This window comes from Malania oleifera, chromosome 10 (assembly GCF_029873635.1).
Source record: "Malania oleifera isolate guangnan ecotype guangnan chromosome 10, ASM2987363v1, whole genome shotgun sequence".
NCBI lineage: Eukaryota > Viridiplantae > Streptophyta > Magnoliopsida > Santalales > Ximeniaceae > Malania > Malania oleifera.
Genome location: NC_080426.1, coordinates 66,955,436 through 67,027,524, shown reverse-complemented (window position 1 = coordinate 67,027,524; position 72,089 = coordinate 66,955,436). Strand labels below are relative to the sequence as shown.

The window sequence follows — 72,089 nt, the reverse complement described above, 5'->3', positions numbered from 1 at the left end:
AGGCTGGAGGTAGATGATGGGACACCATGGTTTTCAAGGTGAGTAGATTTATCCCACCTACCGTAGGTGTGGCCGGAGACATACGGGAGAATGTTGTTTGGGAGAGAACGTCTATTATCGATGTGGAAGACCCAACCATATGTCTCAAGCTTGTCAGGGACTGCCGACTCATATACCAGATCCTAGACCGTTTTGGGGAGGTTATCAAGCACCCTGAGGAGGCCAACAGAAAAACACAGCTCCGGCGAGGGTTTATACACTGACGCCGGGAGACGTTGAGGCCGTCGGAGACGTTGTGACAGGTATTCTTATTACTTTACCATATAAAGTTGTTGTTTTGCTTGACTCAAGTTCCACCTATTCTTTTGTGTCATTGAGATATGTTAAATTATCTGGGGTTGAGGCATAGCTGTTAGATGTTGAGTTGTTAGTAGTCACGTCGGCTGGATCAATAGTAAGGTGTAAGAGGGTACTTAAAAACTATCCAGTGGGCATTCAGGTAAAAGTATTACTAACCGATCTCGTGGTATTAGACATGCAGGGGTTTGATGTGATATTGGGTATGGACTAGCTGGTAGCTAACTATGCCAGCATTGATTGTCATAAAAAAGAAGTGATCTTTAGACCCCCAGGTGAGCAGGAATTCATATTTGCGGGATCACATGTGCGTGCCTCGCCATAGTTAATGTCGGCTATTCAAGTGAGGAGATTGCTTCAGGGTGGTTGCCGGGGGTATGTTGCATATATAAAGGAGATACCAAAGGAAGAATTGAGACAAGTTGATATTCCAGTAGTCAAAGAATTTCCAGATGTTTTTTTAGAGGAATTCCTGGTTTGCCACCTGGTCGAGAGATTGAATTTGCCATGGATTTACTACCAGGGACAACACCAATATCTAAAGCACCCTATCGGATGGCTCTAGTTGTTGGATAAAGAATTTATTAGACCTAGCGTGTCGCCTTGGGGAGCATCAGTCCTATTTGTGAAGAAGAAAGACGAGACTATGAGAATGTGCATCGATTATAGGGAGATAAATAAAGTGACAGTCAAGAATAAATATCCTCTTCTCAGAATTGATGATTTATTTGATCAGCTCTATGGACCCAGGTCTACTCCAAGATTGACCTTCAGTCGGGATATCACCAGGTGAAAGTTAAAGCAGAGGACATTTTGAAGATTGCTTTCCAAACCAGGTATGGGCACTACGAGTGCTTGGTAATGTCTTTTGAATTTACTAATGCACCGAAATCGTTTATGGACCTAATGAATCGGGTATTCTAACTCACTCGAAAAATGAGTAGCTCGAAAGTTATCCCAAGTATAGGAGTTACATCGTGTAATACTCAGCCCAAGGGCTAGATCGACTCCTCAGGGAATGCGTTTTAATCTCAATTTTCACGTTCTCCTAATCGAAATTAAAAAGGTACTGAACTCAGTTCAGATTCAGGATTTTCAAGATTGTTCAATTTCACTTTTGAAAAATTAAATGACACGCAATTTAAATCCTAAAATTAACATTCACTAAATTAAAAAGCAAGAATGGAAACCCTAACCTACTTAAGGAAATATCGGAACTAGCTAATTAAAAATGGTAACTTTGAACATGGAATTAAAACACAATAATGGAAACTCAATCGAACATAAATGCATACAATAAAAATTGAACCTTTAACACGAACACAAAACTCGAATTAAAATTAGACTATCAATCAACCTAAACAATAATGGGACACAATAAAAACATAAGCTTTAATCAAACCGAGAATTTAAATTAAGAGAAAGATAAAAACAAACAATTAAAAATTTTTAAATCTACTAACAGCAAGATAAGAAAAATTAAACTTCAATAAAAAAATTAAAATAAAAAAAACATGTTCTAAACATAACAATAAACTTAAATAAATAAATAAAAACAAGTACTATTTTGCAACTAAAAGAAAAGGAAAAAGAAAGAAAGAAAAGACAGAGCAAAAGAGAAACAAAGGTTCAGTTGCAGAGAGTGGTGATGCTGCCAAGTCTACTGGTTTGCTGTGGAGCTGGACTGCCATGGCTGTCACTGGAGTTGCTGCTCTTGAGAACTCGGGTTGCAGCAAAGTTGCTACTCTGGCTCGGGTCCTGCTGCTGTTATGGTGGAAAGCACACGGCTGGTCTGTCTCTGCTGAAGCTTCTACTCGAGTAGAGGTCTAGGACGTTGGCCGCTGGTGCTGGTGTTGCAACAGAAACAGCTGCTGTGCTTGCTACAATAGAGCCGAGGATGCAGCTGGAGTAGGGGAAGATGGAGGATTGCAGAGAAGGAAAAGGATTAAGGGAGAAGGAGCAAAAGAGTGAGAGAGACAGAAGGAAACAAGAAAGAGCAAGAATAAGGGAAGAAAACTAAGGGAAATGGAGGGGAAGCAAGGCAGGGAAATTAAAATAGAGTAAGAAAAGAGAACAGAAGAGTGAAAGAGAAAGGGAGCAGAGAGTGTGGCCGGGCACTGCCCAAGTGGGGAGAAGGAGAAGAGGGAAAAAAATATTTAAAGGGAGAGGGGGAAGGTAGCCCTAGCGAGACCCGCAGCTGGAGTTAACCCGACCCGGCCTGCATGGCCGGGTCACATCAAGACTCCATTTTGTTTTTGTTTTTTCTTTTCTTTTCTTTTTTCATGTTTGCTCTCCGTGATCACAGCTATGTTTGACCTTCCCAGAGCCTATTTATCACAAGACTCAAAACATAAACATTGTAGATAATCCTTTGCTCTTTCTCCAAAAATTTGAATCATCTCGATCGGAGTTTGGACGAAAAAGTTATGCATGAAATACAAACAGGTGTCGATTTTGGTTCCCGAGAATTTTCCAGCGATAAAAATTACCAAAAATTCATAAATTATGAAATAAAACACAAAAATGATAAATTTGGTGCTTTATTAAAATATTGGACAAATTTGGACATTTAATTAAAAATATAAGCCGTAAAGCCCGGATTAAGATGCCCAATTACGCAATTTTGACGCGTAATCATATTCCATTAGTACTTGGACCAATTTGTTATGGCCTTTATTGATGATATACCGGTCTACTCGAAGAGTTTTGAGGGTCACGAGGATTATTTGAGGCTAGTATTGCAAGTATTGGGGGAAAAAAAGTTTTACGCTAAATTCAAGAATGTAAATTATAGTTGAAGTAGGTCACTTTTCTTGGGCATATGATCTCTAGGGATGGCATATCAGTAAATCTGAGCAAGATAGAAGCAGTGGTGAATTGGGTAAGACCAGTGAATGTTCAGGAGATCAGAAGCTTCCTAGGTCTGGCAAGGTACTACTGGAGTTTTGTGGATGACTTTTCTAAATTATCGAGTCCACTAACATGACTCACAAGGAAAAATGTGAGATTTGAATGGACCAACGAGTGTGAGTAGAGCTTCCAGGAGTTGAAGTAGCGATTGGTCACTACACCAATATTATCTATTCCATCAAGAGAGGATGGATTTGTTATATACAGTGACACGTCCCAGAAGGGACTTGGGTGTGTGTTGATGCAGCATGGGAGGGTTATTGCTTACACTTCTTGGCAGCTTAAAGAGTATGAAAAGAACTACCCGGTTCATAATCTGGAGTTAGCTATAGTGGTGTATGCTCTAAAAATCTGAAGGCATTATCTTTATGGTGGGAGGTGTGAGATCTTCACTGACCATAAAAGTTTGAAGTATTTCTTCACCTAGAAAGAATTGAATATGAGGTAGAGAAGATGGTTGGAACTCATTAACGATTATGATTGCACTATTAGCTATCACCCAGGGAAAGCAAACATGGTGGCAGATGCTCTGAGCCAGAAATCAGTAGAAGCAACATTGTCAGCAGTGACGATCCAGCGTCCGATCCAGATGGATTTGGAGAGACTCAGTGTGGAGCTGGTAGAGAGTGATCTCTAAGAATTTATTACCAACCTAGTGTTACAACCTACCATGCAGGAGAGAATTAAAGCTACTCATAGAAATAACGCAGAGTTAGTAGAGTTGATAGATAAAGTGCACAATGGATAGGGAAAGGAGTTTTGCTTTTAAGATGATGAAACTCTGAGGTTCTGTACCAAGTTGTGCGTACCTACAGATGCTGAAATTAGGAGGGCTATCTTAGAGGAGGCACATAGATCCATTTATACAGTGCATCTTGGTAGCACTAAAATGTAACGGGACCTTTGGGAGTTATTCTTGTGGGGCAGCATGAAAAGGGAGATAGCTGAGTTTGTGGAGTAGTGTTTGACATGCCAGCAGGTAAAGGCTGAGCACTAGAGATCGGCGAGACAGTTATAGTCACTCCACATCCCTGATTGGAAGTGGGATCATATATCCATGGATTTTGTTACAAGATTACCACCGACATTGTATGGACAAAATGCTAGTTAGGTGATCATTGATCGATTGATGAAGACTGCTCATTTTCTTCCTACTAAAGTCAACTATTCTTTGAGCAGGCTGGTAAAGTAATACATTTAGGAGATAGTTCGACCATATGATGTGCTAGTATCCATAGTTTCAGACCAAGACCCACGATTTACATCGCGATTTTGGAGGAGTTTCCAGGAAGCTTTGGGGTCTCAGTTATCATTAAGCATGACCTTTCATCCTCAGACTGATGGGAAGATAGAGAGGATGATCCATATACTTAAGGATATGCTACGAGCATGCGTGTTGGATTTTGGGAGTAGTTGGACACGGTATATGTTGTTGGTTGAATTTGCGTATAATAATAGCTACCAGGCTAGCATCAGGATGGCACCTTACAAGGCATTATATGGTAGGAGGTGTTGTTATCCATTATACTGGGGTGAAATAGGTGAGACGTGAGTTTTGGGACCAGAATTGGTGCAGCAGGTGTATGATAAAGTCTAATTTATTAAAGATAGAATTAGTGTAGCTCAAAGTTGGCAGAAAAGCTACGCAGATACTCTCCATCGGAAGTTGGAGTTTGATGTGGGAGATCAGGTATTTTTTAGAGTAGCATCGTTGAGAGGAATTATAAGGTTTAGGAAGAAGGGTAAGCTTAGCCCTAGATTTATTGGCTCATTCGAAATACTTAAGAAAGTGGGTTCAGTCGCCTATAGGCTAACTTTACCACCAGCTCTATCCAAGATTTATGATGTATTTTATGTTTCTATGTTGAGGAAATACGTCTCAGATCCTTCCCACGTAATTATCTATAAGGAGATAGAGCTTAGAGATACTTTAGCATATGAGGAAACACTAGTGCAGATTCTAAATAAAAAAGAACAGGAGTTGCGCACCAAGAAAATTTCATTAGTAAAAATCCCATGGAGGAATTATGCAATAGAGGAAACTTCGTGGGAGCTTGAGGAGGAAATACAACAGAAGTATTGTTCGGTGGGGATCAGTATTAGTCAGGAAAAGGAAGGTAACAGTTTAGATAAAATCAGTATCGTTTATATAGTGCAGGGTAATTAATGTATAAGTTGTATTCTAGATTATAGGATAAGTAGTGTTTTTGGTTTTGAGAGAATTTTCTTTTAAGTGTATGCTTGTAATCTCTCAGAACCATAATTGTAACCACAGTATTCCTCCGTCATAAGTGAGAGTAATTAATAAAATAAGTAGCAATTTTTTCCTCAAAGGATGTTGTATATCACAGATAGCAAATTTCGAGTACGAAATTTTATAAGGAGGGGAGAGTGTAGAGACCCGAAAAATGATAGCAATTGCATAATAAAGAGAAAGGGAGATAAATGGGAGGAAAAGAAAAACCAAAAAAGGGGAAAAAGCAAGGTTCGTTGACGAACCCCCTGGTTTTGTTAACGAACACCCTTATATGGTTCGTGGACGAGCTTCAGTGTCTTGTTGACGAAAAGATACCGAGAGGGAAAATTCAGATCCTTTGGGTCATTGACGAATTTATCATCTTCGTCAACAAACTCCCTTCATAAGTTCATCAACAAGTCCACGTGTCTCGTTGACGAAGTCACGTGGTCAACCACCTATAAATATGCAAAAAATCAAATTTTTGACTAGAAAAATCTTCCTTCCTCTGTTTTCTCTCTCTAGAATTCGGATCCTGTACCTTCTCTTTTCATTTTTTGCTCTATTTCTCTCCATCTTGACGATTAGAAGTTACCATGTTGATCTTAGGGAGATTCTCTACAACTTAACCGGAGCAGAATTTTGGTTTGAGAAGTTCAAGCACCATCCCAAAATCAGGGTAAGTGGGTTATTTTAGGGTTATATAGTTAGTAGGCTTTTCTAAACCCAGATCTTGTGTTAGATGAAAATATACTGAAGTTGAGTTGATTAAACTAGGGTGTTGTGATTTTAGGGTTTGGGTTTCCAAACACCACAAGCATGGGTTGAGGATCCCAGTGGGTGTTTTCTCAGGAACTTAGGTAGCACTGATAAATAATTAGTAGTTTAGAATTTTAAGGGTAAAAGAAATATGTGAGCTTGGGGAAAAGGCGAGTATAGTTATTATTCTAAGCTTGGATTTACTAAATTAGGAAATGTACATTATTTCAGGATTTTGAGTTTGGTACGTCGTGGGTATGAGGATAGAATTGGAGTCAGCCCTCCCAGTCAATTAGGTAAGGGAAATATGCTATGCTCGTTAGATCAGAAATTCTTACCAGTAAAGTGTAGTATATGTTTATAGGTTTTAAGATTAAAAATTTATACAGTTTTACAGATTATAGTTAATGAGTTTTATTTATTTGTGTGGCATGAGAAATATTGGTATAGTACAGAATTCTACATGACTTTTACAGAATTATGATTATATGACTTTATAGAAATATGATACATAAATTATACAATTTTATTTACAGAGCTATAGCTATGATTTACACAGTTTATTCAGATATACAGTTTTCATAGTACCATGATATACAGATTACAGAATGATGATATACAGATTTTACATAACCATAACATACATATATTTCAGTTTATACAAATCGGTTTATTACAACGTTATGGTTAACACAGTTTCACAGAATCATGGTTATTACAGTTGAATAGAATCATGGTAAACCAGTAAAATATATAATAGTATTATATAGTATTAGACCCTGATGGACCATATCAAATTATGGAGCATGGTACCATAGCTATTATAGTATAGAGTGCAACCACATATCTCAGATAGTGTGTGGATTTTATGAGTAGCCGATCGTACCTTGGGAAAGATTGTAGGCATCCCAGTAGTCCGGGTTGAGGTAGTCGATCTGACGACAGAGGTTTCAGTTGACTTATCTCAGTAGGCCAACTAGTGTTAAGCCCCGCCTACGGGCCGCACAACCCTGTCATGAGGGGTCAAATCATGACACACAGTTATCCATTTAGGGAAGTTTTCACAATTTTATATATATATATATATATATATATATATATATATAGATTTACAGAAACAACAGATATACTTATAGATACTAAAAGTATGATTAAATAGAAACTTCAAAAACAGTTATATTTTAAGCCACATAGGTGTGAGTTATATGATATTTTATTTTACAGGTTATCTCAGTTTTGCTTAATTGGAAGTATATTGTTTATGTAAACTCATTTGCCAAACCTTGGTAATAACATATTTCGTCTTACTGAGAGTTGTCTCATCCCAGTAATTTAAATATTTCAGCTGATCCAGTTAGACAGGTAGATTAGGCTCGAAGATAAAGGGGATTTTGTACTGCCCTGTCTGTAGGATAAGTGAATGCTGGGAGATGTATTTTGTGTAAATCCTAGATGATCTAGTGGACAATAGTGGGGAGAATACTGAATTCTGGTATTGTAATTATGGTTATATGATTTTATATTTTCCGCTGCATAGATGTGTTATCTTATGAACAAGTATTCCTCGGTGCCCACTTTGGGATCGAGATATTATAGTAGATTTTCAGAGTAGTATGATTGTACAATATTTATTTAAAAAAATGGTATGAAATTTTTGGGTCGTTACATCACCACTAAATGAAATGACTTTTTTAGGTCATTCTATTCTAATTTCAAGAAAATGAAATAATGGAAGTGACCATACCTACTCATTAATTTCCCATTCAATTTTTATACCAATTCCCACTCCGTTTCCATCAAATTTTATAGAATTAAGCATGGGATCGAATACTTATCACGATAGATGTTTTATTACCTTATTTCTCTCACATATTCAGGGATCTACACAAAGTTGGTTTTTCTTCCTATTGTGTCTCTCCATGCTGCACCCTATGCAAAAACGCGTGCTACCAGCCTCCTTTGCCTACCAAAGATATAATAGTGTTGAGTCATGCATAAAAAAAAAAAAAAGACAACATATCACATGCAACACAAAAAGCATCAATCAGGATTTTATAGATATGTCAAGCAAATCCTACCATCTTGAAAGGGAAATTGTATTAGTTACATAATTACATATGCAAGAACGATAAAAGTACTATTTAATCATAGTTGCAAGTAGTAAGGGAAGATCTAACTAGAGAAAAACTAAATTATCCAAGTGAATTGTTTAAAATCTTAAGCTATTAGGTAAGGCCCAAGAAATGTTTCTTAATATCTCTTAACAAAAATAATGCCAAGTAATTGTGACTCAATCTTCTTTCTATGCTAATAAAGAATAGTGCCACACAAATGTGTGTGTGTGTGCATATATATAGTTATATGCATATATAAAATTACCTATAATGTGGAACATTTTAGTTCATGGAACAGGAGCAGCATCATGGTCCGACACATGCTCTAAAATGTGGAACATTAGGCGTAAACTTACATAGAAATATTGGTGAAAAATATGTAATGGCACTTTTATATATTGTGGAGCATGTTGAAGTGGTTCAAAACCAAGAAGATATTTTATTTTGTGAAATAGATAAATAATGAATTAGAATGGTATTATAATGTGATAATTCTCCACCTCAACCAATAAAAAAATCTGTTATGTGAAAAATATTGAACTGAAACTAAGGATTGTTAGATTTAGTGTTTTGGAATGAAAATGTACGACGTTTCGGTACGTGTTTGTACCAGTACATTAAGGTGTTAGCATTTTCTGGTAACTATGATATGTAAATTTGTATAAAATTATGTGTATCCTACTATAAAATCTTCAAGTTTATGAAAAATTCATGCCAAATATGTCAACAAAGTTATTTGAATAAAAGCAGTAAATCCATGGAAACAAAAGCAACACTTTCAAGAAATATAACACAACTTATTCCACTTCAACTCAAGGATGTGATAACGTATCTCCAAGGACCAAAAATAGCTAGGGCCCAAGGATGCATGCCTACTTGTAGTTACTTCTATTGTGTGAACGACATTATATGCTTGTCAAACTATAAGTAATGAGAATTAATTGATTATAATGCACAAGTTGGCCAAAGCAAAAAAATGAAAATTTTCCATAATGGATTTTTCTTCTGTTTTTTTTTTCTTTTTTTCCACTTGGATAGAATGAATGTGAATCAGACAACTTAGTCAACAAGAAGCATGAATCATACATGCTTAGGTTTGCACCATAAGGTTTGTGCATCTAGAGGAGTCAGACACAAACTTTGTAACTGAAATAACATGTTAAATATAAAACAAGCTAGATGTGATAATTTTATATAGAACCATTTCATTCATGTCCCAAGCAACAAGCATGCTCTTTTCCAACCGAGATACTACAAATACTCACTTTTTGTCACCAAACTAGACAACTATGAATCAATTAAAAATATTTATAAGATTGTATTTTGCTAGTATATAAAATAATTTTTGCCTAAAAACTAGCTCTCAAATAATCAAGTCATCAAAAGATAAAGAAAATGTACCTTTTTTGCTGCCAGCAGAATAGCCTCCTTGTTCATAAGCTTTTGGGCTTTCAATCCAATGTCATAACTGGAGGATTGAGGGTAATATGAACAATCCTCACTACATCCACCTATTTTAACTGAAAGGAGAGTACACGCTGCACTGCCCTGAAGTTATGAGCATGCCTATGAACTTGAGCCTAAAATGCATAAATCACAGATCAATTAACAAACCCTAAACTAGAAAAAAGTAACAAAGAAATTAACAACAACAACAATTATTATTATTATTATTATTATTATTATTATTATTATTATTATTATTATTATTATTTCCATTTTAGTGCATAAAAATAAGATAAGTCAATGTTTGAAAAGAGCAAACACTTAACATTATTAAGATGAGGTTTTAATAAGCTTTTCAATATATTAAAACATTCTTATTATATGAACATCAGCATCAGTGTGGAAATTGCACAAATCATGTACAGTTCATCTCCGCAATGTTAAATTGATTTGACAAAATTTCAACTTTTAGTCAATTGATTCAAGATAAAGAAAAACTGTATAGAATAATTAAATTACAGTTTGCACAAGCACGGTCAATAAAAATGGGTATAAATCTCCAATAATAACATGATGTACCTGACACTGCAAACCTAGAAAACAAAAACATGCACACATACAACACTAGTTAAAAGAAATTCAACCCAATAAAGCTCTATGCCTTCCATCTGTAGTCAACTAGACAAGACTCTCAAAGTGACACCCTATCTTGTGTAAAGATTTATCAAGTATTTGACAACGAGTGGTTCTATTATGATATTAATAGAGGATTAAGGATAATACTAAGTTAGCTCATTTGTTGATAATTTTTCTTTGATTTACTGATGACCTTGAATCCCTTATTAGACACTTCTAGATTGATGATGAAGGGATTCTTTTAATAAGCACTAGTAGATGAAAAATCAATCATGATAATTAGTGCTTATAACTAGGTTTGAGAAGGATTCACTAGTAGAATTTGATATTCTGAATTACCAGTGATGGCTTAATTATTTGATCATAGAGGCGAGTTAATGAATCTCCTCGAAAGCTCCAAGATGAGTTTTAGGGGTGGATGATACATAGTATAATGATGAATTCCCTAAAGATCAAACTTGTGCAATGGAAAAAATATGCTTAACTTAACATATTCATATTTAAGCATTAAGAATCTTTTACCAAGTAAATAATCGTTGTCCATTTGGAAGTTGATTTACTCGAGCATGCCTTTGAAATTTTATTTAAGAGTTTATGATTTATGTTTTTCATCTCAGATATATAAGGTTCCAAATATTTTAGCTAGTTGCACCCTTAACCTTTACTTTGAAAATTTCAGAGGAATGATATGAAATATGTGGAGACTAATCTCTCATTCAAGCAAAGATTATCTCATTTCTTTTCAATTCAAAGTTAGCACTCTATAGCCAATATTTTCATACTTCAACCAATCATAATGATATATACGTTAAGCGATTAGATTGGACATATCACTTGAATTTTTCATATTGGCTTGATTCTCTAATGTTCTTGGTATAGTGAATGTATATACTAAGATTTGACAATTTAAGTACAAACTACTTCCCAAGCATTGTGTAGGTTCAATTTTTCCATCACTATCCGCTTTTCATTTATGTGGTTATTGACTCTACTAAGTTCTCAAACCTAAGGTCTATGGAGGAGTCTTTGGGGTTCGTTTTGGTACACATTTTTATTTGAGCCTTGATGGGTTAGAACCCGGTGGTTCTTTGACTCTCTAGACTTGTTTGGGTTTCACACCTTTTCTTTTAAATGGGCAATCAAATTTGATGTGCCCCTTCTTTTTACACAAGAAGCACATGGTGTGAGCATAGGCACCGGGGGAAGTACTATCATTGTATTTTGAGGCTTTTATAAAGTACCCCATGTATAGATCCTTTCTCTTCTTGTTTTCAATGCCATTAAATCCTATGCCCTCCTTATCTAAGGTCATCTTATGTGAACCTAATAACTTATCAAAGTTTTCTTTACCTTTGGTAAAAGTAAAGATGATCTTAGCTTGGTCTTCTATTTTACTTTCTAGGCTAAGTATATCCTTCTCATTTTCAATAGAAGTTTAGGATTTTAAATCTTCCAGATCCTTTATCACCTTTTTATTTTTGCTTTTGATCTAATCTCTTAATTTCTAAGTCCTTTTCAATCTTTTACCTTTCTAAGGTAGTGTGAGATTCTCTTATGTCTTCTAAATGTTTTGTCAAATTCTTATTCTCATTTTTCAAAATTATTTTCTTTTCAGACATCTTAACTAGAATCTTATGAGCATTGATAAATTCCTTTTGAAGTTCCTCATAAGATGACATGCTATCACTATCAAATTCATCACATGATTCACCACTAGATTTACTACAAGATTCATCACAACAATTATCATAGGATATTTGCATGAATCATTAAACGAGGTAGAAGGAGAAGCATATACCTCTTCAACCTCTTCATCGATTAAAGCTATTAGGCAATGATTTTCTCCCTCTTGATCATTTGAACTTGAAGCATTTAGAGTGGTGTTTTCCTTCTCGTTGATATCTCACGTGTGCATTTAGTACTTGAATAGGTTTACATTTTAGCACACACATATTATGCATATTGTAAGGGGAGCTTTTTCAGGCTGAACCAATTTTTGCTTTTGTATTTATCATAAAAAAGGGAGAGATTGTTGACTTTATGAGTCCCATCCCGTTTTGATAATGATAAATCCTAAGTATCTCATGTGTGCATTTAGTACTTGAACAAGTTTACATTTCAATACACACATATGGAAGCCATGGGGAACTTAAACTTCATTTCACCTAGCAACTTGAAGAGCAAGGAGTGAAGACTTTATCTTTTCAATTATAATTGCATTTAGTTTGTATTGTAAATGCATGTCTTGCATGATTTGGTTTAATGCTCAATACTGATCATAGATTGACCATAGGGTATCAACTTGTTAGCTTTGGTGTATTCCCAAGAAGGGGGTGAATTGGGCAATTAAAATTTCCTAGGTTGATTTCAATTCCTCAATCAGTAATTCCCAACATAGGGTTTGTCTAAGCACATACCAATACCCCAACAGAATAATACTGAGGAGATATATAAAACAGATGTAACAGACTTAGTATTTCCAAATCATTCACAGTACTTAAAGCATGCACAACATTCATATAACTATTCAAATATAAACATACATGTGCATAAATTAAATTGCAGAAGTATAAAGAGTATAGGGAAAGAGAGAGCCGACACAGGATATGTTATCGGGGTTTGGCCAACTGTGCCTATGTCCCCGCCTCTTGCTCACAAGCTCGAGGATTCCACTAATGCTCACTTAACAGGTGGAGCGACACCGTTTACAACCAGGTCAATTAGCGGGGCTGACCTCAACCTATACCTTACTAGGATGGTATACCTAACTCTCCTAATCGGGTCTAAGCCAATCCGGGACTATTCAATAGGGCTAGTCTCACTCTTTAGGCCCACGCCTGGAATACAATGAATATGAAAATTTTCATACAAACAAATCCTTCTTACACAAGCAAATATGTACTACAATACGCACATTATAATCAATGCACACCAATCATATAAGAACGATAAGCTTAGTGGTGTATATGTGCAATCTACACTCAATGCAATGATAATCTCAAGTATGCGCAAAAGTGCTCAAACAAGCTAATCTTTGAAAGCAAAGTATATCAAACCTCAATGATAGATTAGGGTTTCAAAGATGCTGATCAAATATTCAAACTAACTCAAAATATTTTCCTTAATGAAATAAGCACAAGAGTTAATTGAAAAATATAGTTTCTAAAATATTTTGCACACCAAAAATATAAGCCTAATGAATCTTGCAATCCAAATGCAAAGACCCACTAAGCTGTAGAATTTTTCCCAACCTAAGATTTATAGATAAAATCAAAGGGAAAAATTCTTTGCTCAACCCTCCAATAAAAATTACAAACATAAAGCAAATGAAGGTTTCTAGAAACTTAGAATGACGAATAAAACACTCACAATGTAAGATTTCTCAATGGAATGAAGGTATTTGAGTGTTATGAACTTAGTAGGAGAGAATAGAATTAGGAAATTTTTAGACGATTTCTCACTAATCAATTTGCTAATTTCCTACTAATCCTTGCAAATGAAGCCTTATATATAGAAGTAGGCTAAATTATGACCGTTAGGGACATAGATGGCTTTATAAAAAAAATTTTAAAACCGTTTAATGAAATTAACCTCGATTATCCATCTTTAACCTCGGTAAAAATAAAACAACCCGAGAGTTTTCAGGTGGCTGAACCACGGTTCGATCGCCTGAATAGACTAAGTGAAAAAAGTTATTTTTGAAGGTTCGGGTGTCCGAGTCAAGGTTCGATTGGTTCAACCGAGGCAATTTTCAAAAGGTCTGCGATTCAGTCGCTTGGTCTAGAGTTTGGTTAACTGAACTCATGTGTTTGGTCGCCCGAGGCCATTTTGAACGTGAAGTTCGGGCTGCCGAGTTGGTGGGGAAAAGTCAGAGTTATGATTAGGTCGCCCATGGATGATGCAGTCATTTAAGTTCGGCCGCCCGAAACCAGGTCAGCATTCTGACCAGTCAATGGTTCGATCGCCCAAAGTTTTTTGAACACTAAGGGTTCAGTCACCCAACCTCTCATAGTTTTTCCTATTAAGTCCTATTCACTTTAATTGATTCCCCTAATAATGTAAGTGATTATGGGGACTATCATATGTGTATGTGCAAGAACCTAGGGTCTTTTCTAAGGTTTTAGGAATTTTAACTTAGCCTAAAAAATCTGACGTTGCTCGACCGAAGGTTGACCGATGTCTTATCTAATGTCTTTCGATTTCCAAATTATGTGTAGGGACCTAGGGTCATTCTAAGGCCTTTGAGCTTATAGTTCCTACATGCATGATATGCATATTATTGCAGACCATTTCCTATATTGCTATTACAAACCCGAATTAAGCATAATATAAATTACAATGAATAACTAGTCTAGGTCTTTGTTTTCTTCAAGTCTTCATGCGCCATCAACTGATTTCGCCAATATGAATCTGCACACAAACTTGGAAAACATTAAATACCAAGAGTATTTCTTATTATCAAAATCGGGTATGACCTATAAGGTCAACACAACTCTTTCTTGGAAAACTTTTTCCTTAAAAAGCCAAACTCATACAAAAAGGTTTGAAATTCTTTTGAAGTCAAAAGAGGGCCAAAATGCATATTTTGTGAAGGGCCAGTTGACCAAACTTAATACTTGGCTAGAATTTCATTTTGCAAAGGGCTCAATCGACCACACCTCAAAACCCAGTCAACCAGCAAGACCATGTGACCAGAATTCAAAATTTGTAAAGGCCCAGTCGACCGGATCTTGAAAGCCCAATGAAGCCTAGTCGATCGGCCTCATACGGACTTCTATTCGGCAGATCAGATCTTGTCCCCAGTCGACCGAACCTCGGGGATTTGGAAAATCACCTAAGGCCAGTCGACTAAAGCCTGCCCCAATTGATCGGAACTCTGGGGTGGGGCTATTTTTTAAGCGAAAATGGTCATTAAATTCAAATTTAATATTTTAATATTGCCCAAACGGTCACTTTATGGCTAGTTTTTGAAAATCTCTTTCTATATATATACCTTGCCCTAAACTCATTAAACAACTTTTTATCTTAAGATATTATACTCTGACATTGTTGGGCTCATTTTCACTCATTTTTCAAAAACAATGAAGCTTTTACTCTCATTCAAACTTTCATTTTGAAAATATTTTCTTAAAAGCAAATCTAGAGTTTCTCTCACTTCTTTTCTTGGAAAATATTATTTGGAGAAACCATTTGTAGCTTGTGAATCTTTGAGAATTTCTATTGCAAGATTCAAGAGCTCCCTTAATCTTTTCATTGCAAAAATTATTTTAAGCAAAACCCTAACTTTTCCTACACTTATTTTTGAAAAGTATTTTTGGAGAAATCACTTCAGGGTTTTAGATCTTCAAAAAGTATTTGTTTACTTTTTGAGTTTGATCTCTATTTTGATGCTGACAATGCACTTGTTACTTATGTGTGTATTCAGTATGTGAGCAGGTTCAGAATTCAACACACACATAAGGGGACTGGAAATGGAAGCCTGATGACCTTAAACATCATTCTTATTCAACGTATTCCATGGAATTCAAAAGAGTAAAGAAGAAGGAAGACATGTATTTCATTTGTAATTGCATTTTGTTTAGAATTGTCTGTAATAATGCATTGCATGCATGATGTGATTTACTGCTCAAGATGACCATAGATAGACCTTAGGGCACCTTAACTTTAATAAAAAATCCTTTTCATTAAAAGGTAAAATCAAATAAAGATTTTTGGAAAAAACAAATTAGGGCTAAAATTATTTTTTCAAAGGTTGACCAATGTTGCTTTTTTAGGCTTAATTAAAAATCCTAGGTAGACCGAACCTTCATGTTTAAACTATCTTGGTCGAACAAACTTGCCCTGAGGGAAAAATTGTAATTTCGATCAAGCTCGGGCAATCGGCCCCTAAACGAACCAAACCCTCGGCCGACCGACTTTGTATTTTGGCCTACTTATTGTACCTCGGCCGACCGACCCTGTAGTTCAAATAAGCCTTAGCCAACCGGTTACCTTGGTTTGGCAAACCGGCCTTGAGCCCAATCAACCGTACCTACAAAGGGTTCAGAATCGCCTTTGGGCCACCGATCGTCACCCTCCTTAGTCGACCGAACTCAATTGAAAATTCAAATGTTTGGCTTAGGATGGTCGACCGGTGAAACCATGGGTTGACTGAATCTCTCGGGTTGCCAAATTTTTTAAACGCTAATCATCATTAATTTTTTACTTAATCTTTTTCCAAAATGACGAGTGTGTCCCCGATGGTCATATTTTTCCCAAACTTTATAAATAGCCCCTTCATAAACATAATTAGTAAGATGATTAGTTAAAAAATTCTCTCAAATATTTTTTCATCTTCAAACTTTATTTTTCACACTCTCTTACTATTATTCATTTCAAAATCATTTTTTAACAAAGTTTTTTATTGTCTCCCTTACTCTCTACATTAGCAAGTTCTTTGCTCTTAAGGATTGTTTGAGGAGTTATTTATTTGTGCATTTAGTTTACATTCAAAACATAAATACTCTCATTTTCTTTTCACTTTGAAAATCTTTTTGAGAGTAAGCTTTGAGATTTCTCCACATATTTCCTTGGTAAATATTTTGTTGGAGAAATACATTCTTACTTAGAAACCTTTTTGCACATAAAATTTTATATGCTTGTATTTTGTTTTGTGCAAAATTATTTGAAAGCAAAACCCTAGGTTTTTCTTGCACTTTACTTGAAAAACATTTTGGAGAAAAATATTATTTGGGTTTAAATCTTTGAGCACTCTTCATATACTTATTCAAAGATTAGATTGAGAAAAAATACACACTCTCACTTGAGCTTATCTCATATCATACGTGAGGGCGATTTGGGCTTTATTGTGTACACATCTACTTTTTGAGAAGCATTTCTTTGTACAAAATATTTTTATATCGTTGTTTTTTCGATGTGTGGTCAAAAGAGGATTGCACTGGCCTATAACGTGCACCCGATTTGCTCAGACCCAATTAGGAGAGCACCAAATAGACTTAGACTCAATTAAGAAAGTCTCGAACTGGTTCAGACCCGGTTAGGATAACTAGAAGTACCATCCTATAAGGTGTAGTTGTGGAGGTTTGAGTCAGGCCTGTAATGTGACTTGGGGTATTCCCTTGCCTACTAAGGAGAGGGTGTTGTATTCGGTGTTGCTCCACCCATTAAGCGAGCCTTAGTGAAATCCTCTTGCTTGTTAGCTTGAGGCAAAGACATAGGCAGGATTGGACGAACCCCGATAACAAATTTTGTGTTAGCTTTTTATTTTTCTCACCTTACATTTCTGCACATGTATGTTCGGTTTTTATTGTCTTGATTGCTTTGTTCGGTTTTTATTGTCTTGATTGCTTTACATACATGTTTTAAATATCTGTGATATTGGTATCTATTTAGAAAGACTCTAGGTTGTGTAATATTGATTATGATATGATTCTAACCTAGGAAGAAATTTTTAAATACCCAATTCACCCCCCTCTTGGGATTACACCAATTACATTAGTATTTATTGCATATTTCACTTTTGAATCAAAGATCACTTACTCACATCTCTCATTTATTTAAAAACATTTTTGGAAGAGAAAACACTAACTCTATTGAGCACAAATCTTATCATTTGAGAGTGCATATAATTTTACATTGTACCTCTTGGCTTTTTGAGAAGCATCTACTTGTATGCACAAAATATTTTTCATATCTTTTGTATTCTTGCGATTCGGGTAGAGAACCGTATCAGGTGTGGGGTATCACTTGAAGAGGAGGGCTCCATCCTACTGAAGGAGTGGTGTGAAGGGGGGCTCCACCCTATAAGGAGTATTGTAAGGGGTTTGCTCCACTTGGTTAACGGAGCGGTATAGTGAAATCCTCAAGCAGTTTGGATCGAGGCGAGGACGTAGACGGGTACAATCGAACCTCGTAAAAATACCGTGTCTTGCGCGCTCTCTCTCTCTCTCTCGACACTCTCTCGACACTCTTTATTTTTCAGCACTTGTATATTTATATTTGACTTATTGTGATTGTTGTGCATGATATAAATATTTGCATATCTTAATATTTGTGGCACTTGTGATTGCTTAGAAAAACCCTAGGTTTGCGTAATACTGGCTATGGTTTTCTAAATTATGGCAAAAGCGACCTAGAGTTTTAAAACTTCCAATTCACACCCCCCCCTCTTGGGAATACACCATAAATCACACTTTTTTATATAAGTAAATATGGCCTACAGTATTAAATGTTATTTATTATGAAACCATAAAACTCATCTTAGTCATATACTGATATAATTTCTTATTTACTGAGCGTCATCTTACCCCAATTATTATCATAAATTACAGATATCTTGATGAGCATATCGGAAATCAGGCATAGCAAGCGCATGGGCGGGATTAGAAAGAGCAATTTAGAAGAAAATTTTAATATAGTACTAATTGGATATGTTTTATATTTTGGAATTTTTTTAAGGATGAAATTTAGATATTGGAAATATTATTGTAACAAGGTTATTTAGTACTTTGGTAATAAAAGTATTTGAGGTTTTATTTGCTTCCGCTATGAATAATTTATAGAAAATAGCACCCTAGACCCCTACCAGGTTCGGGTCATCACAAGAAATGATTGAGCTGTGGTAAAGGGGAAGGCCAAACCACCCAAGGGAAAAGATGAGAGAACTAGCAAAAATAAACCCAAGGTAGATTTATAACCTTAAAGGAATCAAGATATTAAATGTTTTAAATGTTTGGATTTGGTACACATCCTGTCTCAATGTCCAAACAAGCGAGTGATGGTTATGCGTGACAATGGGGAGGTGATGATTGAGAGTGAGGACGATAGTGATGAGATGCCTGACTTAGTCAATGCTAATGATGATGATGGAGAGGAATATCTCATAGAAGGTGAACCTCTTGTTGCTAGGCATGTTCTCAATATGCAAATTAAGGTAGATGAAATGGAGCAGTAGAGAGAGAATATATTTCATACTAGATTTTATGTAAACAATAAGGTGTGTAGTATGATTATAGACGGGGGAAGTTTCATCAATGTAGCTAGTACCACCCTAGTTGAGAAGTTAACCTTACCTTTACTGAAGCAACATTGACCTTATAAGTTGCAGTGGTTGAATGAATGTGGGGAGGTCAAGGTCAATAAGTAGGTTTTGGTAACTTTAACCATTGGGAGGTATAGTGATGAGGTGCTTTGTGATGTAGTTCCTATGCATGCTAGCCATATTTTGTTGGGGAGGCTATGGCAGTATGATAAGAGGGTGATTCATAATGGGTTTAGGAACAAGTACAACTTTGAAAAGGATGGAAAAACAACCAACTGAAGTTGAAAAGTGAGATTGAGCAAAAAAAGGGGGGGGGCGAGGCTGAAACAAATGAAAGAAAAATGAGGGTGAGGCCGAAACCTCAAGAAAAAAGGAGAGTGAAAAAGAAAATAGAGAGGTGGCTGAGAATAAAGAAAAGAGAGTGGAGCCACAAGAGAAAAAAAAAGGAAAAAGAAAATAGAGAGGTTGTTGAGAATAAAGAAAAGAAAGTGGAGCCACGAGATAAAAAAGAAAGAGAACCTACAGAGAGAAAAGAAAAGACAAAGATGAGTTTTTTATGCGAAAGAGAGTAAGGTTAAAAGGGCCTTCTTAGCAGACTAGCCTATACTTCTTCTTATTTACAAAGAATCTTATCTTAATCTTAATGAAACTAACCAATCTCTTCCTAGTTTGGCTATTTCTTTGTTACGGGGGTTTGAAAGTTTATTTCTGGAGGAGATGCCAAGATGGTTGTTGCCCATTAGAGGCATTAAGCATCAAATTGATTTCGTACCTAGAGCCGTTATTCCAAACCAACCAGCCTATAGGAGTAATCCGGAGGAGACACAGGAGCTTCAAAGGCAAGTTGAAGATTTGATAAGCAGGGTATATGAGAGAGAGCATGAGCCTATGTGCAATACTAGTGTTACTAGTTCCAAAGAAGGATGAGACTTGGAGGCTGTGCGTTGATTGCAGAGCAGTCCACAATATTGCGATAAAGTATCATCATCCCATTCCTAGATTAGATGAAGTGCTTGATGAATTGCATGACTCATGTATTTTCAGTAAAATAGATCTTAAAATTGGATACCACCAAATTAGAATAAAAGAGGAAGATGAATGGAAAACTGCTTTTAAGACTAAATATGGACTTTATGAATGGTTGATTATGGCATTTGGACTTACAAATGCGCCTAATACTTTCATGAGATTAATGAGCCATGTATTATGTGCATTCATAGGAAAATTTGTAGTCGTGTACTTTGATGATATCCTAGTGTACAGCAAGAACTAAGATGAACATATTGAGCATTTTAGATGTGTGTTCGATGTGTTGAGATGTGAAAAGTTGTATGCTAATTTTAAGAAATGTACGTTTTGTATGGAAAAAGTTGTTTTTCTTGGTTATGTTGTTAGTACAAAAGGTATTAAGGTGGATGAAGAGAAAGACAAGGCCATCAAGGAGTGGCCAACGCCTAAAGGCATCACTGAGGTAAGAAGCTTTCATGGTTTAGCTAGCTTTTATAGGCGTTTTGTTAAGGATTTTAGAACCATTGTTGCACCACTCATTGAAATAATTAAAAAGAATGTTGGATTTCAATGGGGGATTGATCAAGCGAATGCATTTGCTACTATTAAAGAAAGGATATGTTTTGCACATGTGTTAGCATTACCTGACTTTAACAAAACTTTTGAGATTGAATGTGATCCCTAAAAAATAAAAATTGGAGCCATTTTGATGCAGGATAGGCGACCCATAGCTTTCTTTAGTGAGAAGCAAAGTGGGGTGGCCATGAATTACCCCACTTATGACAAAGAACTTTATGCTCTTGTTTGTGTTCTGGAGACGTGGCAACACTACCTTTGGCCTAAGGAGTTTGTGATCCACACTGATCATGAATCATTAAAGCGTCTCAAGGGTCAAGGTAAATTAAATAAGAAACATGCTATATGGATGGAATACATAGAGACCTTTCCTTATGTCATCTATTACAAGCAAGGTAAGGAGAACATTGTTGCCGATGCTATATCATGGAGGTATGTACTACTTCTATGAGTGCTAAAATCTTTAGGTTTGAATATGTGAAAGACGTGTATGCCAATGACGTTGATTTTTATGATGTGTATATGGCATGGGGTAAAGCGGCCTTTGGTAAGTTTTACAAGCATGATGGTTATTTGTTTAAAGAAAGCAAATTGTGTGTGCCAAATTGTTCAATGGGTGAATTATTGGTGCGTGAGACACATGGTGGGGGATTAATGGGACACTTTGGTCTCAGGAAAACCTTAGAAAATTTACATGAACATTTTTTTTGGCCTAGGATGAGAAGATACGTCACTCGAATATGTGGTAGGTGCAATACATGTAGAAATGCCAAATCTAAGGTTTTACCACATGGGTTGTATACACCCTTACCCGTTCCTAGTGAGCCATGGGTAGACACATCTCTGGACTTTGTTTTGGGGCTGCCTAGGACAAAAAAGGGTACAGATTCTATTTTTGTGGTAGTGGAAAGATTTAGTAAAATGACACATTTCCTTCCATGCCATAAAACATATGATACCACAAACATAGCTGATTTGTTTTTCAAGGAAATAGTGTGACTCCATGGTGTACCTAGGAGTGTTGTTTCTAATAGGGATGTTAAATTCCTCAGCTACTTTTGTAAGGTTTTGTGGGAAAAATTAGGTACCAGTATTTTATTTTCCACTACTTGTCATCCATAGACTGATGGACAGACTTAAGTAGTCAATAGGACTCTAACTCAACTTTTACATAATGTCATTCAAAAGAATTTATAAACTTGGGAGGATTGTTTGCCATTTATAGAGTTTGCATATAATGTTACTATGCATACTACTACTTTTTCTCCCTTTGAAATTGTTTATGGTTTTAATCCACTTACTTCTTTAGATTTGATGCCTTTACCTATTGATGAAAGGAGTAGTTTGGATGGGCACTGGAAGGCCAAATTAATGAAGTCAATTCATGAGAGGGTACGACTTCAAATTGCACAGAAGAATGAAAAGTTTGCCTCTCAAGCCCATAAAGGGCAAAGGCGTGTCATCTTTGAACTAGGAGATTGGGTTTGGGTTCACATGCGCAAAGAAAGATTTTCAACCCGTAGAAGGACTAAATTGCATCCTCGAGGAGACAGACCTTTCTAAATTCTTAAGAAAATTAAAGATAATGCTTATAAAGTGGATCTTCCAAGTGAGTATAATGTCTTTGTTACTTTCAATGTTTCTGATCTTTCTCCCTTTGATGTAGGTGATGATTCAAGGTCAAATCCTTTTGAGGAGAGAGGGAATGATGGGCACCATGGTGGACCAAGTATTAAAGATTCCTTGCAAGTTCCAGAAGGACCAATCACAAGATCAAGAGCTAAGAATATCAAGGAAGCAATGCAAGGATTGGTGCAATCCACTTGGGCCGAGTTTGCAAATTTATTAAGCAAGACCCCAACATTCAAGATGAGCTTGAAGAAGAATAACCAACTTTAATCCATTTGATATAAGCTACAAAGGGGGGCGACATAACCTAGTGGTTTAGTGTAAACTCTTTATTTCATTAAGTATAGGCGTGTGGGCCTATTTTATTTATTAGGTGGCTTCTTTTATTAGTTATGGTTGTGTAGTTTTGGGTGTTTTGGGTTTGAGATGTTCAACCCATGTCTTCATATTGTTGTAGGCCTTAGTTGGCCCTAGGGTTGATTAAGGGGGTTTAAAAACATACTTGTAGCTGCATTCTCCACAAGTTGAACGTGAATGAAGTATTCTTCATAAAGAATTTTTAGTTTTCTCTACTTTTTCTTGAATGAACTAAGAACTTGTCAAATGCCAAACCTTTGTGGCGTTCTCACAAAATCTAGTTTCTTGAAATAAGATTTCAACGGGTCTAGATCATCATGACTTAATTCTTGGCATTCTTGGGTAAGTTTTCAATTTGTTTGTGGCTTTCAAGGGATTCTATTCTCACAGGTTCACATCATTAAGAGTTTGTTAAAATTATGGTCTTAATCATATTTACATTTACAATATGAGTTCTTCATATCGTAGCATGTCGAGTTGTCATCATCGTTCCGTAGTTTCATGTACTCCCAATGACTTATTTTTTTCGATGGGGAGATATTGCAACTTAGGGGGGTCATTTTTATTATTCATTAAACCTTCATGAAGATGAGTTTGTACATATTGTGTCAACTATGGATGCAGAGTTGGAATATCAATTACAAGTGGCAGAGAACTTGGTAAAGCAATTACAGTCATTGAATGTAATCATCCCTAAACACAAGACATATTTTATTTTACGAGATTACTACTTGTTGAAGATATGAGCATTGAATGTAATACAAGAGGAGAACAATCGTATGTGTGTTCGTATCAATCATTTCTAAAGGATATACTCTATATGACTTATACCACGCGTGGTAGCTAGGAGGAAGTTCTTGCTTCCATTTCTAATGACCTGTCCTACAAATCAGACATGCTAATGTGTGATGATGATTAGTGTTACGACTTAATTGATGAATTATTTATGTTATGTCTATATCCTAAATATAAAGGTACTTTCGATATTTCCTACTTTTTCTCTATTAAATGAATCAATAAGTTCACATCAATTAGTAGAAATGTAGGTTTCTTAAATGCTTACAATTATTCATAAAAAAGTTAAAATAAAGAAATAAAAAAATTTATTGCCTTTTGTTAATCTGGAATAAAAGTACATAACTACTATAAATAAAGAAAAAAAATATAATCATGTCCTAAAAAAAATACAATCATATACCACAATGTGGGTGTCTCCTCTATCTATATGATTGCATGTGGTTGTTGTTGCTCAAGGGCGTGGTGATCCACTATATCTATGGCACATCGTCCGTACGTCACTATCTCCCACCTCAATCTACATCCTCATCGACATGAGATGTCTCCAAGATGTCCTCATACAAAAAAGGCATCATTTGCCTGTATTTTACTAAAAGTATAAAATGGGATCGGTGATGAAATTGAGAACTGCTAGTATCACTCATGCCTCGAGTTAATTAGAGGTGGGTATAAGGAAATGGAGTGTAGTGGCTCTGGTACATATTGTGTACTATTGGATGCTATGCTACATATGGATCTTGAAATGTTTGCATCAGGGTATATGACCTCTACAAACTGCGAAGTAGAAGTCTCAGCGTGCCAGGGGGAGGTATGTGCTAATATAACTTGCTCTGTAGCCTGTACTAGATTATCTTCCTATCAGAATTGTGGTGCCTCGATTGGTTCTCTCCCATGTCCTCCAACGCAATCCCCTCACCTTCATTGAGGCTTAACATGACCTCTCCTACATGGTGCCATCTTAGAAATTGCAGCATTATCATCAGTTGTGGCATCATCTCGATCATCATCGTCCACTTGTGGCCATTGTGATGGATGATCATTTTCCCATGCTCTGTAAGAGGGATGGACTACCCCCCAATGTAGTATCAAACAATCAATTAGACCAAGATCCATGCTGCCAAAAGATATAGGAAAGTTAACATATAATTAGTTAAGATGTTTATTAATTATTTCTTCAAGTTTAACAAGTATGTAAATGATTTGTTCAACTTTTTAGATGTTTAAAGAAGTATCGGTCAGCAATATGAAATTCGGGAAGTTTATTATATGAATACAAAGGTAAATAACAATTCCTCACAAATAGTAAATAGTATAAATAATGTTGAAATAACATGGAATTTTTTTGCCACATATATATTTTCTTAGATAAATTATACCATTTTTTACAATGGTTTGTAATTTCCAAGCAAAAGTTGCTCGTACTATTGGCAAGAGAAACAGAAATTAGATAATGCATGTGGTTTTATTAGCTTTTGTGATAAACAATTCCTTATAGATGATAAATTTTGTGTGACATTTCGATTTGAGAATTTCATCATCATTTGTTTGAGGTTCGATATTCATTACTATAAAATTTAATATTACAATAAAAATATACTGATATTTACATCTTCCATCATCATATGATTCCAACAATAAACATAATGAGGGAAATAATTAGATAAGAAACAAAATTTATATGGTTCGACTATAACGCCTACGTTGATAGCAAGAGAGTTATTGTTCCATAATCGAAAAAATAGTATATCGGTGAGATTACTACATCGCATTTACAAGTATTACAAATGGAAGATAAACATTATAATAATACTATGCATAGAGATAAACAAAAAAATATATAAATAATAAACACATTAACTTGACATCATTGTGATGGTCCGAGTCTATTGTGACTTGCAATCCTCCTCGAACATCAACTATGGTTGTGACCTTCTTCGTGAAAGAAACTGCATCTCATTTTCCTCCTACTCTCTTGCATATCCATTTCATTACACAATCTTGAACTCTTTGAATGACCATTTTGACTAATCAAATGTGATTCCTGAGCAACGTTCGTACTACTGGATCTATCCAGTAATCTATATAGAGGATAGAGATGAAGTCTATTACGTATGTAGCGTAATGCTCCATCATCGTGAAATAAAGGGTCAACATTGCGATCGTACCCTACTCTCCTTGGCCCACACACAACTAATAAATGTGAACAAAGGTCACTAGATTTTGCCACTACCCACATGTACAACATCATTTTTTTATATCTACGGTTTGAACATTTTGACCCTTATTTAGCTAGCACGATGCAATTTGAGTACTAAATAATCCCCTTTCAATATTAAATTTATAACCTTATGCCCAACATACGCCATTTCCATCCTTTTCATTTGCAACAACAAATGTAACGTGTAACTATTCCTTAACTCCATTTTTTTCGAGATGCCTCCCATTAGGCACTAAAGTACTACACAACATAGTAAAATGTCATCTATACAATGGTAGTTATTGATAAACTAAGAGTTCCTTTTTAAAATGGCATTAAAACATTCAACGAGATTAGTGGTCATGTTTTCGTACCTTCGATCATCGTCATGGGATTGCATCCACATGTAAAGCAGGATCTCTTCAAAAATAGATTTCATAGGTGGCCCACCTTCACTTAATATCCTTTTCATTAAATTATTGAATCTCCTTACTTGGTGTTCCCCTTCATCTATTTCAACCAACCTGTAACAACCCAAAAATTTCACCATTTTTTTTAATATATTACTCTAATACCCCTGTAATACCTACTATAACATCTCAGACCCTAAATGGGCACTAAGGTATCCCTGTACACAAATTGACACACCTATGTAATGGAAAACATAAAGTCATACACCCATATTTACAATACCAGAATTCAGTATTTCCAAACCATACATATCTATTTACACATCACCCTAGTATAATTTACTCAAAAATACAATCCTCTAAATACACTTACCCTATAAATAGGGTAGTACGAAAGATCTCTCTATCTGTGAGTGTTGACTTAGGTGTAATCCCAAGAGGGGGGGTGAATTGGGTGTTTTTAAAAATTCTTTGAATCTATTTACTACTTAATCTCAACTTGTATATTTAGCAAACCAATCTTAGGGATTTATAACAAAAACAAATTCAATTTACCAATAAGTTCTTATTACCCAATTAATTGTGTGCAATGTTATTCAACCTACGCATGCAATATGAACAGTTTCAATGTAGTGCTGAAAGTAAAGAGTAAAGGGAAGAGAGAAGACAAACACGGTTTTTTCGAGGTTCAGCCAACTCGGCCTACGTCCTCGCCTTGAGCAACCACTCAAGGATTTCACTAAAAAATCCCTCTTCCTTAAATTGGGATGGAGCTTCCCTTACAATCCGCTGCTTACAAGAGGTACAACTTCCTCCTCACCCGTTGCTTACAAGAGATATAGCTCTTTCCTCAACCTCGGTTCACACACGGAACTGTGTATACAATGGAATCTGTAAAAACACTCAAAAAATGCTTCCAAACAAAAGCTCGTGAGTACAATTAAAATTTCTAATACATTAACATATGATAAAATCTGAAGTTCAGGATGTATGAAACAATATAATCGTTTATGTATGATATGCTTGAACACACAAATCCCTTTTTATCAAGTCTCCAAATTTAAATATAAAGATAGCTATGTAGATTGCAAAGATGCCAAACACACTTAGTCAAACAAACAATATTTCTCAAAATATTTCAAACTCAATGTGATCTTGATAATATTGACTTAATGTATATATATATGTATCTCTAAGATGATAATGCCAAAGATCAACAAACTTAATATTTGATTTTCAAAAAATATCCTTCAATATGTATATAGATAGTTATGTACTTCTAAGGATATAGGTATATTCAAATAGTTTAGATGTATTCAAAAATATCAGCTTTAAACTAAGAATACACTTGAATAAAGAAACTTTAATCAATGGTCAAATACAAAACTTTCTCAAATACTGAATTTGTCAAAAACGATCTTTATATGAATGTGAAAACTCAATATAAAGTTTCTCTAAATATATCAAAACAGATGGTGATATGAGATTCTCTAACAAAAACTAAATGTAATAACCAAACCTCAAACCAAGTTGAAGCACAAGATGTACAATAGAGATCCCTTTAGATTTTCAGAGGTGATTTGCCCAAAGATAATGTGTAGAAACTAGAGCATAGGTAAACGTATAACAATCAGCTCAAGTATCTTATTTTTCTTTTCAACAAGATGCGTTCTTCACTTTACGTTGATCTTCTTGTGTTTTTTTTTTTTCGAACTAGGGTTTAGATAATCAATATTTATAGTGTCTTACCCTTAGAATTGATCTCAACCATTGGATCAAAAGATAGCTCGCGTGTTTACACAATAAAAATTATATTTTAATCTTTCCAGCAAGTTTAGACTACTGAGGTCAAGGGCCTAGACGATCGAAGTCCCTTTTATCCTTCGAAAAAATAGCTTGGACACAGCATCATACGACCGAGGTCAAGGTTCAAATGACCGATGTGTTGAGTTCAGACGACCGAGGTCAAAGTTCAGTCATCTGAGGTGCTTCTGTTAGTTTCTATTTTTCACCCAAAAATCTTCAGACTTTTGAACTTATTCTTTAAATGTCTGAGGAAATTCTTCAGTCAACTGAACTTAAAGTTCAATCAACTGATGTGATGTCCCCCTTTCAGGCGTTGTCACTTAACCTTGTGGGCCTTGCGCCCGTGGTAACAGCGGGTACCTATCAGAGCACTCATTGAGATTGAGGCGTTACGTATTGCCGTCCCTTAATTCAATAAGCCCCCGGGCGGAGAGTCTTACTTCACCACAATCATTCATAAGCGAGAGTTCCTGAGGATCGGGGTAACTATCCCTTTGCTCTGATACCAAACAGTGACGACCTGCTTATTTTCCACATTTTTTTTCTTAAAATATAATAATAAAATCAATATCACATATTCCAGCTCAGCAGATCATAATCCACCTGGATCCGTGGGTACCAAGGATATATCAGAACACAAAAAGGAAGCCTAAGCAGCAGGAAACATACAATAATATACATCTCATTATACCATACATCATAGTACAAAAGTTACTATAATCACTATATACATATATACACAACACTCAACCCAAAAAGATGTCTTAGGGCCATTTCTACAAAATACATCTGACCCTATCAAAATACTTACCCTTCTCGAAGGGCAGATCTACCGTACTAGATCAACAGGGCTTTACCCGCTCTCCTATCAAGGGCTCCTGAAAAGTTTATAAAATTTTGGGGTGAGATACCTCTCAGTAAGGGAAATAAACTAATACCAGTGTGTGACAACATGAGTATTCCATGTTATACATATACCATAAAGAACATATTCAATAACTGTTTTGTCAAATCTGGGAAAACATATATATCATCAAAACATGGTAAAACATACTGCATTTTCATAAACATATTTCATCTCATATAATAAAAATAATACAAAAACATTCATCATAGGTTAGCTGGCTTTCGTCATGTATTACCCCCACATGACTGGGTTGTGTGGCCCGAAGGCGGGACCTGACAATGGTTGGTCGACCACTGCCAAGTCAAAAGTACAGTATGTAAGTCTGATAGGTCTGCCAGACCTGGTCTGTACACCAGGGGCGCTCACACACTTCCTAAAAACCACATTGACCATCCAATCTCACACCACTTCGTACAGCGGCGTTAACACAGATATCATGATCATGATGACCATGGACACATAACAACGGTACCGTGCAAGTGCTAGCCTAGAGCAAGCCAACCAGGTTCTGATATCATATAACATATATTGAAATTGTGATACATGAATATCTCATATCATTAATTATCAGATCAATCATATCATTTTGCATATATACGCATATCACGAAACTCATCGGCCCGTACGCCGGCAAATCATAGCACAGCCCGTACGCTGGCAAATCACATCCATAGCTTGGCCTGTACACCGACAAATCATATCATAGCACAACCCGTACGCTGGAAAATCACATCCATAGCACGGCCCGTATGCCAACAAAATATATCCATCGCTCAACTCGTACGCTAGCAAATCATACACATAGCACGACCCGTACGCCGGCAAAACATATAAAAATCTCAGCCCGTACGCTAATTTTCCATTATAAAAATCCGTATTATAATCACATTTCTAGAAAGCATCATTTCATCACAATTTCTACTCATGCCACACTAAATAGATTTTTCATATATTCAACATACCATCATTTTTAACAGTATTTTTTCAAATATAAATCATATATATGAACATGTTTACTTTCCTAAAATCAAATGCTATATATACATACATTTTCTAAAAAAGAACTAGCTTAGTTTATCCCCTTACCTGATTCCTGAAAAGCCCCTAAGAAAATTTGTCTTGCACCCGCAGGGTTCCCAACTCAACACCCTGAAAACAACATTCCTTAGAGCTAAAGCTCAGTATTTCTACGGGCACAACACTTTCTATAACTGCCAAATAACCAAATACTGAGTAGAAAGCCTTACCCTGGATTTGGGTTGGTTTCCAACTCAGCCCCACCGACGATCCGCTCCGGTAGACTTCCAAAGAACTTTCCCAAGAGCATAGTGGTGGTTTTAAATTGTCGATCCGACAAAGATCCAGCCCGAAATCGAAGAGAGAAGGAGGAGGGACCGAAGGTAGGAGAGAGAGAGGCGATGTGCAAGAAATTTAGGCCAAAATGAGTTTTAGGCCAATTTAAACTGTGGCCTTCGTCAACGAGCCACGTCATCTCATTGACGAGGTCAATACAAAATTCGTTGACGAACTCTCCCCTTCGTCGACGAAATTCAGAAACCCCAAAATCAGTCTCTCGTTATTTCCTCGTTGACAAGCCACGTTACCTCGTCGACGAGCCCAATTATATTTTCATTAACGAATCCCATCCTCGTCGACGAGCACCTATTATACCCTCATCGACGAGTCCCCTGTATTCGTTGACGAGGAACTAAAAAATTGCTGAGATTTATCTTTTCCAAAATGCAATGTCATCGACTGCCTCCTTCTGTTTCCGATTTCCATTTTCCTTTCTTTTATTATTTAAATACCATTATTCTTCGGGTCATTACAACCAAAGTCCCCAATTTTTGCATATTTACTTTCTAGTTCAAAAATCTGTTTTGCTTTCTATCTTGGCTCTTTTATAAACAAATATTTTCCATGATTTTAAAAGTATTTCAAAGTCCATGAAAGTCCCCTAATGATATACATGAAATGCATGAATCCTAAACTCTTTTTAAGTTATGTTGAGCCTCAAATTAAATCATACGAAAATATAAATACATGAGGTCTAAGTACCCATTACCAAGATGTGTTTGAACTTTACTGCTGTTCCAGGAATCTTGCCAAGATATGTAAGCTTTACTTTAAGGCTTCCATGAGTCGTTATCCTTCCGTGCATACTTAATATAAGTCATGTTCACAAACTCAATGCACAGATCAAATACTAAGGGATTTGTCATTATCAAAACTGGATTGGACTCGTAGAGTCAACAGTGAGCTTGATCTACTTGCTTAGCTGGATCACCTAAAAAATGTTAAATCACTAGGATGAGACAATGCTCAGTAAGAGGAAATATGCTATTACTAGTGTGTGGCGACTGAGTTTCGTAAATACTATACTGACAATATCTAAAACTGTAAAAACTGGTAAATCAATATACAGTTTAACTTGCATCTATCATAGTTTAAAATATAACTGTAATATCTGAGTTTTCTACTTTTTCATACTTCTAGTATTATACTATATCTACTGATATTTTGTAATTTTGTATACATATACATAACTGAGATGTTTATCCCGAAAAATTGTACGTCATGATTTATCCCCTCATGATAGGGTTGTGCGGCCCGTAGAGGTGACTTAATTCTAGTTGGCCTACCAGGTAAGCCAACTGTAACTCTACCAATCCTCAGCCCGACCAAACTGCAACCTCTTATAGGCACAGAACTAATAACTACCTCGTCAAACCGGCTACCTCAACTTAGTCTTCTAGGGAGTTTGCAATCCTTCCAAGCACTATTGATGGAAACCATCCACACACTATCTAAGATGTGTGGTTGCATTCTAATCTATACTAACAACGGTACCGTGCTCTGCTAACTGAACATAACTTGATTCATTGGGGTCTGATACTATATATACTATTTCTATAGATATTCTACTGTTTTCATCATGACTCCAAAATAACCATAATACCATAAATATGATATGAAAATACGATAATATCTGACTAAAATAACTATAACATCTGACTGAAATAACCTGTAATGTCTACGTGTTGTGGTTTTGGAAATCATGACATTCTGTAAATATTGTAAAATATTTGTCTGTATAATATTAGTAAAATATCTGTCTGGTAAGTATTGGTCTGTAAGATATATATGTCTATATATATACTGTAATTCATAATTCTGTAAAATCTAGTAAAACATGTTTCTATGCAAAAACATTGTAAAACATTATATTCTGAAAAACTATATAAACTCTGTACTAAACAAATATCTACTCAGGCCACACAATTAATAAAACTCATGTTCTAGAATCTAGAAAACTGTATAATTTATACCCTGTACCTTAATAAACAAATACTATAATTTACTGATAATATTTCTAAATTTACTAACATAACATATTTCCCTTACCTCACTGGTTGGGAGGCTTGCCTCCAATTCCACTCTCACGCCCTCAGCGTACTATCCTCAAAATCCTGAAATAATACATATATACTAATTCCTCAGTAAATCACTAAATTCCCCGGAAGATCATCTCACTCATATTTCCTGACCCTCCATACCCATAATTTCCTAAACTATAATTTACCTAGGCTCCTGGAAAATATTAGCTGGGGTCCTCGATCCATGCCTGCAGGGTCCTAAAAACACCCTAACCCTGAAAACATAACACCCTAATTTTACTCCACAAAACACTAGTATACTCTCATATAATACAAGATTTGAACTAAAATAAGTCTGCAAATGCTAAAAGTATCTAAATAATCTACTTACCATGATTTTGGGATGTTACCCAAGTTGCCCTAATCGACAATCTGTTTCGGCAAACTTTTAGAGAATCTTTCCAAGATCAACATGGCAGCTTTTGATCATCAAAACGGGGCAAAAATCGTAGATAGAAAGAGAGAGAACCAAGTTAGAGAGAGAAAAAAAAAAAGAAAATGAATTTCTCTCTCTGGAACCTGATTTTGGCTATATTGGACTTGTCGATAAGCCATGTCACCTCGTTGACGAGACCAAGAAGGAGGTTCATCGATGAACACATGACTCTCGTTGACGAAATTCAGGTCCTAAAATTAGCCCCTCGGTAAATTCTTGTCGACGAGACACACGTCCACATCAATGCTCTACATTCATCAACGAGACCCTATTGAGCCCCCCTTAAAATTTCCTTTTCTTCCTCCTTTATTTATTATTTAATTTCTATAATTAGCTGGGTTACTACACAATTGCTTAAACATGGTATTTTGCACCCTCTTATTAAAGTTACTAACATTGTGTCATAAGTAAATTTATGGTGTGCACGAGGCAGTTGTCAATCAACATTGCGACAAACGACACCAATAATACTGGGGTGCCTGTTGATATGAGACATAAATTATCGCGATCAGTCTCCTTATCCTAAATGCACTAAAGAAACCAGGACCATGTTGACAGTCTCTCCTTAACTATTGCAAATGCTATGGAACATATTTGTTGGTTTGTTTCAGGGGTCATTGCAATTAGTAATTTTCCTCTGTACTTTTTGTTTGAGTGCATTCCCTCTACACAAAAAAATAGAGGACAATGACAAAACCCCTCAATTGAGGCTGCAAACGGCCAAAAAACACATCAACACTGCTGAGTTCTTAGCATCAAGAATATTTCTCCATACCCACTTCAATTTTTTCCTAGGATTTGACTCGCACATATGAAAGATTTCAATCTCCAAAAATCCTTGCAATTTCCAATTGCTTCCCACACCATACCTTTCTATATAATACATGATATTGATACTTTAACCTCATGTGTGCTTGTAAAGTGGTAGTTGAAGAATTTTTGTTATTTGGTTTATAACTAAGGATGACTTCAATTGTGGGTAGTCTTGCAAAAGATTCTTATTGATGTAGGTACGGGGGCCTTTGCACTATGTAATTTCAAATAGACCATGTTGCCTATGTCGGTAAGCACGCAACCTCCAAGCGCAACTCTCGTCTGCCTTGCACCAAAAAACCCATGCTATTAGGCTTAATTGCATAATCTTGAAGTTGTGGTGTGTTTAAGCACAGTGCACGAGCACATAGTGTATCAACTCATCATTTGTGTTGAAAATCATATCCTTACAAAATTCTAAAACACCATCCCATCAAGTGCCCTCAAGGGAACTTTTAAATTGGGTTGTGATATCACCAACTCCTACGTCGACCATGTATGCTAATGGCGGCACGTTGTGTGCCGATCTCTCTCCCTCACTTGTGTTCTCAAGAGGTATGACAACTTCTTCATGCTCAACTGCATAATCGTCCAGTCCACCCACCTCGTTTACCCCTTCTTCCGCTTCTTCAAAATCCCCCTCTAAATCATCTTTTTCCTCTAATTCAGGGTCACCTTCCATTTCAGTCGCATTGCCTCCACCATGTATACCCCCCCTCTTGTTCATTACAATTGATGGAACCATTTGAAAGTCTAGTATGGACATAATTGCACTTGAACTTTGGCAACGTCTATACTCAGTTTATGTTCGCAGTTTGTCATGAAAATTATGATCGACATTGAATCCGTGCAAATTATATAATTAGGTGCAAACTCCATTAACAAAAATTATGGTTGAAAGGATGTATGGGGCACATCATTTAAATCCAGAGCTGCCATCACTTGTGAAAGGTGATTGCACAACCTATCCATTTCAGCAATATTAAAATCATTATATGATTGATGCTAAAAAATGTCTCTCTCTACATAATTGAACCTCCTTCCATATTCATACGTTGAGGGATGTGTTTTACAAAAAAATCATCTATATACACATCATAACAAGAATTTTGCGGGTTCAATGTAATTAGAGCATCTGAATCATCTTTTTTCGGCACATCGATATATATTAGACTTCCACCACTCACTTGTTATGGATATCTCGAAATCAATTGTAATTTTTAATAATTACGATCGATGCATAATCCTTCATATATTTTCCCCTTTAGACTTTCTAACTTCATCCTCCTTCTAACTTGAATAACTTTTGTTACGGCATGAGCTGACAACAGCCATGCACCACCTGTGTCCGCGTTCCCGAGGGCACCCCTCTCCCTTAAAAGGATTCGCGGCATTTCAAACCCTGGTAAGGTTCTTCGCTTTACATCGAATTAAACCACACACTCCACCGCTTGTCCAGGGTTGAGCCTTGGGAATTGATGACGGACTTAAAAAGCCACCTACAGACGCTTTGCGCCCCATCATTCCAGATAATGCTTGCATCCTCTGTATTACTGCGGCTGTTGGCACAGAGTTAGCCGAAGCTTATTCCCTGGATACCGTCATTGCTTATTCTCCGAGAAAAGAAGTTCACGACCTGTGGGCCTTCTACCTCCACGCGGCATTGCTACGTCAGGCTTTCGCCCATTCTGGAAAACTCCCCAAACTTAACTAGGAAAGATAACTTCATTTGCTATCGGGATTCCCCTTTTATTGCTTCACGCTCTATTTTATAATGGGATTTCCCATGCCATGCTCTACTTTAATTCCCCATTCTTTCAAGTTCTCCGGTTTCTAATTTCCGAGCATTTGAACAAAGAGGAAGGTATTAGCTCCCAATGGACCAATCTACTCTTTTTTTCTTTTATTTCAATATCAAATTGTAGTTAGTTTTCAATTGTACATAATATATTCTTTTGTTCAAAATCCTTATTTATTAATTACTATCCTAATGACAAATATATTCCTACTCTAATTTCCAAATTTTAATGAGTTATAACTTCTTAACCGTAATACTCACTAATAATTTTTTCAAAATAGCCTAACCAACAAAAATAATACTCTGTCACTAAAACTTAATTATACTCACTAAATTAGTTTGAATATCACTATTTAATGTATGCACTGTTCTAAATGATTGGTAATGATTATTAACTATATTTAACGTAAATAAACTTAACCTTAAAATAAGGAGACTAATTTTAATTCTTATTTCTTAAAATCTCCTAAGGCTTAATCTAACTAATCATAAATATTGCTTAAAAATTACAAACACTAAATAACTATCAATAAAACTAAATTATAATCATTAATTACTAAAGTGCCAAAATTGCTAGTTCTACTTCTCATTTATCCAAATCACCTAATATTTAGTCTAACCAAACATAAATATTGTTCACCACTATTCTCAAACTATAAATACAAAATAACTATCGCTAAAACTAAATTATAATCTATAATTACTAAGTCGCAAAATTGCTAGTTTTACTTCTAATTTATCTAAATCACCTAATACTTAATCTAACCAAATATAAATTTTGTTCACTAATACTACTCTCAAATTATAAACACCAACTATCTCTAAAACCAAATTATAATTAGTAATTACTACGTCACAAGGTCATATTTACTATACTACTAATAATATTAACAATATTTTACGTAACTAAAATAAAAAATTTTAACTCTGTAATTTGAAAACAAATTAATATATTTAAATTTTGAACTCAACTAATGTAATTATTTTTTTCTCAAAAAAATTAATAAAAATTTAGATATGATTTCAATTCGACAAAATAAAAAATTATTTCTCACATAACAACTAATTTTTCAATTTAATATATTTTACTAAATAAAAGTATTCCAAATTTCAACTAAACTAACGTAATTATTTTTTTTTTTTTAACAAAAACAAATTTTAACTGCAACTCAAAAATTATTTGTATCTAAAAAAGATATTTTTAATAGAAATTACTTTTTTACAAAACAAATACCTCAATAAAAAATTTCCAACAAATATTAACTTCTGTTTGCTTCAAATCAACTTTCTTTCTAACAAAATTTCAACAAAAAATCATTTTGAAGTCATTTAAAAATATTATTTTGACAATGATATATTATCAAAGTTGAAACAAATAGTTTTACATATAATCAAATAATACAAAATTACAACACAATAATAAATATTATGATTAAATCACAACAATAACAAACAACTCTTATTTCACATACATAAACATTTATCTTAAACAATATATTCACAAATACACCATAATCACAAATTACCTCAATAACAATGAAATAGAGGTAAGAAATTAAAACTCAAATTTCAAATGCTTGCTTCTAGTACGACACTAAACAAAAAATTAGGGAGAACTTCAACTTCAAATTAAGAGAGGAGAGGGCTTTTTTGGATTATTTGATTTGAAGATGAGGGAAAATTTATATTGGTGATGTTTCTTCTTCTCAGTGAAAACATGGACTAAAAGTACTCAGTAACTGCTAAAGGAGAGTCGTCGGAGGAGAAGTGAAGAGTTAGCTGTAGGAAGGAGGGAGGATGGCTTGTGCAGAGAAGGAAAAAATGAAGAGAGCAAACAAGTTGGAAAGAAAAAGAAACCAACTTTCGATTTCTGTACACAAAACCAACTTGTGACAAGTCAATTTTTCCTAACGCCGAAATTAGTAATTGTTCAAATATTTAGAATTAAAATCAATTTTTCATAAGTCGGAAAGTCAGTGGAGTACAATTATATATTTATTTCACTTATAATAGTATTTATTCTAGTTAAATATAAATATTTTTTGTCAAAAAAACTCCTGGAATGGCAATAAGAAAAATAATTTTTCCCCCCCCACGTAATCCTACGCATGGGCAAACTCGTCCACAAACCCAAAATGTCTCTCTTTTACCTAATTCCCAGTGATGTGCGCAAGCCAATAGTCCTTTGCCACGACCCCAGCGTAGAGTTACGCGCAAGCACAACCGTTCCAAGTCCGACGGCCTCCCCTCTGACGTCCGATGCTTACCATAACCGCCTAGGTGGTCACATACCATATAGAAACAGAGCAGTATGACATTACCATATATGCATATACGTGTAATTTAATTTTTTAAAGTAATGACTTATAAACAGGCTGTTCGTTTGTTTGTTTCCGTCCGTGACATTAGAGGTCGAAACACGCCTGCTCTACGAGGGCCTATCGTAGAACCAGGGGGAGAAGACGCACCCAACTCCTACTGCCCAGAACTAGAAGGGTCAGGGCCCGAACTCACATTGGCTTTCGAGGCCGCAGCTCTGTCACTTCTTCTGTGTTCTGGTACTGTTCTCTCTCTCTCTCTCTCTCTCTCTCTCGATCGACTAATAGTCTTAATTTTTCTGTCACCAGAGCAACGCAATTTAGCTGCCCTAGTTCTTCCATTGCTGATCTTTTCTTCAGGTATGCGAAGAACGGTCTTTGATATGATTGCCTTATCTTTTCCGGAGCTGTTAGTTACTGTTTTTTGTAATTGAATTGAGTTCATGAATATAGGACGTGGGTTTTGGTTTGAGCTTTTTTGGCTTCCATTATTTTAAATTTTCTTATTTAACTGTTATTTTTGAAGAATTCTTTTTGGGTCTCCCACAATCCCATCGGTGCGGGGAGTTGGGTTTGGGCGGAGGGTGGGGGGAGTTTAATTAGATTTATTACTTGTTTATTTTGGTGTTGTTAATTGACTCTTGGTTTTACAATTTTATTTATTTATGTTTCAGATGGATGAGTTGTTTGATGGATTGGACTCTTGTTGTTTCGAGGATTTGATATATCATTTCTTAGTTCTATACTTTTTATCATCGCCTCAATGAATTCGATTATCTTTCATGTTTTGTTGACCCTGTCTACATGTGTGTTTGCTTGCGCCTGTTTTATTTTATTTATTTTATGCACACGCTTATCTTATAGCTGTGTTAATGCTTAACAAACAGCTTGGGAGGGAGAGAGAGAGAGATGGTGTTAAGTTTCAGATGTTGTGGATATTTGCAGAAAAATATATTCTATTTTTAGGTTAAATTGTATATAGAAGAGTTTCACGGCCACAACTTTTCAACTTCTTTAGGAATAATGACATTCTTGGGCCAGAACAATAGAACAAGCCATATCCTTCATTCTTATGCCCACTTCTGTCCTCTCCAGTCTCCACATGTCCACGTTTACAACTTGTTAATTAAAAGAATAAAAACCCAAGCTTCTTGCCACTGAACACTTCTGCCAGCCTCTTGCTGCTGAATACTTCTGCCTCATTGATGTTCGATGACAATCTTAGCCTCTTCGTAGGCTCGAAGCCTCTTCTTTGGTGGAGGGTCAACCCCTAGAAATCGTAGTCCCTTCTTTGGCGAAGGGTCGAGCATTAGAACTCAAAGCCTCCAAAAGAGTTTTTGTCCCACCATTGCAAATCTTGCGTCTTGTTTCCTCTTGCGACGACGTTACCACCATCACAAGTTTTCTTCTTTGCTGCGGATCATTTGTTGCTAATTTCCTTTTTTGTTTGCGACTTGTTCCCTCTAGTGACGATGATTCCTCCACCATTGCGACTTTTTTTCATCACTGCGGATCAATTTTGGATAATCTCCTTTTTTGTTCTTCATTGCTGCAGATAAGTTGCGGCTAATCTTCTTCATAGCTTTGGGGTTTCGATGAGGTCTTTTGCCTTATAACCCAGAGTTGTTCTTTGGCTGGCTTTTAAAAGAAGGGTTTTTTTTTTTTGCACCTAGAGCGGATTCGAAGCTCTCCATTTTGAAGCAGCCCTTTTTTTTGGATGTGGGACCTGTGAACCCTGAAGCCCTGGCTCCTGGTAATCTGATGTACTCCTTAGAGTCTCTGGGTTGGAGAAGAAGGTACAGAGTGAGCACGGGAGTTTCCATGATGCCAAAATCCATATAATATACAGAAAACTATTCTCTTTTGAATGGATTTTGATGTTGGGAGCCCTTCGAATTTTGGAGAAGTCGGGAAGAAAGAAGTCTCGCTATGTTTTGCTAAATAACAAGGCCTGTTGGTTCGAGGAATAGATGTCAGAGTGCTAGTGACAGAATACTAAATTCATATGGATTAAGCAAATGAAATTTCCAGGAGGTTTGGTGATCATCAAATTTACATCAAACAAATTTGGAAGAATGATCACAATTGAGAAATTGCTGTACTCTGGGGGAAGATTTTCGCTGAGAATTCCAGAGGGTAGAGAAGCCTTAGGTTTTTGGAGTTTCTGCAGATTGTTGAAAGGGGACATAGATTGCTTGAAAGGAACCATAAAAAATTCCTGGGCACAGTGTGCAGATAGTGCAGTTCTACCGATATGGTGCAAAGAAATGGAACGGATACGACACTTAAGGGATTACTAACGAGCTAGTTATGTAGAGTTCATAAAGCATGGAGCTGAGCATGATTGGAGAATGAATTTCTCCCGCGAATCCTACTGGATAATTGAGAAAGGTAAGGCTCTGCTTTTAGAAAGAGAAAAATTAGGGGAGAAACTATATTGGGCATTATTGAAGCCCAATTCCTTTTCAAAATTTGAAAGCTCTTCACGTAAAACTATTGGTTTGATTAGTAGGTTGAAAATTGTGAAAGTGGACAAATCATTTTATGGCACTTTGGGCTAGGAGGTCTTGTATTGAAGCCTGTCTTCCCGGTAGACCCAAAAAATTTTTAGGGGGTTGGATTAGTGGGCTAAGGGTGGGTGGAGAAAGAAAAATCTAGTTTGAGCAAGATTCTAGGAGATAAACATGATTCTCACTTGCCGATGGCACAAGTGGCCGACAAGATGGAACATTGTAGTCCTTTGCCAATCAAGGGGGATTCTCAGATAGCATTGCAAGAAAAAATAAAACTTGTTGTTGACCTCTCACTTCAAGGAGGTAGGGAAGTAGCAAATAATGTAGAATCTTTATATATGGAAGAAGTGGTTAAAAAAAATGAGATCTTTCAAAACATTGTGGAAAACAAAACACAACTCTGCCAGGCCAAAAAAAGGTGTATTTTGCGGGACTTCGATATTGTCATGGAAGACTAGTTAGAGGATAATAATGATTTGCTTTTGGAACAGATTCGGGAATTTGAGGATGTGTGTATGAGCTCTTCTCAGTTGAAAGCTTTGGATAAATCATAGATTCTTAAATGTTTGGAAAGATATGGTAGCATAATCATGAGGCAAGAGGCTACACTTCAGGAAACAGAGAATAGTTTTATCTGTTTGGGTCAATCGAAAAGTTACAATAAAGAGAATTGAGGGGGAAGAGTTGGCTAAGGGTATCAAGTTGGTAACGATATCACAGTAGTCAAACAAAGATTGCCTTCAACTACTTCCTAAAAATGCTCGAGCTGGTATTAATTTCATTAATTACAACTTTGATCATTTGAAAGTCATAAATGTTGTGGGGTCTGTGCCTTCTAATATTGGCCTTGGGTTCATTTGTTCTTCTACGGATAATTCTATTAATCCTTCTTGTGATGTTTTGGGGGGGGGGGGGGTGTGGTGGATTCTTTTGGAAAGGATGATCTTCTTATGGAGGACCTTGACTTGTCTAGAATTAGTAAAGGTGTTCTACCTATTCCTACCTACCCAACCCATTCTTTCTTCAGAAAATTTATGCCTTAAGAGGGGTTCTAATAGGAGGAAGGGTTTAGTTGTGAGGGTGGTGAGAGAGACAATCTAGACCCGTTTAAACTCCTTGGGATCTAGGGTTGGAGCTTTATGATCATGCTGGAAACTCGGTGGAGGTGGGCCTTAGTCCTAGGACTTATGAAAGAATGAAAAAGAAAGTCCAGAAAGAGCTTACAAATCTAGTTTCTTCTATTAATTATGAGTGCAAAGAGAGGGTTGGCAAGGGGGGTGAGCGAGTTGAATTATGAAGATTGTTAGTTGGAATGTAAGAGGACTATGGGGGTTTAGGAAGAGAAGTTTGATAAAGTCAGTCCTGCATAAATACTCTTTGGATATTGTCCTTATCTAGGGACTAAATTGGAAGAGGTTGATTTTTTTTTGGGGGGGGGGGGTTTAGGAGTATATCGAGGGGCCATAGTAGGGAGCCCGCATTCTTACCTTAGCGCTGTGCTTCAAGTGGCATCCTAGTTATGTGGGATTCTCAAAATGTTTCCAAGTTGGACACTTCGTCTAGTTTTTTCTCCCTTTGTGTGTTATTTAAAGTGAGAGGGAGGGGTCAATGGTGGGTTTCCTCTATGTATGGGCCTACTAGACCAACTCGTAGGAGTTCTTTTGGGAGGAGTTGTATTATGTTTTTGGTTTTTGCTCCCTTAGGTGGATTGTGGGAGGTGATTTTAATGTAGTGAGATTCCCCAGCGAGAAGAAAGGGGTGGTAGAGTTACAGCCAGCATGCGGAATTTTGATTTGCTTATCGGGAATTGGGGTTTAAGAGATATTCCCTTGAGGTATGCTCCGTTTACTTGGTTTGTAGGGGGTGCTAGAGCGGTGGGTAATAGACTTGATAGGCTTTGCTTTGCGGCAAGTGGGAGGATGAATTTCCAAACCTTTCTTATTGTGTTCTTCCTAGGACTATGTCTGACCATTTTCCAATCATGTTGGGATCTAGAAAGGTGTCTTGGGGTCATATGCCTTTTAGATTTGAGAATAGTTGGTTGGATTGTGCAACTTTCAAGCTTTGGTTAGGGACTCTTGGGGAGAGGAATTGGGAAGGGGTTGGGGTGGTTTCTATTTCATAAGAAAGTTGAAACACCTGAAGGGGAAGTTGAAAGTTCGAATAAGGTGTTTGGTGACATCATAATTAGAAAATCTAACATCTTAAGCAAGTTAACTTCATTGGATAGGAAGGAGCAAGATTTTAATTTTCCAGATGGTGAGGAGATTAGGAGAGTTTCCTTGAAAAATGAGCTAGAAGAGGTGATAATTTAGGAAATGAGACAAAAGACCAAATTCAAATGGGTTAAGGATGGTGACTACAAATCTTCTTTCTTTCATAAACGAGTTAATAGGAAAAGAAATAAGAATTTGATTAGGTAGTTAGCTGCAGGGGATGGGACAATATCTAATAATCAATGTCATATTTGAAAAGTAAGGTGTACTCCCTAGAGGGGGGGTGAATTGGGATTTAAAAATTTCTTTGGAAACTTTAATCTAGTATAACCCTTTTAAGTTAATTACAATCACAGCTCAATTTAACTTGATATTGATATAATTATTATCAACCACCTTATTTATATTACCCAACAATTAATATGATGTTATTAAGTCAATATATTTGAAAGTCACTCAAGATCTCAACAAACTAGCTTTAGAGTAATTTACTCTACAAGATTAAACTCAGCAACTCCTCAAGTACAACCAGCTATCCTTTGTATGATTAGATAATGTCTCAATCAAATTTAATTTTGTATGGATGAACAATTTCAGATTGTCAAAATTCCTTTCAGCTGTGATATTCAAAATAAGAGAATTACTTCTTGAATATGTCAATCCAATCAACAACATAAGCTTGATTTTACAATATGAAACAAATCAGAAATTTCAGCAAGCTTTTAAATCTGGTTTCCGCAAAGATCAATCAATGTACTCTCTTTTTGGTTTCCGCAAAGATCAATCAATGTACACTCCTTTTGGTTTCCGCAAAGATTAATCAACGTACTTCCGTTACAATTCCCAATCACAAGTTAATTTTAACAAATTAAATATTCATCCACGCAATTTATATATGTGCAGGAAATTAAAGAGATATAGGGAAAGAGAGAGACACTGAGATTTTTACGAGGTTCGGCTATACCCGCCTACGTCCTCGCCTTAGGCAACACACCTAGGATTCCACTATACCACTCCTTTACGGGCGGAGCAAACCTTTATAACACTCCTTCAATAGGATACAACCCTCCTCTCCCAGCGATACCCCACGCTCGGTACGCTCCTTCAACTGGGGTGGAGCCCCCTCTCCAAAGCGATACCCCACGCTCGGTACAACAATTCAACAACCTGAACCATAAAAAACAATAACAAAAACAAGAGCCTTGTGTACAAGAACAACTCTCAATAAGAGCAGATTAGTACAATTGATTAGCACAATATACTTCAATCAAATAACAATATAGAAAGATGAAGCTCAAGATAAATATCACCGGGAGTTGATTTTAGATTTGAAATCTCAGTATAATAGCAAGATCATAACCTTTTGTTCAGGAAACTTCAGCAAGGACTTTTAGCAGTGTGTATTCAATAAGAGTGCTTTTTGAAAGTATGAGAATTAGGTTGATTTGCTGCTTGTTGGTGTTTAATCTTTGGGTTTAACTTGTATTTATAGAGTTAAAAAGTGTATAAACGAATTCCCCAAGTTACTTTGAGTATTCCCCAAGTTTTTACAAAGTTTGGAGGCTAAGCAAATACTTTTGGAAACCTTCCTACACTGTTTAAAAATAGCTGTTACGAAGTTCAGTGGACTAGACTTATTGGGTCAGTCGCCTGGACTTTAAATTTCAGTGAATTTTGGAAGTCAGTACAAGTTCAGTCGACTGGGCTTTGATGGGTCAGTCGACTGAAGTTGTTCTGTATGTCAGTCACCTGATCAGGTATGGGTCAGTCGCCTGAACTTGCTGTCAGCTTCAACCAGCCTTCAGTATTTTGGTCATAACATTTTCTATAAAACTCCAAATAAGATGAGCTTGGTATCAAAAGAAAGCTGAGTCAAAATCCTACAACTTTCATGTTGATCATTTTTGAAAATAGGAAACTTTTGATAGAGAAAATTGCTCATCAATGCAGATATGGAAACAAAAACAGAATTTGGAGAATCCTGTTTTGGTGCTTTTCATTCCAAAAATAATTTTAACCTTTTTGAAATAACTTTTGACCTTATAAAAATATTTTCCAAGTATTTTAAAAGGTATCCAGGTCCAAGTAATTAACCTAAGAGTTTCATGCATCCATATTGAAATCGTTTGAAGTACTTACATGAGACTTCTTAAAACTTTAATTTTCTAAGCTCTAAGACTTCATGTATTGGTTTCCATTCTTTGTATCTCTCTTGAGCTTTTCTTTCTTCAATTGTCTTGTGCTTCATCATGGGCCAAGTCCTAAGCATAATCTTCATGTGAGCTTCTTTACAAACACTTGAGCTTGATCTTTTAGGAACTTGATCTTTTATAAGAACTTTTGAGCTTGATTTCTTTATGAAAGCTTTTGAGCCCTGAAATGTATCTTAGCAAAACATGTTAAGTTCCTTTAGTTTGTTATCATCAAAATAAGATTCTAAGCCTTGTGAGGCCAACAATATTGCTTCTGCTATCACCATTTTCTTCCAAAACTTGTATTCGGAGGAGGATCACTATAGGCTAATGGTGGAGGGATTAGGTTGGAACCATATATTTGTTGTTCAAATGTGTTTGATTAGAGAGACCTCTTGATGAGGAGGAAGTTAGGGGGTTGGTTTTTGGGATGGATAGGGATAAGGCTCGAGGCCCAAATGGTTTAACATTGCTTTCTTTCAATAGTGTTGGGATATAGTAAAGGAGGCTTTGTTGAAAGTTTTTAGCGAGTTCTTTGATAATGGAGTCCTTAGTAAGAGTATTAATTCCTCCTTTATAGCCTTGGTTCGAAAGAAATTTAATTTTATTAAAGTGGAGGATTTTAGAATTATTAAACTTGTCTCTAGTGTATATAAGATTATTACTATAGTCTTAGCTAATAGGTTGAGTGCGGTGCTTGCTGATACCGTCTCTTATGCTCAAAGCGCGTTCATTATTGGAGGCAGATAGTGGATGCTATTTTAGTTGCCAATGAGGTGGTGGAGAATATTCATAGGAATAAGAAGAGGGGGGTTTGTCTTTAAACTAGATTTTGAGAAAGCTAAAGATCGAGTGAGTTGGAATTTGGATAGAGTTTTTATGAGAAAGAGTTTTGGTTTGCGTTGGTGTCATTTGATTAGGGGTTGTTCATCTAATGTATTGGTTTTCAGTAATTGTGAATGGTGTGCCTAAATCTTGGTTTGGCGCTTTGAGGGGTTTTAGACAAGGAGACCCTTTATCCCCTTTTTTGTTTGTTCTTGTAGCAGATGTTTTGAGTAGGATGGTGGATAGGGCAGTGGAGAGGGGTTTGGTTAGAGGTCTAGAAGTGGGGAGAGGGGGGGGTGGTATCACATATCCATTATCCAACGACACCATATTCTTTGTAGACGATCACAGTCTCTCTTTTAGGAGTATTTGGGTATTCTTCATATTTTCGAGAGGGTGTCTGGGCTCAAAATCAAATATGGGGAAGAGTGGTTTAGTGGCAATGAATGTGCTAGTCGAGTGTATTAGGGAGCAGGCTAACGAAGTGGGTGTGATATTTTGGATTGGCCTTCAACATACTTAGGTGTCCCTTTGAGGGGTAACCCTAGAGCTATAGATTTTTGGAACCTTGTAGTGTAAAGGGTGACGAATAGATTAAATGGTTGGAAGTGAACCCTCTTTTATCTTGGCAGTAGAATTACTTTGATTCAACCTTGTCTTGCTAGCATCTTGTTATATTTCTTGTCTGTCTTTAAGATTACGGTGGAGATTGCTAGCAAGCTTGATAGGATCATGAGAGAGTTTTTGTGGATCGGCGGGGGGACGAGTTATAAGGACCATTTAGTGAGTTGGAATAGGTTTGTAGATCTAAAAAGGAGGGGGGTTTGGGTCTTGGCAAGCTGTCTAAAACCACTGCTCTTTAGGCTAAATGGCTATGGCGCTTCCCTCTAGAAGAATCATTCCTCTGGCATAAAGTAATAAGAATTAAGTTTGGGACAGATAAAGAACGGGTGGGATACCAATGCTAATTTAAGGTGCTCTTTGGAGAGTCTGTAGAGATCCATTTCTTAGATTTATCCTTCTTTCATTCCTCACACTAAACTTGAGGTGGGGAGGGATTCTCTTATTCATTGTTTGGAAAGACTCTTGGCTGGGAAATGCACCACTTTCTACTTCTTTCCCTCATTTATTTTATCCAAGTTTTGAACAAAATAAATCCATTTCTTTTTTTATTGGTGATTTGAATAGTGCTTTGGTTTCCTGGAATCTTCATTTTAGGAGATCTCTAAATGATAGGGAGATGGTGGAAAACCGTGGAATTGTCATCTTCGTTATCTTTATTGAGTGTGAGTAATATTTCTTTGGGGAGGGACATTCGTTCTTGGTCTTTGGACTAGTCAGATGTGTTTTCTTGCAATTCTTTGTTTGAATTTTTGATTTGTTCCAACTCCACTTTCTCCCTATACTTTGAGATAAATACCAATAACTTGTTGCAAATTAGGAAACCTATGAAGGCTCTCTCTTTTGATGTATGTGTGCTCTATTACAAGAACTTTGAGACAACTTCTCTCCTTTTGCAATGTGAATTTGCTTGGAGTAATTGGAATATGCTTTTTGGGGTTATGGGAGAAAGTTGGGTTTGTCCTCTCTAAGTGGAAGACTTTTTAGAAATATCTTTTGCAGGTTTTGGTAGAAGAAAGGATAGGGCAACTTTATGGAAGGTGGCTTTTTCTCAGTATTATGGGGTTTATGGATGGACGTAATACTTGGATATTTTCTAGGAAAAAGTTAAATTAGATGTTGGTTTGGGAGAAGATAAAAGTATTTGGCGTCTCTGTGGTGTGTTAGGTATGGATTTTTTAAAGAGGCAAGCTTTTAGGAGCTGCAAAGAGATTGGAGGAACACTTTGATTGGATGATTTATTTTTTTTCTTGGGCATTTTCCATGTTTTTTGTTTAGTCTTGGAGTCTCATTTTGTCTTTAGAAGATTCTCATTCTCCCTCTTGTAAAATCTCTTTCTATTAATGATATCTTCTTTTGTTGTAAAAAAATAAAATAATAATAATAATATTTGTGTCTATGCTTCTGCAGCAGGCTTAGCGGGAAACATTAATAGACAATTTTGGAAGATACAGATAATATTATACAAAGGAGGCAAGGAAATTTTTATTAGAAAGGATTTGAGTGATCACATATGAACATGCAATAAAGGTTATAAGACAATGACGATGTGGATATAGAAACTAAAATGAGTTCGGTGACATGATCTTAGAGTTTTCTATGTTATGTGATCTTATAACAATTCATGCGTGCTTTAAGAAGAGAGAACACTTAATCGTTGTCAAGACTCGAGTGGATAAAATAATAGTCAAACGGATTGTTTTCTTATCCAGGAGGTTGGATTTTTTATAATGCAAGGATTATACAGCAATCCTGAGAAGTAAATGAGATAAAGAGTGTTAGTGTTCGATATCTGTTTTAGAAAATGGAAGTGAAAGGTTAATATAGATAAATAGAAGAGAAGTGGGTGGTGGAACCTAATGGGAGAAAGCATGATAAGATTTGAAGATAAAATGATAAAAGAAGCTAACTAGGGAATAGAAGCTAATGTAGATACAGACACCTTTTAGAATAGAATGATAGTTCCATTAATGATATAGTGAAAGAGTTTTAGTTGAATCTAGAGGGGAATGCATGACTAGTGAATGGGAGTTGGTAGTGGGATGAGAATGTTGAAAAAGTAGTTAAATGGGTTGTAAGAGAAGCTAAATTTAGAGCATATAATAATTTGTTTACTAGACTAGGTAAAGATGGGGGAAAAGACATTCAAACTTGATAGGGCAACAAAAGGAAAGAGTAGACACTTGGATAAAATCAAGTACCTAAAATGAGGACGATGGTGTTATAGTTAAATAGGAAGATATAAAGAAAGATGGAAAACTTAGTTTAATGGGCTATTTAATGCAAATCAAGCAAAAAATTTAAACTTTGTAATGAAAAATGAGGAACAGACTAAAAGTTTGAGATATATCCACAAGATTAGAATGGTTTGATTAGTATTTATAGTATTGCAGTGGGGAGGGATATTGTGTTGTTTTGCATTTGTAGTTTGCTGATGATGCCATTGCCCCCCGCCTTTTTGATGATAGGTTCTAAAAGGGCGTCCTCGGGCCATAAGACTTCCCGCTTTGCGAGGGTAGGGAGAAGGTTGTCACAGTGACGCATCCTTACCCCCTACTTTTATGCAGGAAGGCTGTTTCCTTGGGCTTGAACCCATGACCAACTGGTTACAAAGGATCAACCTTGCTGTTGATGAAGACTTGAGCAACCTTACTTTTGATGATAGGTTATACCTTTGAAATATTTATACTATTTTAAATTTTGAATTATTATTAGGGTTAAAGATTATTTTTGGTAAATGTGAACTAGCTGCTATTTATTTGAGTCGAGGTCATTTCTAGCTTACTATTTTTGGGTTGCGGAATTTTACAATGGCCTTTGACATATCTAGAGGCTGTAATCCTTGCTATATGAGGTTTGGGTCCTGTGAACAAAAGTTTCTTTGTCTCTTGATGAGTGGAAGAAACTTTAGGAACATTAATTGTGCATCTACCTTTTACTATTTGATACATCTGTGTTACTTAATGCATCAGCGACAAACCCTTCAACAATTGTCCTTAATTGATGGTTATCCCAATGCCCCACTCTTTTAGTACTACTACCAGAACAACAACAACAACAACAAACCAAGCCTTAAGTCCCACTAGGTGGAGTTCGCTTCACTCTTTTAGTACTATTGAAGAGGAATTCCTTTTGTGTCCTCATATGGGTAAAAGCTCATTCTTTAATAGCTTTGAGACACATTCCTCTTGCCAATCCTAAATAAGACGTCAAGGCAGCTTTACCCTGGGGTAGGTGCTTTCTTCATGAGCATCTGTTTATGATGTTGTGTCCTATTTGCAGAAAGAAAGTCGTCCAACTCAAATGTAGATTATGTAGCTAATGCTGCCTGGTACATAATCTACACTTGTTGTCAGAACTGCAGGAGGACAAGTTTGTTTAATATTCTTGGACTTGGGGGTGATTCATTTCACTTTTTTGAACTTCTAAAAACAAGCGTTTCTTCCTAGGGTGGGATTTCTATAGTAAGTAGAAAATTAGTATCAAATGTCAATGAGATTTAGTGGTTTTTGCCTTACTGAAGAAAGAGATGCAAGGAATAGCTCATTAGATCCATGCCACTTTGTACTCCTAGTCTTTAAGCAAAATGGCATTTACTTTGCCTTGCTCTGTAGCTAGAATAGATGGATGGAACGGAGAAAGCTAGTTCTTAGAGTGATAAAGATGCAGATGAAACTTCCCTATAAGGTAGAACCTCCTAAAAGAATATAAGGTTTTCATGAGGCTGATCTTCAGCCACCATCTAAGCATGGATACCTTAATTTTCATTTTGGAAGAATTGGCTGTTTGCAAGGCAAATAGGTTGTTTGAAAAAAGTCGTCAAGGGGCCTGGATAAAGCTGTCTTCCACTCCTTTTGAAAGCAGGGGGCAGGGACATGAGCTTTATAGTAGTTGAATTGCCCCAACCTATATCCATATTCGATGGATAGGACTTTTAGAATCATCATAAATAAGATATAGAGTGCTAGACTATTATGAAATTTCTTGACTAAATAAGTTTTTCAATGCAACTAGAAATTTCAGATGCTAATTGTAGCATAGGGAGTTGCTTACTAGTTACTACCTCCTTCAATGATGTAAGAGAACGTAAGGTTGAAGATTAGAGGTAGTAGGCTAGGAACTAAGAAGTTCCAATCATGTTGCTATAGCTATATTATTCGCACATGCAAGTCAAACATTGTTTTCAATGAGCCAGAGTAACTAGCATCACTCATGATGCAAAAAGAAAAGCTAACAATTAGTCTTTGACTAACTTGGGCAAGTAAGGCAAGGAAAAGAGGTGAAGGATGTCTATTGCAAATTTCTTACTGTTGCAAATTTCAAGTTCATGACTTAATCCTTAGTGAAATTTACTGAACATCCCAACAAGAAGAAATTTCCTGTAAAATGAGAAAAAAAATTCAGACGAAAAGGCGAGGAAGCACGCACTTGGACTTTGGATGGCGAAATACTTGTGTTTTGGTAGCCAAAGATTGGTACATCTAGGCTGAATCAGTCTTGGGAGAGGGAGAATGCAGCAAAACTGAGAGAAATGGGTAAGAAATGAAGTCGAAGTTAAGGGGTTGTCAACAATTCCATCAGGCTTAATGATTCATAATGGGTCTGTAATGGAATGCTAATGGCTGTTATAGCAGCGTTACTAGTCATTAAATTTTCACCCTTGATGTTAATGCGGCCCGAAACAGGATCGGTGCTTGGAAAAACCATTCTGCAACACTATCATGCTATGTAATAGCTGGTTTTTGAAATCAACTTGAAAATCTTCAATTATCTACCATTCGAAGGGGATTTAGTGGAATGCAAAAAGAAAAGAGGAGGAAAGTGGTTCATTGGAGTTTATTTCTTGAAAATTGTTTTCTTTATTTATTCCTCAAGGTCTTCTTCTCTATTTTATTTCATGGTATCGGAGAGGGTGCAACCTGCTTGTTTAGACAAATACACACACACACACACACACACACCCCGATACGCGCGCACGAACATACACACACATATATAACATTTCTCACTAGAAATTGTTCTAGGAAAATTTTGAATCTGTTTAATTTGGATACTGGTCAATCTTGGTTTGGCATGGTTTTTGTGCTATTGATTCCTAGAAGAATTAACATCTCCATTAGGTAAACCCTTTCTTATCCTACCTTTGGACTTGTATTTTGTTTGTGCACATTCAATAGAGGCCTCCCTAATATATTTTGCAACATCTCCAATAGCATGCTTTTTACTCTCTTTCACTTAATAAGTCATGAGAGTTACCCTCCGTTTGGTTTACAGAATGAAATTGAAGTAGAAAAGCAGTTGAAGGAGGAATGGAATCAAGGTAGGAATGAAATTGCTTTTGGAATGTAATTACTACACTTGGTTAGTAACATGGAATGACTATGGAATCTAGTTTTAGTGTCTTTCCAACATTTGGTATTCTTCAACAACTTCTATAATGAAATGAAAAATAAGTCATTTTTTTTATAAAAGCCCTAATACATAATTATTTAATTTTGTACTATTATTTTTATTTTGTAATATTGATTTTATTAGTGTTAATACTATTTTTTATTGTTGTTATTATTAGCTTTTTATTTTTTATACTAATTATTATCCTGAAAATAATAATAATAATTTTTTCCTACTTATTATTATTGTTCTTTTTGTTATTTTTATTTTTATAGTAATAAATATTATTTCTATTGTAATTATTATTAGTTATTATTTTTTATTATTTTTACTATAATTATTGGCCTCAAAATAATAATAATTATTAATTTTCATTTTTATTATTATTGTTTTGGTTATTATTATTTTAATACTAATAAATATTATTATTGTTATTGTAATTGTTATTTGTTATTGTTTTTATAATAATAATAGCAATTAGTATTATTATTTGTTGTTGTTTTTGTGTTTTTATTATTATTTTTATTATTTGCAAAATAATGATTATTATTAATGTAATTATTATTTTTATTGTTGTTATTACTACTTTTTATTTATTTATTATTTTTGTAATAATTATTATCTTTAAAATAATAATGATAAATATTTTTTGCCTTTTTATATAATTGTTGTTCTTGTTATTATTATTTTAAAACAATAAATATTATTTTTATTGCAATTATTATTAGTTATTATTTTTATTATTTTTATAATAATTATTATCCTTAAAATAATTATAATAATAATTATTTTGGCCTTTTTTGTTATTAATATTGCTCTTGTTATTATTGTTATTATTATTTTTATAATCATAAATATTATTGTTATTGCAATTATTATTTGTTATTATTTTTATTATAATAGTAATAGTAATTAGTGTTATTAGTATTTGTTGTTGTTTTTAGAATATTTGTTTATTATAAAATGAGTTTGATTCCATGGAATGAAGATCGACTCCAGCCCATCTATACTGGAATCATGATTCTCCCATTTGCAGGAATCATATTCTAGTCGGAATACAATTCCACCCTTGATTCTGCAAACCAAACGCAGGAATGCAATTCCATTCCTAAAATCAAATTCCATTCTAGGCCCGATTCTGCAAACCAAATGAGGGGTTAGTGCTTTTGATCCCTATTAACAATTAATTCCTCTATTTAAGTGGTTTTGGCTTCAATTCTGTTTCTAACTTCCCAGCTAGTCCCCAATGTTCGGCACACTTCATACGTTGTGGGTCCAACATCAGCAAATTCTCAAGTTCAAGTTACAACCTAAGATCTGTAACCATGTTATGTTAACTGTTTCATATTCCATTCATGTTCCTATTGCTCCATGAATAATCGTCCTTTATTTTTTTATGGCTTTTGTGCTTCCCACAGATGTTGTTCCACACCTTTGGATATTTGGTTCCTTTTATTGCTTGTTTCCCTATTTCTTTAAAAATAATATGGGCTATTTTTGTGGCATTGATTGTATAGGTTTGTGACAAGTGAAATTAGGCAAAGCAGCTCAATTGACAAGAAGAAGAGCAGCCCACCTAGAATCCGACAACATCATTATCAGTGGATTCTTGATTTAATTCTCAACTAATGTATGCAATTCATTCCTATAAATATTATTATAGAATATACATAGAGGCCTCTTGTCTTAGGAGGGGGATGAGTGATACATTCAGTGAGCACTAATGAAGAACACAAGCTAGTTGGAGTTCAGGAATTGTTATATTCCATTAAGAGAAAGGAGGCAGATTAGTAAGAAGGTTGCCCATTCCCTTTACAATTGATAAATCTTTGGCATTGCTCCCTTTATAAAAAAAAAGGCATGTGGGAAGTATGGAGAGCTAAGTTGTTGATGTCGTGGGTGGAGGTTATACATTAGAAAAAATTAGCGAAGCTATGATTTTTCATGTGTGATATCCTTCGTTGGAAAAGTTGAAATTTCTAGTTCCTGATTTGAGTCGTGTCTAGTCTTGATTGTGATTCTTGTTAGTTGGGAAAGCATCATTATGTCCCTTTTGCTTCTCGAGTTAGTAAACGGGCAGCTAGCCCTTTCATGTTAGTCCATTCTAATGCTTGGGGTCCTATTGAGTTGTGCCCAAGTTGGGTTTTTGATACATTGCAACCTTTGTGGATGATTATTCCAACTTGGCTATATTTAATAAAAATCGTTTTGAGTTATTTCATCTGTTTGTGCCTTTTGTTCTGTAATAAAGATTCAATTTGGTTTTCCAGTTCAAAAACTTTTGAGTCATGGTTTCAATTCGGTTTTGAATCTTGACGTACCCATGATGCTCTCTCTCCCACGTTGCCCTCCTTTGCGATTGGGAGCATGGTGAGCATCTTCCAGCATCTGTTTCCCAAATATTTTGGCCTGAAACCAATGTACTCTGTTGGGCTAGACTTGAAACTGAATTGAATCCTCAACACATCCACAGTTTTCGAACCCTATCTTTGCCGAATAGAACTGTCGATCGCTTATAGGAAGTCATCCTTGGATTTAGGGTTTGATTCCAACAGCGGTAGAGAGTTCTCGATCAACTTATTCATCAATTGAGACTACTCGTGCGACTTCACCAGTGACAGAGCCCCCTTGTTCGACAGACACTCTTCGATTTTCTTGGTAAGCACTAGTAGGCTCTTGCAAACCTTTCTTCCCTATGGACCAGAAGGGAGGCTATACCAATGAAATTTTTTTGTGACTACCAGAATAGGTAAGATTTGGGTCTAGGATGGTGTTATCAATACAGGGAAGGACTGTGTCTGACCTTGTTGATTGATTATCTACTGATGGTCTTCTATTGGTTGTAGCTCGACTTTTGATTGCTCTTTCATTTGTTACTTGATTACTTGCTGTTTGGTCGTGTTCTTTTGGCTACTGGTACTTAATTTCCATTGCTATACATCCTATGTGTTATAGGGAAGGGATGGAGACGAGCGGACATACTACTGTGAAGATTGATAGGAAAATTTTTAATGCTAATTGCTTGGATAGTACAATGTTCAGGTTGTTTGAATTTACAGGGAGATTCTTCTCTTTTATCTTACTGAAAAAGGAGGAATTCTTATGGATCTTGAGATCTTTGGGGGTGATCTATTCGGGTCTTCTAGGGGCAGCAAATGGGCATTGGATGGTTGCTTTTTTATAAGAGGAGGCAGGATTTGTATACAGATGAGAAGCAATGAGGGGCAGGTTTGTCTATATTGAGAAGCGGTCTTCTAGAGGCCAAAGGCAAACCCAAAAGGAGTATCAGAATGAAGGATCGCTTAAGTTTCTAGAAGCCTTGATGAAGTTGTCTATTGATCTTAAAGGATAGTGCAGCATGAGTTGTGCAAATTGTGGCTCCATGAACATCATTCAACGCAAGAAAAAGTTGGGAAAGCAGAATGTTTTTCAGAACCTCTTGGATAACTGCTTATTCTCTAAAGTTTTCAGAGAGCTTCCAATAAAGGAAAGGAGAACTTCCAGGTAGTTTGGAAGTAACTCTTTCCCAAACACTGGTATTGGGGATTGCAAACTTAGGCCTATACATAATATGGAGTAGGGTTGTTAGCAGATGGGTTGGAAAGGGTAAAAATATTATGGTTTCACATTCGATTAAGAAGATCTTCTGGCTCAAGGAGACTTAATGATTTGGGTATCTTTTCTAGCAACTAGACGAGTAAGCTTTGTGGCTTGGAGCTAGGGTGGGGGGGGGGGGGAGTCTAAAAGGGAGGTCGGGAAAAGTTCTCAAGATAAATTGAATAGAGAGGTTTCTAAGGCACAATGTTTGGAAGACACAAAGGTGATGGAGGAAAATTTGAGGAATGCATTGCACGATACTGACCCACAACTATCTCCTAGCTCAGTCGGTGGTGAATAAGGAAGGGAGTCAAAGATTCTTGAGAGTAGAGGGGACGTAATTCTGACACCTTACTCAAGTTGAGGGAAAGGCAAAGTAGTCAAAGGGATGACGGGCAGAGAGCTGAAGATAATTTGACTAGTGGGGTTGAAGAAGAGGTATCTCTGATATGGAAAATGACTTGAGCAACTTTTGTGGTTCTGAGAAGGAATTGTTAGTGGATTAGTTGTGAGCAGATTTATATTTGTATGAAGAGGATGCCTTGGCACAACTTATAGAGGAAAGCTCCTGAATGTGAGGGAGTGGAAGCCTTGGGCAGGGCGATGACCTCACACAAAGTATACAACTGTTTGAGGAAGAGTTTGCTCAATTGTTATCTGAAATTGTGCAAGGGGGTCCATATGACATTAAACACAATTTAAACTAGATGAAAGAATTGATTGATAAGGGGTCCTGTGCCTGAGCCTAACTTCGACATAGTCGATTTTGTTGATATTCCTTTCTTAAATTCCCTTGAGGGGAGGGGTGTATTGATGAAGAGGCTGTTATTTCTATGTTGGGTCTGAATTTTTTCAAATCTAGAAAAGGTATTCTTCCCTTTCCAAGTTCTACCCGTTTTTTCTTTTGACACTTTATGCCACATGGAGGGTTCATCTAGCGTAGCTCTTGTACTAATGGCGTGGGGGCTAGTGAGAGAGACATTCCAGATCATAATAAACTCCTTGAGGACGTGGGTTTGAAATTAGTTAGTCTAGTAGGGGTCGAGGTGAAATTGCTAGTGAGCCCTAGAACTTATGAGTCGAAAAAAAAAAGGGTTCAAAAAGAACTTAAGAACATGGTTCCTCTATCAATTATGAGGAGGGAAGGGAGTTGAGAAGGTAGGGAAATCAGTGAATTTATGAAAATTTTCAGGGCTGGAAGACCTTAGAAATAGGGGGCTAATTAAAGAGGTCCTTCTCAGATGTTCTCTTGATATTGTTCTGATTCTAAACGCTCAACTTGAGAATGTTGATTTTTTTTTTTTTGGGTTGGGGGGGGGGGGGGGGGGGGTGGGAGAAGGTTGTTAGAGGGATTTGGGAAGGATGTTTTAAGGTGGGCCTTTGTACCTTCTCAAGGGTCAATGGTGGTATTTTGGTGCTGTGGTACACTCGTTCTATTGGTAAAGGGGATAGCCTAGCAGGCCTTCTCTAATTCCTTCTTGGTTTAAGTGAAAGGCTGAGGATAATGGTGGGTATTGTCGGTGTATGACCCCTCTTGGCCAATCCGTAGGAGCCCTTTTTGGGATGAGCTTTGTTATGTGTTTGGATTTTTTTGCCCTTAATTGGATTGTGGGAGGTGATTTCAATTCTATGAGGTTCCCCCTAGAGAAGAAAGGGGTGATAGAGTTACTAACTTATTGCTACTATGCGAAGTTTTGACTTTTTTATTAGGGAGTATGGTTTGCGAGATCTCCCCTTTGATAATGCTAATTTTACGTGGTCCATGGGAGGTGCTAGAGCGGTGGGAAGTAGGCTTGACAGATTCCTTTTTTGTACAGAGTTGGATGACAAGTTTCCTAATAGTTCTCAATCTATTTTATCTAGGCCCGCTTCTGACCACTTTCATCATGTTGAACTTGAGGAAGGTTGCTTGGGGTCCTACTCCTTTCAAGTTTGAAAACATGTGGTTGGATCATGATTCCTTTAAGCCCTTTGGAACTTTTGGAATGAGGATGTGGAGAGGGGTTGGGAAGGTTTTAAATTCATGAAAAAACTAAAAAGGTTAAAAAGGAAGTTGAAAGATTGGAATAGTGAGGTCTTCGGAGATTTAAGGTTTAGAAAGGCTAGTATTTTAGGAGAGTTGGCTGAGTTAGGAAGGAAAAAAATAGTATTCTCTCGGGGGAGGAAGAGATGAGAAGAGTGTTTTGAAGAATGAATTGGAGAAGGTGATTTTCAAGAAGGCCCTATTAATCTCACTCACCTTTGCATAAAAACTCATTTTTGTCTTTCCTTTTCTATACCAGGTTCTCTTTCTTTTTCCTCTCATGGTTCCACTCTCTTTTCTTTATTCTCAACCACCTCTCTATTTTCTTTTTCACTCTCTCTTTTTCTTGAGGTTTTGGCCTCACCCTCATTTTTATTTTCTCTCATTTTTCTTTCTTGTGTTTTGGCCTCACCCTTTTTTTTTTTTTTTTCTCAATCTCACTTTTCAGCTTCAATTGGTCCTTATAGACCTGTTTTGGGGTTAAAGGAGCAAGCTTGATTGTTTTTGCATCCTTTACAAAGTTGTACATGTTCCTAAACCCGTCATGAATCACCCTCCTATCATACTGCCGCTGCCTCCCCAACAAAGTATGGCCAACATGCATAGGAAGTACATCACAAAGCACCACATCAATATACCTCCCAATGGTAAAAGTTAGAAAAACTTGCTTATTGACCTTGACCTTTCCACATTCATTCAACCACTGCAACTTATAAGGTCTAGGATGCTTCAGTAAAGGTAAGCTCAATTTCTCAACTAGGGTGGTACTAGCTACAATGGTGCAACTTCCCCCCCCCCCGGGGGGGCGTCTGTAATGATACTACGCACCTTGTTGTTTACATAACATCTAGTATGAAATATGTTCTCTCTGCTCCTGCTCCATTTCATCTACCTCAATTTGCGTATTGAGAGCACGTCTACCAACAAGAGATTCACCTTCTACGGGATATTCCACTCCATCATCATCACTAGCATTGACCAACTCGGGCATCTCATCACTATCGTCCTCCTTCTCTGTCATCACCTCCCCATTGTCACGCATAACCATCACCTGCTTGTTTGAACATTGAGACACTATGTGCCTTGAACCCAAACATTTAATATATCTAATCCTTGAAGGTTGGAAATCTACCTTCGGTTTGTTCTTGCTAGTTCCCTAATCTTTTCCCTTTGGTGGTTCAGCCTTCCCGTTTACCACAGCTCGATCATTTCTATCCCACTTTGGTTTCCAAGGAGTGCTAGAAACTGAAGTATACCTTGCTGTTCTCTTCCTCTTTAACCATCTCTCCACCTTCATAGCCATGTGCACCATGTCTTCTACCTCCTAATAATGCTGCAACTCAACTATATTGGCTATGCCCCTATTCAAACCACTTAAAAATCTGGCCATTGTGGCCTCCCGTTCCTCCTCTACATTAGCCCGAATCATAGCCACCTCCATCTACTTATGGTAATCCTCTACACTCCTAAACCCTTGTGTAAGGTTTTGTAATTTTTGGTAGAGGTGTCTATAGTAGTGGCTAGGTACAAATCTCCGCCTCATGAGAGCTTTCAACACAGCCCATGTTTCTACGGGTCTCTCATGATTCCTCCTCCCATTGGTCACTAATTGATCCCACGAAATAATTGCATAATTAGTGAACTCAAATACCTCCAGCTTCACCTTCTCCTCTGAATAATTGTAACAAGCAAAAATCAACTCTATTTTCTTCTCCCACTCTAAATAGACTTCAGGGTCAGTCCTACCTTGGAAAGATGGGATTTTCATTTTGATGCTCCCAAGGTTCCTATCTACCCCATCTCGGCCCCTTGGATTTCTCCTAGGTTCTCTTCCGCGCCTACCTCCTCTAGGTCTGCCCATTCCACTCCTTCCAACTTCAGATGTTATGTCTTCCTTATCCTCGTCATCTTCTTCGTTCTCATGCTTATTTTCAACGCTAGGCTCGCGTCTCCTTCTATCTCGCCCACCTTGCAGATTTCTAATCGCTACCTCTTGCTGATCCATCTTATCCCTCACCTCCCCCAATACCAAATTCAACCGTTCAAACTGTTGTCGCATGGCCTGCAACACAAAGAATGAGTTACTCGCCTCCTCAGGTGTTGAGTCACTTTTATGAGACATTTTTAATGCGCTGCAAAACAAGAATGTTAGTGGTAAAACTTCACACACTCCCTTACGTGTTATGCTCAAATATTGTCACTCCACTCGTGTTTTACTCTTTTGGCCTTTTCCAATACTATTCTCATCCACTCTTGCCTTTTACCTCACCTGTTCTCCCTTTCAAGTTCTTTAAGAATTGGTTGGACTAAATCAAGACACAACCTTGTATTATTCTAACCAACAATAGATTCAAGAAACAAGAAAGGAATAAAATGACACGGATCTCAAGGAATTTGTATGAGGAAAAGAGCAATTAGGAAACAAGATACTAAAGATGATATATTCGACCCCTTTGAAGGTAAAGATCTATCAACACCAAATCACTTCAATTTTCAGATTGCAAAGTATATCAAACAACCATTTCTGAATTTTTTTTTTTTTATAAATATAGATTCTGTCACAAGAAGCAACACTAATTGCAATTTTCGAAAAAGATTGATCTAATTTCAACAAGAAGAAACAAAAATAAAAGGAATCAAAAGCAAAGATTACAGATCTGGAAACTACAACAAAGATTCGTGTAATCAATTAAAGAATTCGCATAAACGGGAGGTTTGTGCACCGGCTTGCATTTGTTTTTTTGTAGATATGAATTCTTGAATCAAGTACACAAGTAATCAATTGTGAAAATCGCATATCTGAATTCAAGCACACGAAATTAACAAGAATGAAGAAGGAATTGCAGATCAGAATAGAAAACCCTAGAACATGCCTAAGACAACCCAAATGCAAGAATTAAAAAGGATAAATCAGACTTGATTTGGAGCCTGTGCTCTAATACCAAATGATGTGAATCCGTGGGATCGAAATCCCTTGAACCCACAAACAAATTGAAAACTTGCCCAAGAAAGCTAAGAATCAAGTCAAGATGATTTAGACCCGTTGAAATCTTGTTTCAAGAACCTAGATTCAGTGAGAACGCCACAAAGGGTTTGCCTTTGATGAGTTCTTAGTTCAATCAAGAACAAGTAGAGAAAACTGAAAATTCTCTATGAAGAAAACTTCATTCACGTTCAACTTATGGAGAATGCGGCTACGAGTTTGTTTTTAAACCCCTCCATGAAACCCTAGGGCTGACTAAGGCCTACATCAATTAAAAGACATGGGTTAACAACTCAAGTCCAAATCACCTTAAACTACACTCCTATAGGTAATAAAAGAAGTCCACTTAATGAATTAAATAGGCCCAAACGCCTACAACCATAGGAACGTAAAATAGGCCCACACGCCTATACTTAATGAAATAAAGAGTCTACACTAAACCACTAGGCTATGCCGCCCTCCTCTGTAGCTTGTATCACATGGATTAAAGTTGGTTCTTCTTCTTTCAAGCTCATCTTGAATGTTGGGGTCTTGCTCGATAAATTTGCACACTCGGTCCAAGTGGATTGCACCAATCCTTGCATTTGCTTCATTGATCTTCTTAGCTCTTGATCTTGAGATTGGCCCATCGGGAACTTGCAAGGGATCTTTAAGACTCAGTCCACCATGGTGCCCATCAGTTTGACAAGTAAGAAATAACATATTCAAAAAGTAAAGGTTGTGGAAATGATCATGCTAGGATGGATGAGTAAGATTCCTAAAGATAAAGTAAGGAATGAACATATTAGTGATCAGTTAGATGTATTAAGTGTAGAAGGTAAGGCAAGGTGGTTAATATGGTTTGGGCATTTACAATTCAAAACAAGTAATGTTCTAGTGAGGAGGGTGATTTAGTTGTTGTTGGAGGCAGTAGGAGAGGGAGGGGTAGACCTAGAATAACGTGGACTGCAATAGTTAGTGAACATGATTGCACTTAACTTTATGATGATTTTGCGCTAGATATTATGTAATGATGGAAAAGGATTTATAAATCTCACCACACCTAGACTTTAGGCCTGATGCTTGGGGCAAGAGTATATTGAATTTTGGGAAGATATGTATAGCATTTTATAAGGGATATACCAACATCTAAAAAGATGTTCATAGGTGCTGATTTCAATGGACACATGGAAAGGATAATATAGGCTATGAAAAAAATACACGGAGGCCATGGATATGGAGATAAAAATGAGGTTAGTGATACAATTTTAGATTATGCCATGTCTTACGATTTGGTTATGATGAACACTTAAAAACTTCCAAAAGTGGGCATAATAAAAGCCAAATAGACTTCTTTTTACTAGGAACGGGGATCGTCTATCCTGTAAAGATTGTAAAGTTATCCCAGGTGAAAGTTTGGCTATGCAACATAAGAGTTCTAGTATAAGATATATATATTTAAAAAATGGAAGAGAAAGAGTAACATAAATCAACACTAGAGAACTAGATGGTGGAGCTTGAAAGGAAATAAATTTTAAAAAAAATTATCAAAGAGTGTGATTGGACAATAGGGGGTAAGGTAGATGCAAATATTGTTTAGAATTAAGTGGCTAGCTCTATTGTAAGGATAGCAAAAGAGATTTTAGGTGAGTCCAAAGGAAAATACTCGGGTAGTAAAGAAAGTTGTTAGTAGGATTAAGAAGTCCAAAAAACCGTTCAAACAAAAAGAAATTGGTATAAAATATGGCAAAGTTGTAGAAATATGGAAAATCTTGAAAAGTATATAAGGCAAGCAAAAATGCAAAAAAGACTTACTGAAGCTAAACGTAGATCTTATGATACTTGATATACTAGACTAGATCCAAAAGAAGAAAGAGACATTTATAAACTTGTCAAAGTTAGAAAAAGAAAATGCAAAGATTTAAATAATGTATAATGTATGAAGGACGAGAATAATAATTTCTCAAATAGAGAAGAAGACATAAAAGAGAGCTGGCAAATATACTTTGATAAGTTGTTTAATAAAAACCAAAATGAAAGATTGAACTTAAAAGTGACAAATGAAGAGAAGACTTAAAATAGGGGATTTATTTGCAAAATTAGAGTCTTTGAAGTTAAGATGGTGTTAAAAAAGATGAAAAGTGGGAAATATATAGAAAACATACCAATTGAAGTTTGGAAATGTTTAGGGAGTAAGGGAAATATTTGGTCAATAATATTTTTAGCTTTATTATAAGAACCAAGAAAATGCTAGAAAAATGGAGGAAAAACATGTTAATATCTTTATACAAAAACAAAGGTGATATTCAAAATTGTAATAACTATCGTGGAATTAAGATTATGAGTCATACGATGAAATTATGGGAAAGGATAGTTGAACAAAGAATAAGACTAGAAACGAGGATTTTAGATATTCAATTTGGTTTTATGCCTAGGAAATCAGCAAGAGAAGCCATTTATCTTTTAAGAAGATTAATGAGAAAGTTTTAGGGAAAAGAAAAGGTATTTGCATATGGTTTTTATTGACCTAGAGAAAACATATGATAGAATACCTAGGAAAGTTCTTTGGTGGGTCTTAGAAAAGAAGGGGGTTTGCAATAGATATACTGAGGTCATTAAGGATATGTATAATAGATTTGTGATTAGCGTTTGGTTGTAAGAGGGGAATCTAAAGCATGGTTCTTAAAATTGCGATCTGGATTGTAGGATCTTACGATTCTATGATCCAGATTCACCCAAACGATCCAAGTAGAAACAAAAAATGGAATCAAGTAGAATCATAAAATCAAATTCGTAGAATCATACCAATCCTTCTCTGTTGCCTGGATTGGGATTTTTTTTTTTTTTGGGCTTCAATAATGTGGCCCAATACATGTTTTTATTCGCCCAAAGGCCCCAAGAGGTTTGTGTTTGGTCCAAAGTCTTCTAAACTGGGGAAAAATGCCTCCCATCCGTGAACAGATTTAGTGGAATCTGCACCTGACTTCCCTGAAGTTCGACATCTCAGTCCTCAACTCATTGAAATTCAGCAACCGAGTACCTGAATTTCTCTCCTGTTCAACAACCAGAGAGCCCTCCATCTGATGACTGGTGTTTGATCAGCAGCAGCTAGCAGTCTTGCTGTTTGATCAACAGTTCTTTGGTGTTCAACAACCCCTGGGGTTCGACAAAAATTCAGTCCTCAGTCCTCAGTTCTCAGTTCTCTTCCTTCTTTGGTGTTCGACAAGAACACATCAGTCCTCTTCAACACAGAGTTCTTGTTTGATAAGCAGCAGCCAAGAAAAGAGCCAAGCCAGCTGGCCGAGCAGAGCTGCAGAGGTATGCTTTGAAACAAATATTTTGTTTCTTGAAAAGACTCAATAGTGAGCACTGTTTTTCTCCTCCTTTTCTTGCCCCCCTTCTTTTTCTTCTTTTTATTGTTTGAACTTTTTTTTATTGTATTTTTAACTTATGCTTATTAAGTTACTAATCAAGTTTTTAGTCTTAGGACGTGTCATAAAGTTCCACATATATAATTTTTTAATATTTATTTTACATTGAAAGTAGAATCTTATGATTCTCGATCTGATTCTACAATTCGATCCTGCAGACCCCTCCAACAATCCCACTTAGAATCCCAATTTCTAACAACCTTGATTTAGAGATTTTCCAATCACAATAGGAGTACATCAAGGTTCTACTTTAGTCCTTATCTTTTTACTTTACTAATTAATGAACTTACTAGAAATATCCAATATGAGATCCCTTGGTTTATGTTGCTTATAGATGATATTGGGTTGATTGATGAAAGTAGGAGTAGAGTGGAATCTAAGTTAGAACTTTGGAGAACTGCATTAAAGTCCAAAGGTTCAAGGATAAGTAGGAATAATATATGAAATGTAATTTCATTAACATGAGGAGTAGTGGAGAGAAGATTACACTTGATAATCAAGAAATTATTAGCACCAACATATTTTGATATCTTGGATCTATTATGCAAGCAGAAGGGGAAATTGAAGATGTAATACATAGAATTAAAACAGGTTAGGTAAAGTACAAGAGTGCATCGGATGTGTTGTGCGATCGTAGAATTCCCTTAAAATTAGAAGTTAAGTATTGTAAGACGGCTATAAAACCAAATATGCTTTATGGTTTGGAATGTTGGGCAACTAAGAAACAATATGCACAAAAAGTAAAAGTTGTCGAAATGTGAATGTTAAGGTGGAAGAGTGGTATAACATTAAAAGATAAACTAAAAAACTAGTATATATGAATAATTTAGGCATAGCACCAATCGAAGACAAGGTAAGGAAGGGGTGACTTAGATGGTTTGGACATTTTAAAATGCAAGCCTAGTGGAACACTTGTGAGGAGGAGTGAGTTATTATTTTTGGCATGAAAAAAGGGGTATGGGTTCTAAAATAACTTGTAATGAGATTTTAGCCCTTAATCTAATAGAGGAAAATGCTCTCGATCTGGTGAATTGGAGAAAAGGAATTCATTTAGCCAACCCCTCTTAGTGGGACTTAAGGCTTATAATTAGTTGAGGGGACTTGGTACATATCCCTTATGTAGGTTGTAGTTCCATCTATCTAATATATCTTTTTTTTTATTTGTATGAAATATTATCTGGTACCTTAATTATTTGCAGGATAAAACATGAGAACATCAGACACAACCAGAGCAGAACTTGCTCTTGTAGTTTTATATTTGAATAAAGCCGAAGCGAGGGACAAGATATGCAGGGCAATACAATATGGTTCAAAGTTCTTGAGTAGTGGGGAGCCTGGTACTGCACAAAATGTTGACAAATCAACCAGCTTGGCACGTAAAGTTTTCCGTCTCTTTAAGGTTAAGTTTTTATTCTATATTTTGACGTTATTGCCATGATTCTTCAGCTGTATAACCTGATTTTCTGTTGCATAGGTTGTTCTAGTATCCTAGTTGATGATTTTGTTGGAATTTTCTTGTGCCTTTTTTCCTTCTAATTAATTATTATCAGTGGTGCCTTATTTTTGCTGTTTATGATCTGTTACTCAGGATTCGTCTTTTGAGAGAGAGAGAGAGAGAGAGAGAGAGAGAGAGAAGAGAGAGATGAAACTCCTTTCTGGATCATTTTCTTTCCTTTCCCCTCTTGAATGAACCAAATGTAGCTTCAATATAAAGAGGATCTGACAATGAACTTAAATTTATTACTTCATTTTTCATATTTATGTTTCATCCTGTCAATTTGCAGTTTGTCAATGATCTACATGCTCTTATCAGTCCAACCCCTGAAGGAACTCCCCTTCCAATTGTTTTGTTGGGAAAGGTATGATGAAAAATGCTTCTTAAGAATCTTCTTAATAATTTTTTTAATTTATTTTTCTTTGTTTTTTCATTTTTATTTGTGACTTTCTATCTAATCGCAATGGTTGTTTCAGTCAAAAAATGCATTATTGTCTACCTTCTTGTTTCTTGATCAAATTGTCTGGCTTGGTAGAACTGGCATTTATAAGGTATGGTGTAACTTTTTTTTCCCATATTTTTCTAGATGGTTTGAATGGGAAAGTTGGGATGAATAGATGAATGGATATTGTTGGTTATATGTAGAACAAAGAGCGTGCAGAGCTGATTGGCAGGATTTCTCTCTTCTGTTGGATGGGTTCCTCAATTTGCAACACTTTGGTTGAAGTATGTAGCATTTCGCCATTCTCTAATTAGTTTGTTTCCTGGCACAAATTGGATTGATGTGTTTCACTCCTTCCAATTTTAGGTTGGGGAGCTTGGTAGGCTTTCTGCATCAGTGAAGAAATTGGAAAGGGATCTGAAGAACAGTGATAAATATAATGTTCATACTTTGTCGTTATTTTCCAGGACTTCCTATTTCTGATTTTTTCTCTTTTGGGTCACTTTTTGTGTTTTTTCAATGCAGAATGAGCAATATCGTGCTAAACTTAAAAAATCGAACGAGAGGTCACTAAATTTAGTTAAGGCAGTTATGGATATAGTAGTAGCTGTAGGGCTGCTACAATTGACGCCCAAGAAGGTGACTCCCCGGGTAACTGGAGCTTTTGGACTTGCTAGTTCTCTCATTTCGTGTTATCAGGTATCCTCCCTCATTATGTATGATTAATATTAATTTTTGTTTCTCCTGGGCACCAGGTAATCAATGGTTAAAAAAAGTATACAAATAGAAAATTGTAAAATTAAAGCAAAGTTAGGTTGAGCAATGGATTGAGATTTTTTTTGGGGGGGGTGGGGAAGAGATGCTGTTCTTTTTTAGAGCATGCAGTATTAATTTAGAAACAAACACGTACATATTCCATTGAATTCAACATCATGTGATATTCTTGAATATCTCATTACAAATTTTACTGTTTTGTCATTCAAATATGCCCACATCATGCATACAACCAACCCCCTCCCCCCTTCTCCCTTTTTCTACTCAGAAGGGCACATCTGCCCTTTGGGGAGATGCAAGAGATCCCCTCACCTCTTTTTTGGCCTCCATATATAATTATTTATGCTTCAGATACTATGCTCTTTCTGAATTGACAGGGTTCATTATTTGTATTATGCAGTTACTTCCTCCGCAGCAGAAATCAAAGACGCCCTGAGAAGCAGATCAAGCTGTTCTCTGCGTGTTTCAACGAGGCGTCTAAATAATCGTCCAGACTTGTCAACTTCACTTCTATTGGTGTGTATGATTCCCAGCGAGTTTTAGCTGGTTGAGTGAAATTGAAATTTCACCTCATTTAGCCCCTTTATATTATTATTATTATTATTACAGGAACAATAATAATAATTATAATATGTATTGTGTCCTGTATTTTATTTTATTTCATATATTTCGTCTGTAGTTGGAGCCCAATTTATTGGGTCATTAGAACATCAAAATGCCTAGACATGCTGGATACCTGCTTGGGTTCATCCTGTTATAAGAAACTGAAGAATATATGGAAGTGAAAAGTAAGCGAAAAATCAGAGTGAAAAAAATTCATGTTAGGTTATAGTGAGAAAGGAAATAAGAAAAATAATAATTAATGGATGAAAAAATAATTTTATATATGATAATATTTAATTTTTAAAATTTGTAGTAAATTAAAATAAATTTTTATTTTGATGTTAAGAGAAAATATAATATATATATATATATATATATATATATGATTTTTCTTTTTAAATAAAATTTTGATTCAAATAGGACCTAAAAATATTAGAGAGATGTGAAGAAATTTATTTTTGTTATGTTTAGTCTTCAAGAATAGAAAATAAAAATATATCAAATTAATTAAAAAAATTGGATTCACATTATTAACATTAAAATTTCTTTAAATATGTTGAATATGCTGAATTAATGAATGAAAGGTTATTTAGCCACACTATTAACATTTAAATTTTCTTAATTTTTAGTTATACGCGACTAATTTTTTATTTTTGACAATAATTGTTATAGAAAAAAACATAATAGAAAAAAAGTTTTTTTTTTTTCCTTTTCTCTAAACAAATCTTTGATCTATGTTTTAAATGTTCACTTTTTTTGAATATTTTAAAATCATGGACCAGTCATAAGTTAATGGCAAATGAAATGTAATTTCTTTTGAGCAAATCTTATGCATTTGTTGTATAATTTTTTTATTTTATTATTAACTCAAATTCATTTTATTCTTGTGTACCCATTGGTACATTGAATAGTCATCTGTGACTACTCTTGTATTGTATATAATAAATAATATGATTTATCATAATAGATGATCAAATGATATTTTGATTTCGGAGACGGCTCACATAACTTTTTGAGTTTAAATCATTATTTCATCCTAAAATGTTATGTCCAAAGCACCGTCATTAAAAGCTTTGATACTCTTCCATTACACATTTCATTTTCTAGTTCAATTTAAATAACCTCTCTCTTGCACACACTAGCATTTCATCTCCCCACGACTTTTTCTCTCGCTACTCATATGTTATTTCTTCTCCTCATAGCTCTTTGTCTCAAATTTTCTTTATATATAGAAAGTTCCTTTGTTGTTCTAGATAGAAACAAAAGTTGAGAAATTTGTTGTGGATGGAGATTAACAAACATCAAGTTACCTATTTTGAAGTAGAACAATCTTCTCCCCTTATATGCCCACTTCTTCATTCCCTTGGAATCTTTTTCAAGTAAGCTCAAGTGATCTTTGCGTTTTATCTCCATTCTTTAGTAAATGTATGCTCTCAGGTTCTTTCCTTTATATGACTCATCCATTATGTGAGGTAACAACTACTAGCCAGTAACAAGCTCAAAAAGACTCTTGTTAGTTCTTGAACTCTTTTAGGTGTTGAAATACAATTGACCCATGTCGAATAGCTGCAACCAATTCTTCTTGTTGGTGGTGACAAAATGACACAAGTACTCCTCTAATAGCTAGATGTCCATTTTTTTAGGGGTGGTAGCTCAAAGATATGTCAAGTTCTGAATTGAAAATTCCCAAAAGTTATGTCAAAATATTACCCATGAATTTCAAATTTTGGGGAACACAAGTCTTCAAAATATGTTTGAAAAACAATTGTGTTGTTTCCTTCGTCAAACAATACTTTGATGAGAGTATGGAAGTAATATACTTCGAAAAGTTGTCTATAACCACGAGTATAGGCCCCGCATCTCCAAATTTGGGCAAACTGGTGATGAAATCTAGTGAGGCACTCTCCCATGGTCTTATTAGTACTTGAAAAGGCTCCAACAATGTAGAAATCTTCTTCTGTTCCACCTTATCTTGCTAGCAAGTGAGACAAGTTTGGGTATATTCAATCACCTGCCCTTCAATGTGTTATAACACTCTCAACAATGTCTTCCCTAAATCACCAACTCAAGGCACAAAGAGTTGGTTGCCATGTGTCATCAGAAATTCATCTTCTAACCAAAATTGGTGTACTGTGCCCTATTCCACTAACCTTATGAGTTTTTGGGCAACTGGATTGTTAACTAGTGCATATCAGGATCTGACACCTCAGTGGGGATGACTATATAAAGAATGTGTTAATTGTCCTTTATCTTGCATTGTATGTATGTTCATAGAGTTGCTACTAACCTTTTTTCTCTAGATGTGGTTGAGTTCACCTAATTACTATTGATTAATTGGTCTCTAGTTCATTCCAGAGTCCAAGGAATCAATAGTCTCTAGTCTACATTCTACAATTGTGTTCGGGAGTTTATATGAGGTGAAAGTACTAGCTCTACACGCCCATCCATTTGAATGTTACCATGATAATCTTAGGTTTGTTCAAACATTCATCAAGACCGTTCTTTGAATCTTTGTTTAGTTAGCTTGCCTTCTTTTAAATATTGTTCCACCTCACAAGCATCGGGTAATCCATTAGCGTTGTGAGGTTCCCTCACCTAAAGGACCATACGGAGAACAATATAATGCTCTTTGGAAATCCATCATTAGATTCACTAGTTACATGTTATGACTTTCCCAAAAATAGTTTCATTATATAAATCATGTAATTCTTTCATGGTCACTCTCAAATTGATACTACATATGATGCTTGTAGTGACCTGAAGAATAATGGTATTTAAATAATAAAGAGGGATAGAAATGGAAAAAGAAACAAAAGGAGACAGCAGACTTCGTCGACGAATGCGAAGACATTGCACTTTGGGGATAATAATTAAAAATTTTTCCTTGGTCCTCGTTGACGAATATAGGGGATTTGTCGACGAGGGTATAGCAAGACCTTGTTGACGAGGGCAAGCTCAATCGACGAGAAAATATCGATAGGATGTTTGGACGATTCTAAATTTCATCGACAAAGGGCAGGGTTCGTCGACAAATTGTCTATTGACCTTGTCGACGAGATGACGTGGCTTGTTGACGAAGGCCGCAATATAAATAACCTAAACTTGGTTTATACGCATAATTTTTGGTGTAAATCTCTCCTCTCTCTCTTTCTCTCCTAGACAGTTCTTCCTCCCTTTTTCTTCGATTTCGGTTCCGTTAGTCGCCGGATTGACAATCTGAGGCCACCACGATGCTCTAGGCGGAGTTCTCTTCAAGTCTGCTGGGGCGGATCGTTGGTGGGATTGAGTCGAATTTCTCCCCAAAATTAGGGTCTTTTATTCAAATTTTGACCTTCTGTCAGTTGTAAGAAATAATGTAGGTTAAGAAATATTGATATTCTATTATGGCAAATATGGTTTTCAGGGTGTGGAATAGGAAGCCCTATGGGTGTAGGATCAGTACACAAAAGGGGCTTTTCGACAGTTTGGTAAGGGAAACATGCTATGCCAGGAAAACCTAGTATGATTTTAGTACGAAGTTTATGTTTTTACAGGATTATTATTCAAAGCAGAAATTTATGTAATTTATTATTGATGTTAAAGTATTTTAAATTATGGTGTGACATGAGAGTATGAGTACAATATAGAAACATGTTTTTACAGTATTTTCAGGAATATGTTTTACAGAATATACAGACAGTGAAATGCGTTTATAGTATCTTTCAGAATACCATGATTTTACAGTTTTACATCACCATAACAAGTAGATTTACAATTTATCTCAGAAAAATATAGTTGATATAGTTTTAGATTATTACAGCGTTATGGTTTATATAGTTATTGCAGAATCATGGTAAAACAATTAATTGTATATAGAAACGTATTATATAGTATCAGACCCTGATGGATCAGACAGTAGAGCACAGTACTGTAGCTACAGATATACAGATATTCAATTCAGAGTGCAACCACTTAACTCAAATAGTAAGTGGTATGAGGTTGATCATGCCTAGTTGTGGACAGACTCCCCATCAGATATGGGTTGAGGAGGGCTGATCTGATCGAGGAGTAGAGTGGTTTACCCTGGTAGGTCAACCAAGATAGATCCATCTTTCGAGCCGCACATCCCTGTCATGAGGGGTTAAATCATGACATATAGCCATCCATGAAAATATTCTCAGATATTATGGTATTATTAGATTTTCCAAAATAGTAGTATTATTATGAAAAGTAATTTCATACAGTTTGACATGTTAAATTATGTAGTTAAAGGTTTTATAATATGTTATGTGGTATCAGCATTTTCAGTTTTAGTTATTCGTACTACTTTTAACTCGGATTAATTTTTACAGATCTACATCTCAGTAGCCACACACTAGTGATAGCATATTTCGTCTTACTGAACTTTGGCTCATCCCAGTGTTGAATTATTTTTCAGGTGAGCCAGTTGGGCGAGCAGAGTAGGCTCGCAGATAGAGAAGCTGTTAGTCTGCTTTTTTTTTTTTTTAGGGTGAGTGTTTTTGGGGTTCAATTTTGTTAGCCTTGGTATTAGTAAGAGTAGTTCTTGAGAGTATAGTGAAATATGTAATATTTGTGGAATATTTAGACACTCTGGTATTGTTTATATGTATAAGGTTGTGTTTCATGTTACTTGCTTTCCGCTGTGTAGGAAATTGTTTCAATTTAAAATAGTAAAGAAGATTTTAAATTTCATAAGGAGGTCGCTACAATGCTTCTCTTCTTAATCATGCACACAAACACTATTATATTCATGTGATACAATATGGTATCATGGTCAAAGTGTTTAGTGAACCTTATTTACAATGCGATCAAATATTGTTCCACTTTACAACTATTAGGTAACCCGTTAGCGTCATAAGGCTTCACTTACCTTAATAACCACATGAAGAACAATAACATGTTCTTCGTGGATCTATCGTTAGATTCATTGTTTGAGTTTTAATGTTTGTAGAAGATGGTGGACAGAGCATGTGGATACTTCATATAGACAGATCATCAAATTCTTAAGGCAATAGA

At 35.9% G+C, this 72,089-nt stretch overlaps 1 protein-coding gene across 3 annotated transcripts; it reads left to right on the top strand.

Moving 5' to 3' along the window:
* The first annotated feature begins 37,909 nt into the window (after positions 1 to 37,909).
* Positions 37,910 to 67,114, top strand: LOC131166951 (peroxisomal membrane protein 11C). 3 transcript variants are annotated; one of them, XM_058125616.1, is made up of 10 exons: positions 38,051 to 38,228; positions 38,298 to 38,348; positions 53,264 to 53,376; positions 64,959 to 65,158; positions 65,544 to 65,618; positions 65,731 to 65,805; positions 65,900 to 65,980; positions 66,063 to 66,137; positions 66,222 to 66,395; positions 66,871 to 67,114. In XM_058125616.1, exons 4-10 carry the CDS (start codon positions 64,967 to 64,969, stop codon positions 66,904 to 66,906), a joined length of 708 nt encoding a protein of 235 aa, XP_057981599.1. In that variant the 5' UTR covers positions 38,051 to 38,228; positions 38,298 to 38,348; positions 53,264 to 53,376; positions 64,959 to 64,966; the 3' UTR covers positions 66,907 to 67,114. The 3 variants fall into 3 exon arrangements, with proteins under 3 accessions (XP_057981598.1, XP_057981600.1, XP_057981599.1); XM_058125615.1 differs by lacking the exon at positions 53,264 to 53,376 and having other exon boundaries at positions 37,910 to 38,228; XM_058125617.1 differs by lacking the exons at positions 38,298 to 38,348; positions 53,264 to 53,376 and having other exon boundaries at positions 38,025 to 38,228.
* Positions 67,115 to 72,089: the final 4,975 nt, after the last annotated feature.

What these genes read in the sequence shown, in the direction of transcription:
- LOC131166951 (XM_058125615.1), top strand. Translation starts at nt 64,967, where the DNA reads ATGAGAACATCAGACACAACCAGAGCAGAACTTGCTCTTGTAGTTTTA. An exon ending in AAGTTTTCCGTCTCTTTAAG is followed by an intron (nt 65,159 to 65,543) that starts GTTAAGTTTTTA and finishes GTCAATTTGCAG; the next exon opens with TTTGTCAATGATCTACATGC. An exon ending in CAATTGTTTTGTTGGGAAAG is followed by an intron (nt 65,619 to 65,730) that starts GTATGATGAAAA and finishes TGGTTGTTTCAG; the next exon opens with TCAAAAAATGCATTATTGTC.